Source organism: Leptosomus discolor, chromosome 4 (assembly GCF_034619465.1).
Source record: "Leptosomus discolor isolate bLepDis1 chromosome 4, bLepDis1.hap2, whole genome shotgun sequence".
NCBI lineage: Eukaryota > Metazoa > Chordata > Aves > Leptosomiformes > Leptosomidae > Leptosomus > Leptosomus discolor.
Window position 1 is genome coordinate 45389179 of NC_141394.1, and position 60948 is coordinate 45450126.

The window sequence follows — 60948 nt, forward strand, 5'->3', positions numbered from 1 at the left end:
CTGAAAGCTGGCGCTGTGGAAACACGAAGCCCTGGGATGCCCCACCTGAGAGAAGTGACATTGCGAGCTCTTGTTTACACAGAGCATTGGCAGTGATCTGTCTCCATCTCTTCAGAGGCAGGCAGAGTTAAGTGTGCTCAGCTCCCCACAGCGGAAGGGACTATCCCACCATAAAGGTGGTTAAAACCATTCAGTTTATTTTGTAAACTAGTTTACCTATAAACACTTCCATGTCTAAACAAGCATGGTGGCAGGAAATCTGGTTATAACTTCTCAAAGATGTTACAAGCAGAGGAGATAAACAAAAGAGGGAAGAAGTAAAAATAAAAGATATTCGCAAATCAGGTAATGGCAACATCTAAGAATTTTTTAGGATGCAGATTGTCAGGCTAAATTTGAATTGTATCTGTTGACAAATATCATAGACTGCAGTGAGCTGGGAGCAGAATGCAAACACAACCACAGCCTGTAACATTTGACATTATTTAGGTTATGTGTTGAAAAGGGAATAGGGATTAGCTAAATCTGCATTACAGTGGATCCAGTATAAATTTTGGGGAAACTAGTTTGGAAACAGAATCAGATCTTAAACTCTGCAATGCACTTATACAAATTACATGTTAATGTGAGGAAAAAAATCATTAGTATATTATTGGATGAGTCTGCAAGTACTCTGTTTCTGTCCAAGCCTAAATGTATTGTCCAAAATAAGCCTAGTTTTATATTTACCTAATCAAGTGGATGTATCTACAGAGATCCAGTATATCATCTCTTACTTTCTTTATTCCAAGTGTGTGTCATATTGCAGTAACCTCAGTTTTAGATTATTATAAAAAGAATGCTTTCTCCATCCCAGCTTTTTAAGTGGCAAACACTACTGAGATGTTTTAAGGGTACATTAAGCAAAGCCAGTCGTACAGTAGTAGGTCTCTATAATGGTAGCCAAGCGGCTAATCTGTCGGAGGACCACTTTTCTCAGGCCAACAACTCTAAGATGCTTTTCAGTCAAGGTGTGTTAAAGTCTGCAGGAAAGGGTGTGGTACACTCACAAAAGTGTGTCTGTGGCCAAGGTGTTCCCAGGAACATGGGGTGAGTCACCAATGTCACATTGCTTAGCTGCCTGTGACAGGTGACATTTGGTAGCTGCAGTATTACTAAACAGAAGTGTGAGCAAGCCTTGCTAAATGCAGGCACTGAAGTGTGACGTGATCATCCAACGCCTTACAGAAAGCTTCAAGGAGCACATAGGACTGAAGCTGTAGGATTATAGCCCGAGAAAAACTGGGCCCTCTGTGCCTCGTGAACAATTCTGAGGAGATTGATAACTTCCAAGAGTCTAGCCATATATTACTCCACCATAATGAACAGACATAGCTTTTTAATAATTTCTAATCTAATTTGATAATTAACTTTGTTTTCAGAAAGCAAATCAGCGTCTTACTGTAGTTGAAATGTGATGTTGGGAAGCTGGAAAATAAAACTTTTTTTTTTCCACCCTAGGGGGCTTTATGCAAACATAGATGGCATCCTTAGCCAGGGTAATTCAAGCTTTGACTTCAACTGTGCTACCTGACTTAGGCAAATGGAAGCCCTGATGTGGTGCCATCACGTTAAAGCCTCTTTGGCCGTCCTCTAAACCGTGGAGAGGTGCTCCGTTTGCCAGGTCCCGCATTGCACCATTGCCCGTGCCACCAAGGAGGCTTGCCTCCAGACCTGCCAAGACTCGTCGGCCACCCAGCGTGCTCGCACACCAGCCTCCGGTCATGACTTCCAGCTCCCCCAGGGCACCCTTTGGAGAAGGAAAAACTCAAGTACCCTCGTGCAAGCCCAGCCCATCACGTCTGTGGCACTGGGGGAACCAGATATGGGTGGCATTAAGCCCCATGCGCCCCAGCCGGGCAGCTGGCAGCCCAGGTGACCCTGTGAGAGCATGCAGGTCACAGGGCTAAGCGTGCCGAAGCCAGCCCCGAGCACAGATGTGGCCTGAGGGGGTTTGTGAGCTTTGCCTCTGCCCTGTGAGAAACACGTAGTGGCCTTGCACTTCTGGAGGCCCTCTCTGGCTCCTGTGCTGCCCAATTTTACAGGGGCTCAGAGCAGGCAGCACATGGAGCCTCACTGCCCAAAAGCTCAATTTGACCTCGGTTCGTGGTGCATATGAAGCAGATCCTCCCTCATCCTCACCAGCGCAAGGGGATGGAGTCACCATGGCACTGACCCAGAGGAAGAGCCATGTGAGTGTCCTGTCCAGGGGATTCCCAGCTCCCAGCCCCCCAAGCCTGATGTTACCTCCTGCACATCCGTGCTGCAGCAGTGACAATGAGCACTTTCAGCCGCTGCCAGCCTGCCTGCTTTCCAGCACTGTGGACCCTGTGCCTTTTGACATAAATCTGAGCTGAATATAGCCCCAGGCTTCCACTCACATTAATTCTACTACTAGTTTGTACAGCGTGGTGCAGCCAAGGAGCTCGGTGCAAGAAATGAAAGAAGAAGGGGGAGAGTGAGATAAAAAGGGAATGAGGGGGTTTTGGCACCTGTGCTAGGAACGTGGCAGGGAGCAACTGGAGGATTTCTGACAGCCAGTTTCAGATCATCATCTTTCATTTGAAAGGCAATCCTGCCTATGAGCTGCAACACCTTACAGTGACTTTGAGTGAAAAAGTAAGCATAAGTCAGTTTTGCTGTTGAGGGGTTTTGTCTTGCACCCCTGGTGGGGGCTGAAAGAGGAGAGCTGCTGAGTCACAGCATGTGGGGACAGGCACAAGAGGAGCGGGTGTCTCTGTTTCCACCCAGAGATCCTCACTAACACAGCACAGCTGAGTACAGGGCACATCCCCTGCTGCAGTAAGCTGAATGAAAGTACTTTTTTCACCGAAAGGCAGTGGTTCGTACTGGAAGCAAGAGGAAGAGAGGCTCTTTCAGCAGGGGGAGGACCTGTAGTGCCACCGAATCTCCATCATGTGGCCATAGTTTGCAGCACCTTCCAGTTAGGTGGGAAATTGGGAAAACCACTCTTCCTCGCTAAAGGGCAGGCTGGATTTGCCCACTGGGTGATGTGGGGGGAAGAGAGACTAATAAATCCCTTGTCCTCTGACAGGTTTACACTGGTCCAAGCTGATGCCTGAACACAGGTGGCACCTCTCAAGAGTCCACACACTGATGGGGATAACCGGGGCACGGTGACCCTATAACCACTGCCTACACAGAGCTCCCTGCCTCCCGGCACAGGCGGCTGGACAGGGAGCTGTAAAAACAGCCTCTGCCCCATGGTAGTCACTTGCCAAAACTGAGCCTAGCCAGGCGAAGGGGTAGCTGTGCTGCTGCTGCCAGGCCAGTGCTGTTGGATACCAGGGCTCAGCTGGGAAAAGCACTGCTCCCTGCCTGGGGGAGAAGGAAACCTGGGTAAAAACTGACAACACATGAGAAGGGTCACCTGGATGAAATGGCAAAGGGTTGTTTTGGCTCTGCTGCTCAGCTTACAGGTGACACTGAGGACAGCAGAACAACCTGGAGACAGAATGATCCCTTACTTTTTGGGTCTGCTGGAAACAACATTTTTTGTCTCGGGTCTTCTCTTTGGCCACACTCCAAAATCAATTTTTCAGCCAGGTCTAATAGCGATTTTAACATCTAGCCAGGAAAGATGTGAGGTGAGGTGCCTTTTCTCTGTGTGTGTATGCCTGTTGATGCTTTTCAGCACAGGTTTAGTACTAAACATGGTGGTGCTGGGTTTTCCTCCTTTCCTCCTCTTCTCTGCTTTGTAACCCCCAGGGCTGGTTCCTGCACTTACAAAGGAGTTGTGTGTCCTCTCAGGACAGATGAGAGCTTGTTTTTAAGGCCAGCATCTGTTATTTATTGTTTACAGTGAAAGCTTCAGCTTTGAGCTGAGATCAATGCAGTCGCTCTAAGCGTTGGAGAAAGTGTTTGGTTATCACAAATCTCCCTGTCATTTGTTCATGTCCCTCTGCCATGTGCTCATGCTCCAGGCCACAAGCTCCAGCAAAGCCTCCAGAGCTGGACTGCAAAGGGAGACATGAAAGATTCTCACACATATACAGAGTTATCCCAAGCTGCTAAAATTAAAGCTGGTTAAAGTGGTGTGAAATGCCCTGCAGGCAGCAGGATAGTGTCTTTTCCCTAGGAAGCCTCTTGCTGTCCTGCCTTCACATGCGAAAGCTGTATTTGCTTTGCCAAAATAAAGCTGGTGCCTCTCGACAGCAAAAATGCTCATGCCAGGAAGTGGCCTGCCTTGCCTGTCCCAAGGTGCCTGCTGTGGTCACATCCAAATCAAGGTCAGAGGGGGGCCTGTGGTAGATACTGTGGAGCAATACGCTGGTGCAGGAAGTCCCAAACAATTTCCACCCTGATGTTGAACAGGCCAGGGGAGCCAACAACTGGCTGTGGGGAAGGTCATGGCTAATGGCAATCCAATCGGCCTGGAAAGCATGTTCTGGGAACAATTTGATCCTTCAAAATTACTCATAAAGAAAACCAAACAAACCCTTGTAGAAATAGAGCCAGCTTTGAAAGCTATTCCACCCAGCTTTCGGTGTCCCTCACAGGCTGACACAGACCATCACTGCCTTTGTGGCCCTGCTCTGGACAGTGAGGGTGGCACAGACCCCTCTGAGCAGCACGGAGGGCTGGGGAGAGTGGGGCAGGTGGCACGACAGGGCTGCCCCATCCCCTGCCATGGAGCACATGCTGTGTCTGCTGGCAGCTCCTGGAGGGTTCTGGGCAAGAGCCACAGCCCCTTATACTCTCTGTAAGTCTCTCCCTGTCAAAAACTGGGTGGAGGGGGCCTAGCCCCACACAGCTGCGAGGCAGTTAAAACGGGAACGCAAATTAAAGCCACCCATTTATGTAAACTACCTCAAAGTACTGAATACAAAAACAGATGCTTAGAATTGCAATACCAGTTTCAGGCAGGCTCCACCAGAGCACAAGATGAATTATATACATATAGGATTTCAAAGCAGATCCTTAGGACAGGCTGAGTTCTGCCCACATCTTAATGACCTGACTAGATCAGCCTCTCCCTCCCCGCCACCTTGTGCTATCTGGCTGGGGATGGAAACTGCAGAGATTTTTGTTTCACTTCAGGCCTTAAAGTGCAGCTTCATCTTCAGGGAGAGGGCAGTGGGGTGATGATGCGGTGCTGCATCCTAAGAAGCTCCCATTGCCCTGCCAGGGGTGGCTTGTTTGCAGAGACAAACCCTTGGGCTGCCCTCAAAGCAGAAAACAGGCAAAGGGGAAGGAGAGGGAGCCTAGCTGAGTGCGCTTGGAGTGAGCAAGGAAGGACAGGGGGAAGAGACTGCCTGAAATGAGTGTTTCTCCAGTGTTTCTCAAGCATCACTAGAGAAAAAAGAGAATAAACAGGGGAAAGAAACAATGAAGGAAGAAGTATGATATTAACTGGATGGAGAATTTAAACCAAAAAAACCCAAGAGATGAATGAAGGTTATAAGAGATGCCCCTGCACCTTGCAGATCCTTCCAGTATTTTCTTACAACTTCTCTCAGCTCTGTGAAGTAAGTGCCTGCTGTCCCATGGTGGAAAGGCCGAGCACAGCCACCCCACAGCCTGTGAAGGGTTTCCCTGCCTAAACAGAGCTGCTGTGCCCTTCTGGAGCATCGGTAAATAATCCCATGCTTGCACACCTTGGGGCAAGTACATTTTTCCTGGGTGAATACAGATTTTTCCAACTGATCCAGATAGGATAACTAGGAGTAAGAGACCAGATTATACAGCAGGGCTCATGAATTTCCATGGCAGCAAGCCCAGGAATGCTGTGTCACAGGTAAGCACTGCTGTCACCTCTGTTGTTTTCCAAGACTGATTTCCAAAGGTAATTTTTGCTTTGCAATAAACAGCCTTGGAGTCGCTCTGGATTTATTCTCTGTAGATGATATCCATTGACTGTCCCCTTATCAGGACAGTCGGTATCCTTATGACCCCAAACCTGCAGCCCCTGAGGGATGCCTGCTGCAGCCACAGCAAACACTCCATCAGGTTTCTTAAGTCCTACATGCAGCACAGTAGGTCTGGATGGCCATATACAAAAGCCCACCCCAAAACTGTGACTCCTTGCAAAGCACCAGGAGACCTTTGGGTAGGGGAGACCTAAGGCCGCTGTTAGCATCTCTCTAAGTCCAGGTGAGGTGACTTGACACAATCCACGTCCTACCTCTCTGTGCCAGGCAAAAAGCTGCCATTTGGGTTCCCATGCCATTTATTTTATACCCTTTTATCCTAAAGCTCTGGCTGTGTTCTTTAATGTAATAAACAAATCATAGCTCTTGTTTTACATGTCTCCGCACATGAAATCTCTTTCCGGCACTTTGCCTTTATGCTTGTCTAAAAAAGTGCCTAGAAAACCGCTGCATTAAACAAAAATCAAGTCGAGCTTGGGGCTCTTGTACGTAGAGCCCTGAGGTTTTACAGAGCCTTCTTTGTGCAGCTTCTATTTCTGTCTGATTAAGCTATCTAATTCTCAAAGATTAAGCTATCTAAATTGACTGAGTACTGAAGCATTTAAAATGTAAACGCACTGAGCTTTAATCACGGCCTGCAGAGTACCCATCTCTCTCCATCTGTATATACGTGGGGGCTGTTTCCCCGCAATTGCTTGATGTTACACCTGCACTTTAACATCTCACAATTAAACAGAGCATGCCGGGGTGAAGGACAAGGTGTCCAGGTGTATGGATGCGAGGCTGAGGGTGCAGCTAGGGCAGCTAACGTGATGATGTCCCCTCCCTCTGTCCTGCTGCCCCCACAGCCTTGCACACCATGTGTTGTTACCCACACCGTTGGCTTTCCTGGTGGCTCAGCTTGCCCTTGGTCAGGCAGCACCACTGCCAGCATGAAGTCAGGGAGGGGGAGGAAGGGAAAAACACAGCTCTCCAAACAGGGCTGATTTATGCTCCCACAGTAATGCACTTCAGAGAAGTGAGAGCTGCCAAGCTCTCCTCCCTCCCAGCACCTCACTATGATATTCAGAAGTCCTTTGATTTTTTGCATTTGAGAAAAATCCTTACAGAGGGAGTATTTCCAGTCTGGCACGGTGAGCCCTGGGAAGAGAAGACACACTACAGACATTCTGTAACTCTGACTGATAGAGGGTTTGCGGGGGGGAAGAGTGGGGCGAACCTGGTGCAACCCTGCAAACCCCAGCACTCAGCAGCCCAGGGACTTCCCAAGCCACAGGCTGCATCTGCAGCAGCAGCTCTAAGAGGCCTCCATAGGCTGCTGTCCCATTAATTTGCCTAATTGCTTTTTGAACCGATGTATAGTTACAGCACCTGAAGCATCCCATGGCAATGAGTTCCACCAATTAATTATGGCTGTGTGAAAAAAAGATTTCCTCCTCTATGCCTTAAAAAATATCTGCCTGATTATTTCATTTAACATCCCTTGGCTCCTGTCTTAGGAGCAGCTGTTGCCATTCCTCCTGCTATTTGTCATGTTGTAGGCCTCTGACATAGCCCAGAGTCCTCTATTTTCTAGGCCGAAGTTGATTGATTCAGTCTCATCTCACACAGACAGCATTGCACATCTCTGAGCGTTCCTGTCGTATGTCTCTCTGCCTTTTCCCATTCAAGTACAGCTTGAATTTCAGGAATGCCACACACCCACAACCCCGAGGTTGTACAGTAGGCATCGAAGGCAGTGGGTACTGCGTCCTTTAAAAAATCAAATGTGCTGCTGCAGGTTGTGCACCAAAACTGACTGTAGCCATCTCGGCAGATGTCCTTGAGGTGTTCAGTGCTAGCCCCGCCTTTGGTGGAGGGGTGGTAGCACCAGGCCTGGCTCCCTGGCTCTGAAGCGCCACCCATGGCTAGCTAGCTCTGGCGCTTGTTTGTTGGTACCTCTGTCACTAAGCCCACAAACTGTAGGTGACTGCCACAACATTTGTATTTGAGATCACGGGGACAATAGAGGTAATGTGTTCATTGAACAATTGCAACATTACCTCAATGAACAATGATAGCCGCTTGCAATAGAAATATTGCAGATAGGAAAAGAAATTACCTCAGACAGGATCAAATATGCAAAGCTAACTGTGGCTGCAGACTTCTCCCACAAGATAAACAAGTGGCTCAGCCCTCGAGGGGAATAGCAGGAATCCGGAGAGGTATTCCTGTGCCAGGTTTTTTTGCAGGGCTTTAGCAGGAGCAGTGTCTGGGAGCCTGGGGCATGGCCTCCTCCCTGCCTGCCTGCAGCAGCCCTGCCGGCGATGCCACCAGACCCCCGCTTCCCCAGAGCCCCTCACCCTGAGCCCTGCACACCACGGTGGGTAGCACGCTTGTGCCTGCTCTGTGTCAGCAGTTGCTTTGAAACAGAGCGGGACAAAAATATAGGCACAGGTTTTGAAAGGAGGAGAGGAATATTTGCAAAGGCTGGGCACGTAAGGTGACTCTCTCTTGCTCCCAAGATGCAGAGGTGATTCCAGCTTTCCACCCCCTCCGAGACAGCCACAAGGAAGAAAGACAAAATATGGGGCAGAGAAAAAGCCGTTATTGAAAGCACTATGTCCACCACCACGTATCACTCAGCTGTGGGGTAACAAGCCACCATCCACTTCTCCTGGCGCTGCAAAACCCGGGGGGCCGCAGCATGCCAGCTCAGAGATTATCTTTGCTATCTCTGGCACTTTTCGAGCTCAGCATATAATCCATCTTTCTTTAACTACTCTGTTTTTCTTAAACAACATTGCCATTCCCTTCAAAACATAGTTCTGTTTATTGAAAACAAGCAAGGGTTGGTATCACGCCATGCCAAATGGCAGCCACGTTGCTGCTGGGTGGCGCTTGACAGCGCTGAGCTGGGGGTGACAACTCCTTTTTCCAGTAGGTGAAACAGGCAAGTGCCAGCAAGGCTATGCCCATAATATACCACCACTTAGATGTTGGGGCAGAGATTTGTCCTCTAGTTGCCAGCATGGATTACAGCCTAAATCTTCCCTTTCTTTAACAAAAAGCATTTACAGACATTTCTACCTTTCTTTCTCCTAGCTCGTTCTGCAAAAGATGAGCAAAACAATGAAATTGTTGGCTTAGCAGGAGTGAGACAGCTCTTCTTTTAAGCAGAAGATTTTCATCATGCCCTGTTATTTCATCTCTTTAGAATATTCACTAAACAAAGTAATTTTCCTGTCTCTGAGCAGTGCTAAGCTGTCAGGCTCCCTTTCTCTGAGCAAAAGGTAGTGCAGCATCTTCCACACACACAAGTCCTTTTTTGCAAAAATGAAAAAAGAAAAGGAAAAAGAAAAAACACGCCCACCCCCCACTGGTCACTTGGAAGAATATGGTTTTCCACAGATAGCAAGAAGAAGAAAACTGTGGCTGTTCATGTTAACCCCAGCACCCAGGAATCGTTCCTGGCAGGATTGCCAGCCCAGGGGAGTCGGCCCCACCTGGCAGTGTAACACCAGGAGGCTCATTTAGCAGTTAAAATAACCAACTCTACAAATATCCTTTCATTTAGTTTTAAACAGCAGTGGGGCTGAAATTCAGCCTGAAACAGGGCAGGGGGGGGATGAAGGATGGGGGCAGAGCAAAAAAGAGATTACTCAGAGCCCTCCCTTGCAATGAGTGCAGACACTGCCCATGTTGTTTCTTTAATTGGGGAAACAATGTGCTCTTTCAGGGGCTGCAGGTGGCTTGGGCCATTGCAGAAAAGGGACATTATGGCTTTCCATGATAGCGTGGTTGAAAGGTTTGGAGCCCTATGTACAAAAAAGCCTTTGCTGAGGGTATTGCTGCTGCATCAAGTATCAATGAAAGCTGCATATCTGCTGCTATGAATCCGATCGCCGCAGAAAATGAATGGGAAGCATTAAGAGTAGTGAAATAGTATTTCAAGCTGCAATGAACAGCATCCAATTCATTGGCGAATAGCAGGCCTGGGTCAGTGAAATAATAGCTCTGTTTGAAAGAAACATGGAAGAGCCTTGAGCAGTCTGCAGGAGCAGATGTGCAAAAGAAGTGACCAAAACTGCAGGCACTTCTGAGGTGTGACGTAGAGCCAGCGTCGAGCAAAGCAGTCTGGCTGAGAGTAGGGTCTGCAGCTCCCCGCGTGAACCAGTTTATGAGGCCTTTAACAGAGCACCACTCCCCTGTCTTCGGAAATAAGCTTCACTGAGGAAGAAAAGCAACCTGTGTGTGCAATAGCACTATAGCTCAGCTTAGTTTACCTCCAAATGTCACAATCAACCCTTCAGAAACCAAACAGGCATGAAAAACATGAAGGCTTTAACAGCACTTTTACAGGTAGGAAAGGTAATTGTGTGTAGTAAAGCCAGAAACAGAACTTGGATGTCCCAATTTCCCATCCCTAATCCTGACCCCACTCCTTCACCAGCCCTTGATTTGTTCCTCTGATTTCTGGAATGCTGCAGTGATGAGAGCTGCAAAATCCAAAAGCAAGCCCTGCTCAGGCCACAGCCACAGCAGCACAGCCCAGCCTCAGGTTGTTACTGGTAGGTGCCAGGACCACGTGCAGGACCAAACACCTCCCTGCCCACAGCCTCCGCCCAGCTTGCCCTCTCGGCCACTGGCCAGGGCTCGGTGGGCTCTGCATGGGTTTTTTCCTAGGTGTGTGGGATCTACCTGATACTGGTGAGACCCTGCTGATGGCACCCTGCCCACACGTACTGCAAACTAAGGGAGGACGGAGAGGCCATGTACTTGGCAGGGAGTTAGCTGGGACTTGGATTCTTGGCCCGATGACTGCTAGTCCCTGAGCTGCTGGGAGTGCCACGGGGCTGTGCTAGCCGCAGGACATGCCATCCCAGTTCTGTGCTGCTTTGGGCCACACACTGGGCTTTTACCCACAGATTTCTCTGCCTGACCTCTTCATGGCAGATGCTGTCTTCAAGGGGCGGTGACATAGGAACAGCAAGACAACTGATAAGGTTTGATGGCTCTTTACTTAGGGGAAATCCTCTTGACTATGTCCCAGGGCAAATAAGACTCAGAGGCCTGAATTCCCAGAGGAGGCATCAATGCGCCAGATCAAAGTCTGCTCCCCAGCTGTCACCACAGAGGCATCACCTCCAGCCATAACAGGAGGTTATAAAAACAAGGTCTCTCCCTGACACATCCCAGGCTGAACAAAGAAACAGCTCCAAAGAAGGGAAGGCAAGAGAGACCTGGCTAGAAGTGCACTGTGGACTGTGGATCCGAGCAGCAGGCTCTTAGAAACACTGCAGGATGGTGGCTCTGGCCCCATGCACCAGAGCCGTGTGGAAGCTGGGACAGGGGAGTGTGCATTGCTTGGCTCTGCCTAATTCTTGCATTAGCTCCTGTAGGCAGGGATGCATCCATTTGCTTCCACTGTTCCAGTCTCACACAAGGGAACTGAAATCCAGAGTGCCGTGAGGCTCTTGAGATATTAAAGTTCTGGGATATAGTCCTGACTTTTTGAACCAACAGGGGCATGGGGTCCTGCTGCTGGCAATGTGACTTCTCTTGGTTGGAGGCTTTACAAAAAGCCTTGCTGCTGCTGGCATCTCATAAGGTGCCAGGCTATATCACCCCACTCATCATGACCACCATGGGACTTACTTACAGAGCACTGCATGCTCTCACGACAGCGGCTGCCTGTTGGGGCCAGGCTGTTGGCGCTGCTGGCACAGATCATGTCAAGGTGCCAGGAGCAGCCAGCAGCCCCGTGGAAATCCTGCCTGGCACAGAAGAGGCCAAAGAGTTGATCTGTGTTAGTTGACATTGCTTTGATAATTTATATCACATTTTATAGCTGTTGATGTTACAACTCCTTCAAGGTACTTCAACATGAAAGATGGCAAGGTCCCTGCCTTGGAGAGCTTACAGTCTAGTACAGACAGGTAAACATAACAAGTAGAAACATTAAACCTTAGGTAGGGAGTGGGGACAGGTTGAGGGAGTATGTACAGAAATTATCTGTGGCACATCAAAGAGCTGGAAGAAGTCCATCAGAGGAACCTTTAGGCTATTTATGTATTTCAGGTAGCAAGATAAAATAACGAATAATGAGTTCCTGCAACCTCTTTGCAGAACCAGCACTGAAGCAATGCTTACAGAGGTGCTTCTCTGCTAACGTATGTCCTTTGGATGGAGAATGCTGAATCCTGCCCAGATTTACATCACTGACTTTTAACCAGTAACAATAAAAGAAATAACAAGCAGCACAAGCACAGCCACCATCCTTCCAGGTTCCTGTCCATGACTACTCAATCACAATGTCTATCTGCCCAGCACCATCTTCAGCATCTTTTTCTTTTCTTCTTCATTCTTTTCTTCTTTTCACCACAGACTGCTTCTTCTGAACTCCTAAGCTACCTCTCCGCCTCAAAAAAAAAAAAAAACAACCTATTTTGAAGTCAAAGTTCCCAATCCTTAACCCTGCTCTCCCTTGCCATACCCAATCCGTGCTGTCTTCAGTGAAATGTTGCTGAGTGAGGAAAATTGCACACCAAAGAGAGGAACAACTACAGCCAACTTCAACAGAGTTCACTGTTGCCTCAACTCCCGCAGCCAGAGAGCCAGCATGCACCAAGGTGCAGCACAGGGGCTCCCACCACTGCCTCCCTGCACAGCTTCTCTGGACAGGGGACAAAAGACTCAGACCCATCCTGTACAGATTTTCAAACACTTTTGTGGCAGAACCCAGGGTTTGACTAGGGAAACAGAAAGGTTGTTTGTGCTATGCTATCAAGCGGTGGGAGGCTCAGGCTCACAAGCACCGGAGATAGCTTGGGCACAGAGTTTCTAGGTTTTTTCTTCTCATTTGCGAGGGCTCACTCGAGCAGACTGACACAGGACATGAACTCTTTCTAACACTACACAAAAATATATCACAAAAAAAAAAGGCATGTGGCAGCACTGTTGGCTGTTTCACTGCCAAACAGGCCAAGCCAAAAACGTCACTCGGTCAAATCACAAAGGACCCCTGTGCATACAGAGGCTGGAGACCCTTTACGCCGGGCTGGTGTAGTTACTGCCAGCTTAAGCCCCAGCAGGGATGGTGTGGAGTGAAGCAGAACCGTTACAGAAAAAAAGCAGTTCCTGCCCACCCCTGCTGCTCCCGTCTCCTGCGCTGCCCCTCCTGCCCCACCAGCCCCAGCACTGGTGCAAAGAGCTGGGTGAAAAAAAATGATCCAGCTGAAAAACAACCCAGCAGAAATCATTATTTCTTAGCCAGATAATTCTGCAATCCAGTTCACCCTAGAGCAGCACCTGTGGGCTGTATCAAGTTAAAAGCTAGTCAGGCTCCATCCTTAATCATCTCCTGGGCAACTGAGTTATGACTCTTCTACTTGGTGGCAAATAACTGCAAGAGATTGCCGTTGTTTTGTTGTTTTTTTCTCTTGCTGTTTCAGCCCCAGTTTGCTGGTCGCCATCTCTTTGTAGTTACTGGCAGATCAAGGAGCTTTGGTGGCATTATGGTATATTTGACGGGAGAAGGCTCTCCTCAGATAACCCGTGCTGCTTCCCTGCAGCCTGGCCTCAGGACACACGGGGAAACCTGGGCGAAACTGCGCAACCCGATGGCAACAGCAGCCACGATACAGCTTGGGTCGTGAAGGGGCTGGCAGGTCGTTTCGCCTTCATAAGGCTGGGGGCACACAGGGATAGCAAGAGCTGCCTCTGCCTTAGCCACCTGATAAACTCTAAGACAACTGTGAAATTTCTTTTTCCCTCCATATTCCATGTGTAGTCACCCTTGGCCAGCACCGCCAGAGACCTGCCCTCACAAATATGCCAGGGGGACCTCCCTGTTCTTGCACTGCTCCTCACGCCTTTCCCCACCCCAGTACCACCCACAGGTTACGCAAGCAGAGATACACCTCCCTCCCCATCCCTTCCCCTCACCTACAGCAAACATCCCCTTGTTTCCCTTCTGTTTTGACGACTCTATTGAACTGCTGTGGAGAAGCAGAGGCAGATCTCCAACACCTCCTCCTCGGGCTGGCAGGTAAACAGACACAGCGGCAGGGAGGAGGCATGCTCACCTTCAACTCTGTGAGCAACCACTTATATCTACAGAGGGCATATAGATTTCAAAGTACTCCACAGCACATTGCATGGGGAGTTACAAAAGGCTTTTAAGGCACCAAATGTCCCCTTTCCCACTAATTCAGCAGGAATGTGGACACTGAAAATTCATGGTACACTGTAGACTACAGCTCTCTGAGGATGGGGTCATCTGCTTGCCCTGCTGGGCACAGAGCCCAGCACTTTGCACACAGCCATCCCCATCCCTTCCGGGCTCCTCCACTATAAAATAAAAATGAAAAAAAAAAAAAGCACCATGTAAGTGAGTACAATTACCAATCACTTAAAGGCAAAGTAAACAATCAGGAAAAAAAGTTTGTAAGTGAGTTGGCTTAATCCATGTCAAGAGAAAAGGATGTTTGTTGCACAAATAAAGTGAGTGGGAGCAAGACTTTCCTGCCTGACTGGTGGAAAGGTCCTTACATCAAGACTGGAACTCCTTGCCACGTTTATGAATCAATTGAAGCACTTGATGAATCATTTATTTTCAACATAGGCAATCAGTAACAATGGTTTGATGCTCAATTGATTTCTCATTTGTCTTGCTGCCCTGAGTAATGACGAACAGCTCACCACTTACATGCTGCATGCCTCAACCCGACTGCTCCTGGAGCAGCTTTTTCTGCAAGGAATCACGCTGGGCACCTGCTCCTTCCTGCTGACATTTCACACCTCTTGGTCACTACCCGCAGATGCCTTTGGCTCTGCTTGTCTCACTCATCCTCATGTCCCATGCTTTTCCCCCTGGGTTCCTCCTTCTTTCTTTCTCTAAAAAAAAAATCAAATAAATAAATAGAAGAGCTCCATTTTCAACTCGTGGCAGTAGAGCTGTATTCCTCGCTAGGAAGCATCAGCTTCTTACTTCTCAAAAGCTCAGAATATCAAAAATTGCCAGAGAAGCAGCACAGTTCTGTCTACAGCAGATGATGTAAAACACTCTAAAGAAAGGAAGGAGTCTTTAGAATATTTTCTATTAGATACCATATCCATACACCACATTTCCTTCATCCAAAGTGCCTTGTAAAGTGCTTTGTGTAGACCTCTAATTCACATTTTGGATGCCTCATGGTACATTTCAGTAAACTTAGGCACATACCAAAAGGAAACCCTCAGTTCAGATGCTGGGCTATGCTGAAGTCACGGCGATTAAGACATCACACCAACAGCAGAGAGTCCTGTAGTCACACAGTTAATATTAGGGTGTGCGATTCATATGGCCCCAGATATCTGTCCTGCAACGTGAAGGCTTGGCTATGGCTGTTGGTTGTTCCTAGTGGATACAAGGAACCCCTGAGATCAGGCCAAAATGAACATTAACATACTCCCATTATGACAAATAAACTGATAAAAGACAGGGTAGAAAAAAAAATTGGGGCATGCTGAGCTTTCCCATTCGTGAAAACAAGGTGCCCGCACCCAGCTCGCAGGGCTGAGTACTGATTTGGGGGCCCAGGGGCTGAGTTTCTTGGGGTGGTGGAGGTCCCCACTACGCTTATCGTGCCCTCCCCTCTGCAGAAAGTGGAGGCAGGTGCTACGCTGCCTCCTGCGCCTGGCAGGACTGCAGCCTCAGCTTGGTCACTGCCAACACGCCAATGCCTAGTGGCACAACAGGCAACACAGAGGCTGCGGGTGAAATTCAGGCATCAATGAAAGACTAAGAGTAGGCTCCTGCATCCTTATTATAGTGAATATCAGGGATACACGAGCTGTGCTTCACCTCCAGCTGCCTACAGTCCGCCAGGGAGTATCCCCTCCCCAGAGCATCCCCTCCCTGGCATGAGACCCCTGGGGCTCCTTTTCCCCTCCAGCAAGCAGGGCAACCAACCAATAGATCTACTTGCTTCTTTGTCTTTCCCCATCACTACGAAGCTCTTCAAAAACCATTTTTGGCCATATTTGTGCATAAAGCAGGCCTGAAAGAGCTGTGGGATAATAAACATCTTGTTTCCTCTGTGCTCAGAACATTTCCAAATGCTTTTGCTTTTCAGCCACTTCACTGGAGAACATCTCAAAAAACCCTCTTCCATTTATAGCCATGATTCAAAGATTTTAGCTCCTTTGCCCACCTTCTTGTCTCTAAAGCTTTCAGAGAGCAAGGGCCACCTCAGAGAACCAGCTGCATGTGCTGCAATTCCAGCTCCCGTAGGAGTGAGACGTGAGGAGCAGCAATTGCCCCGAGCCCCTGCCCGTGCACATACGCTCTGACTTTTTAAAACGCACTCAATAGGAAAATATCAGTATTTTCAAGATTACCCAACACGCTGTGCTGAAAGCTGTTGAGACACCGCTCTTAAAGAGCAAGTCTTGTGTCATTTGCTGCATTTGGGCAGCGCTGCGCACGCTGTGGTTATGACTCAAAAAAGCGAGTGCAGCAGCTAAGGAAAGTCCTTTCAAAAGGCTCCAGATGCACCTCCAAGGAGCAGGCACGTTCAGAGTTAACAGAGCCCAAATTTGGGTTTAGCTGCCTGATGTCATTGTGATTGCAGCTCACTTCCTTAAAACCCTGCAAGCCAGAACAGAGCTGATATTCATGGAGGCCGTGCAAATCGTGCCGTTGGTGCTCCACCTCTGGCTTGGGCCATGCTCAGATGCACACTTGTGCTAGCCAAGTAACTGTTCTGAAAAAGGCAAAGAGCCTTTTATCTGATAGTTTCCATTTTACCTGCAAAATAATTAGAGAGCTTCCCAGGTCACACAGTGCATCCCACAAGTGCGGAGGGATCCTTTGCCCCGGTTTAGCAGTCCAGCCCTTTTGCCAGGGAAGCAATCAGGCTGCCCTAAAATCAGCAGATGTTAAAAACAGACTGGGAAGCTGAACAGAATGAGGAAAACATACCAGGCCAATTTTCACAAGTACTTCAGATGTGGGGCTTGATACCTTTGGACCAACGTGCCACTGAGAACCATCACGTTCATCCTCAGTTGAGAGGCTTTTCTGTGATGCACGCCAACATTGGGCCTGGGGATGGGAAAATTAATGGATGTGAGTGGGGGTGGGCTTGGTGGTATGGTCTGATGGTCTACAGTGAGGAGGTCCCACCTGGGATCGGTTTCTTCAGTCCTATCAGCACTTAGCCCAACAATTTCATTATCTAACCCGCACTGTTAAATGTGATTAGCCACCAACATACACCTAACCAAGTCAAGGAATGAAAAGCAGATGACAAAACATTATTTGGGGATTGCCAACACTATCCAGTTAGCATTCACATGTGGGGATGCCCTGCCCAGGAAGAGGGATGATGGCCATCACACTCACAGCTCAAGGAACAAGCATGTGTGGGAGTTGGTCCCCACTGACTGCTTCTTGTTGCAGCCCGCTGGCTTCCTGCAGTCTAGATGCACACTTCGGAGCCAGCACATGCAGCACCTTGAAACCCCAGGGATCTCTGGGATGAAATTTCCTCCTCTCTCCTGCGGTCTGAGCTCCAGCTGCCAGCAACAGAAGCAAGGAGCAGATTCAGGCTGCTTCACTGTCACAGATGCAAATTCCAGCTTCATCAAACCCACCCCAGCAGCCTTTCTTGCAACACATGAGCTGATTTTTAATTTCTGTAAAATTCTCAACCTTGTACAATTTTAAGATGAAAGAAAAATCTCTCAGTTTTCTGCACTGGTCTTGATTTTACAAGACCGCACATTTTAAATAAATAACTAGCACTTTTCATAGCATTTCAAGATTTGTCTTCAGAGGAGGAGTACAGGGTTATTATTTTTCATATTTGAAATCAGAAAAGACCACTTGATGCCTGCTCGGAAATCAGCAACCTCTTTGAAATAATGATAAATCCAATGGAAATGTAAAACTGCCGTGAAGCCATTTTTCAGAAGTTGAAAAGGCACTCAATTTCAGCTGAAGTTAAACTTGAGTAAATCTTTCAGCTGCGTTCGGTGGGTGAGTTTGAACCACTATCACGGTAACTCACCTCCATGGGCAGGACACAGTATGCGAAGATTATGTCATCAGACTTCACATCATGATCACCCAGGATAGCCAATATCGCTTGGAGAATCATCAAAGTAAATGAAACCAGGTGATGCAAAGAGAAATACTTAAAACTAAATCCTTTGTGGACCCTGTGCCGTATCACTCCTCCTTGCCTTACAGGTTTTGTCATGAAAGCCATCTCAAATTATTTCTATGTATCTTGCAGTCTCTTCCTTCCTTCCCTGCAAAAAGGACCTTTGTCCTGTTTGGTCCCATAACACTGAATCACATGCCCGTTTAGGTCACCTGCAAGATCTTTGCTGGGATGCCATTTTCCCTGGCTCCAAGAGCAGAGCTCCATGTGACTTTGTCCTTATTCTGCTCAGCAGGCAATGAGGTCATCCTTCTGGTGGCCCAAGAATTGCTGCAAGCCTTCTCAGGCTGCAGTGATTCACGGGGAAGCTGCCGGAGGTGGCTTTGGTGGAGCATGGCACCTGTGACTCACCATCGCGCTGGATAAACACCTGCGCCGCGGTGAGCTGGCAGGGTGCCGGCCGAGCTGTGGCTGCTGGAGCAGGGCTGGTCCCAAACAGCAACTTCAGAGTCCTCCCTCCCTCTGCCTCGCTCCAGCTCCAAAGAGTACAACTCCTTCGGTTGCCATAGCATGGGGCTCCGCAATAACATCAATAAAGAAAAATGACCCAGGATGAGGCCACCTGTTTTATAGTCCCCTCAAGGCACTGCAGCAAAGGTGTCACGCTCAACTGAGAGACATTTCACATCTGTGGCACAGTGAGCAGGAGCAGTACGGTTCATGTAGGCTCAAAAAAGGAAAAAGATGGGGAAAAAAGGAAAAGAAATTTAAAAAGGGTCCCCTCTTTCTAAAATGCAACCTTAAAATAGAGAAAATGGTCAACACAGTCAAAAAATGGTCAATTGAGAAGCAGGTGGCATAGATGCCATTTAATCTGCAGAATAGCTCGAGGCTCCTCATCAGCCTTAATGTGAGGGAAGGAGGGAAGGAAACCCAGAAGAGGAGGGGATAGAGTCAGAGCTCCCTTTTTAAAGGATGTCAGTGAATGAGTCATTAGATGTTATCAATGTCTCCTTAACTGCAGAATGCTCAACACAATCCCAAGGGGGGAGGGAGAGAGACACAGTAAAAAATGTGTATTCCTAGCTTAAGGCACAGCAGGACGATAAGGCCAAAGAGCTGCAGGCCAGCCACAGAAGACAGAGGTGAGTCAGTAGGGTTTATCAGCATCCACGGTTGTCCCCATTAGGGAGAAAGGAACAGCGAGTACAACAGGTCTGACCAAAGACAGCCCTGGTGATTTCCAGCAGCATTTGGGCTCTGCAACTGGCCAGGCAGTGAACGCCTAGTTAAAAATAAATGTCTAAACACAACCGTCATGTAGCTCTGAAACAAGTCCCTTTTGTTAGTCACGTTTTTAATGTGACGAGAGACTATAAACTTGGGTTACCAAGAGTGGTTTTGGGAAAGCTGTGCAGCAAACACAGGTCCAACCTTCCAGAGCTTCCACCCTCTTTCAAAATAAACTCTGCTGAACAGGTTTCTACATAGTTCCTGTGGATCTCTCCGGAGGCCAGCGGGCACACAACAGCCTGCTGGCCAGAGCCGCTCTCCAGGGCAGCCTCCAGCCATGCATAGCCGCAGGGGACTGGGCAGAGGCTGAGAGCCAGCGCCTGCAAGCAGGAAAACTGCCCCCAATGCCACAAGCCCCTGTGACCCACTGAGAACAAGGTCCCCCCACCTCAGCCCAGCAGTGGACACCCTCTCTCACGTATTTCCGCACCTCGTGCTGCCCCTGGAGCTTGGGCTGGCCCCAGAGCTGCTGTGGGTCTTCACCAGGGGAAATCATAGCTCCGTTCCTGCAAAGGCTTAATCCAAGAAGCAGAAATACGATAGTTAAGAGCTTGCCAGTTTGGCACACAGCATTGTAACAGATCCAGTTACCAGCAATTAGACGCTCCACCCCAATTAATTTGTGCTAGAAATACTATGACAGCTTCAAAAAGAGAGCTTGATTATCTGTTCAAACTATTTACCAAAGGTTAGGGTGACTTCTCTGTCATTTAAAATGTTGTATGTTAAGGCTGAACATTTTATTCGGAGATATTTACTGCAGTTTAAATGAGACTTGTTCAGGGAAGAATTTTCATTAAACAAGAGGTTAGACTCAATCATACAATGGACCTCTGTGATTAATCATGGACCCACTTTGCCAATTCATCCTAATTTTCAAGCTACACATTCTTGCAAGTCTCCGCTTTATAGTCTTTTATAATACTGTCAGTTGCTTCTACAATTACAAAACATCTCCTGCTGTATTTCCACATGCCCTTCTCCCATGGGTTGCTTATGCCACATTTCACGTTATTTCATATGCTGTTTTTGTGTGGGCTGGGGACACCGTGGCCACTGGGACCCCGGGGGCGCAGGGCTGTACCCGGCGGCCTCCCTCCTCCGCTTGCTGCACAGATGAAGAGCAGCCCATGATTTCAGGGATATTTCTCACAATACCTTAAAGAGCTGCCCCTGCTAATATCCCACTCCTGGCCACTCATGCCTGCCTCTGCGCTGTATCTTCAGCTGTGAACTCATCTGTAAAGTGTCTTGCAGGGGTCTGGTTTCGGCTGGTTGGTTTTTTTAGTGGGTCCGAGTAGTCAGTGAGAATTGGTTACACTAGTACTGCAAGGTACGCACGAGGAGGGCAGGGGTTAAGATTTGGCTTGAGCATTCATGTTTTCCCTATAGCTACCTTCATGCCGCCTTACTCAGTATGAGATCCTTCAGAGCATGAGCTCTGATCTGGGACCATTTGCACTGGGGTATGAACCAGTCTAAGGCATTGCAGAGGCCACTAAAAGCACCAGCAGGAGCTGCCACGTGATCCCGCCCACGCTCCATCCAGTCAAGCTACAAGTCTCTGGCAACAGATTGCATCGAATCCTTCAGAGCAACCCAGGCAGTATTTTGCTACAATAAAAAAATATTTGCTAGATTTCTAGGCTTACCAGTTAGCTGCTGCTTTACACACTCGATACGAGAATTTGCATTACTTGGGATGACCACAGCGGCTCTACTGTAAGTGTGAGGTGCTGATTTCATTAGTAAAGCCATGGTGCAAGAAAAGACATGCATCGGAAGTATCACATTTATCAGGAGATGTGCTGCTTAGCTGTATGTGCATGAACAGGCATCCCATCCTGCAGGACACAAGCTGCTCGTTGTGAATACTTACTGTAACTTACTACTCTATTTGGCCCTTAATTCCTTTATGAAGAGAGCAAGCAAACATCTGCCAGGAAGGGTTGAGCTGTTGAGCTCACAAGGGTCATTCCTCGGTTTCCCATGGATCGATTATGGTGCTGCCAGCAGCTGCCCACAGTTGCCTGTGCTCAGGTCCACAGTGCTGGACTGTTTCACAGCCTGGCTACTGAACGTCTCTCACTTCTCCTCTCTCTTCATCCAAATGGCAAATGTCCACCCTTTCTCACAAGCCTCTGCAACTGCCACTGTCTTTTTTTCCTCTGGTTTCTCTTAAGCCACAAACTTCTTTCTTTCTTGCGACCAGTAGGTTCCCTCCTGCTTTTCAGGTTTCCTTCAAATTTGTTTCCCAACTCCTGCCTTTACTTGCTTTATTGACTTCACATCACCATCAGCCACCTAAGGCAGACTAGCATCAAAAATTGCAATATATTCCTTGGATGAGGTGGCAAACATTTTTCAAGTCATGGCCTGCAGAAGACCAGTGTTTTCCTTAGTGTTTTCCCATCTTCAGCACCCTTATTTCAGTAGCAAACTCATATGCCTGCCTCTTGTAACCACTTTATGCTAAGAACAACACCCTATGGGCCTCAGCAAAGTGACCTACATGTGAAGATAGCCCTTGGAGCAGGAGGCTGGGCTGGGTGATCTCCAGAGATGCCTTCTCAGCTCAACTATTCAATGGCTTAGGCTATAACCTCCTGGGAGGAAAGAGTGCCTTAAGGGGGCTCGGGTCTTTCTGAAAGAACACCTGTGAGTACCAACTACTTGCAGCAATAAACAGTGCATACCCTATACAAATACACTGTGCATGCGTTCCAATTGCTCTCCATTTTATGAGTAGTCACTTCCAGCAAAAGGAAAACTGAGTACCTATTGTCCAAAAGCCATCTTTGGGTTTCCAAGTGCTCTCTCTTGTTGTGAAAAGGTCTTGGTCATTACCCTGTGAGAGAAACCCAAAATGTGCTGAAACCGTAACCCATACCATGAAAAGCTACGTGCTAATTTAAGAAACAATAATGCAATTATTTTGCTCTGATGCACAGGGAAACAGCACCAAACTGACTGCACAAATCTGTTTGCTTGTGGCACCGAGATTATGGGCGTGGTTAGGAATCACTTCACCAAACGGCTTTTTAAGCTGTCATCGACAGTCTTTCACTAGGGCTTTTTAGACTCGAACCACAAAGCTAGATTACTCACACCTTTATTTGAACAGACGTTCCTCACCCACCTCTGCAAAATCACCCCATGCACTCAGCTCCTCAGCTCCCCCTCCTGCCCCCCTGTAGGCTGCTCGGCGTAGGGGGTGAGCAACTTTCATACAGAAAAGACACAAAGACGCATTTCTCCTCAGTAATAGCCTCCTCCAGCTACTTGATCGCAGTGACAGGGCAAAGCTGCAAAATACAGACATGTAAACCTTAAAAACTGAGTCCATTTTGTTGCTCTACTCTTACGTCTTACTGGAAGCTGGCAGTGAAGAGCCTCGGCTTGCAGATTTTGTAGACAGACGTTTGGGGAAAGACTCACATTGGCAGAAAGAAGAAAGCAAGCGACGGAGCAAAAAGGCCACTGGAGTCAAGAAACGGAGAGAAAGCAGGATGAAGCAAACGGAAGAGTACAGAAAGCCTGCCATGTGAAAAGAAGATAAAGAAGAGGGATAAGTTATTAGCAGAGGTTGGAAAATTTAATAGAGGAGGATGGAAAATTATAATAGAGGAAATAGGAGTGGGAGGAAGCGGTCATGGGACATAAAGGGGCAAAATACAGCTGTAAAAGGGTGGGGAAAAATCAAAACCACATTTACACCCATTTTTCATCCTAAAAAAAGACATTAAAGATTTGCAAAGGGAATACGTCTGCATCAGTTTAAAATGCTGCATGAGAAACACCAGAAACCAAAACACGAAGCTAGCAACGTGTCATATTTTCAGCCCCAGAGCTCAAGCGACTCCAGCAGTTCTCAGTCAAATGCTTTCTGCAGTGACTCAGTGGAGTCAGGCACAGGGGGGTCCGGATTTCTCTGGAGACTGTGGTTTAAACCTGGAATTGCCAGAAACAGCAGACACTCAGGGAAGGATGAGGATGCTAATGACAGAGAGAAAAGGACCCATATGGTTTTTGAAAACTTGTCTCCGGTTGTGCCGATCCATTTGTCGTCATCACAGTTTCCCGTATGCACATTTCCCTAATTTCCACAGACAGCACATTGGTTACCAGGCTTCAGCAACTCCTAACACCTATTGTGCATGTAACCATCTTAGAAATATATTCAGTTCCTTTCCAGAACCTGTGCTAGCCCACCAGAAAGATGTAAAATCAAAAGTGCACACAGAGAGTCAATTTGTTTCCCTAACCCTACAGAAAAGGATTGTGAGGAGTAAGCACCAGGGAAAAGATGCAGCTGTGGGTGATGGGTTTGCACCTGTCAGCCCTGCTTTATTGCTCTCTGCTCAAGGTAGCTTTTTTACTTCTAATGAAATGGAAGAGTAATAGGAAATAAAATTGATTGTAAACAATTATTAGAAGTGGAATCAAATATTTTCTAGCCAGCTCCTTTTGGGTGCCCAAATGAACAATCATCTGTGTCCAGTTGCTAGGATTTGTATTTCAGAGTAAACAGTCACTTGGGTGTGCTCTGGTGCTAAACAGAGTTCTTGTTTTTGTACCTGTTTTGCTGCTGGATCACTACAGCCACTGAAAATACCTGGTGCCCCTGTGCAGCAGAGAGTTAGCTGAAGCTACCAGTTCTATTTATGAGTCAAAGTCCTATTGTTTAAAAGAGAAAAAAAGTAGGTAGTTCATATCTTTCTTCCACTTGACCCAAGAGGAGGCATCAACATTTTTGGCCTTTTTTTTTTTTTTCCCCTCTTCCCAATAAATAAGGATGGAATAGGATAAAAAGGAGCTATTGTTCAGACCTGATCAAAAGCAGAAGAGACACATCTCTGTTCAAAGGAAGTCTGTCCAGAGCCTCTGCTTCAGACGGGGTGAAGGGTCTCAGAAACGCGTGTAACTCTCTCCTCTCTGTCCAGACACGGCCACCCTTGCTGAGAGTTTCTCACCCTAACCATCACCGCTCCGTGCTTCCCAGTGCTAAAAGGAAGGACATCAGCAGGAGGTTAATGAGGAGGGGTTTTTTGGTTTGGTTTGGGTTGGGTTTTTTTTATTTTAATCAGAGCAAGTTGCTAGCTGAGGCAGCACGTATCTTGCAACCTCAGCCTTCAACCTGAAAAGACACAGAAACGAGCTACATGGCTGGAAACAATTTTCTCTAAGTGCAAGTAGTTGACGCTGGTGGTGGTGATCACATGCTGGGAAGAGAAAGACGCTTTCTTGCCACAAGAACTGTCACACGTCCTTCGCCTCAGTGTCATTTTCTTTTACAGTTGCAAGGATATTGGCTCAGCCGCCAGCTTTAACAGCATGCAAGATTTGCAGAATGCATCTTTCAGCCAGGAGAACAAGACAGATTTTTTTAATATTGGCTTATGAGTGATAAAACAGTAATGTATTTCTGGCTATTTAGATAGTGACGTGGCTAAAACAAACTCCTTTGTTTTCAGCAGCTGTTAACAATACCTGTAGGGAGCTGTTCCCAAGGCAGTTATCTCTGGCACTGGCAGCAGTAGGATGTAAACAGTATCAAGTTAATGGAAAACATTGAGCAGCCAAATCTGAAAGGAGCTGTGTTTAGCTGGGCCTCTCTCGCAGGGTTTATGTTCTCACGTGAAGCAGCAGCAGCAGCAACAGCTTTCGGAGGGCAGGTCTTCCTGGGGCGGACAGCCGGGGCTCTGCTGCAGCGCTGCCGGAGCAGCGTAGCCCTGCGGCGTGCAGTGAGCTGGAGGCAGCGAGCCCGGCCGAGGGTATGCACCTACAGCTGCCGTACACCACCTCGGGGTCAGCGCCGAACTAACGCGCCCAACACCTCCAGCCCGGAGCTGGCTTGGGTCTGGTTAAGTCGGAGCCAACGTGTGGCTGTCTGCATCCGTCCACGCAGACATACCCTAAGATTAGAAAGATACTGATGGGTTATTTTGAATGACATAGTCCAGACTTGTACACTGTGGGAGGTGTGATGGGAACTCTGTCTTTCTTGATAATTTAATGAGCTGTTGTAATGAGGGATGCACTGAGCCCCTCGTTTATATGCAGTTCCCACATGAGATGTGAATATTAAATTCCTGTAAGTATGAATCAGCACCTCTTACTCCCACAGCTCTTTCCCCTGTCTCTCAATCTCCACCAGCTCCGCAGCTCCACGTCCCCTCATGGTCCCCTGGGCTCCCCGACCTCAACAGCCACCAAAGGAGAGAGGTGTAGCCCTGGTCACAGGCAGAAGTGTTGGCCATTTGGCAGAACAAAGCTGGAAGAAAGGTCTCAGTTCTGTCTTGAGAGCCAACTGCAACCTGGCCTGTTTGCGTTTGGGAAAATTGCATGACATGGGAAATTAAACCTACGGGGCATCGCTGTCTCTGACAGCTGGTAGTTTAAATAATGAATTGGTAATTATAAACCCTTTTGAAATAAAAATGAAGTTTAAAACAACATAAACTTTTGAGACACACCTTTTGATGGCAAAGGGCTTTCCCACGTAGATTCCCCCCAGCAGCCATCACTCAGCGCTGGCAGACAGCAGGTGCTTGCCACTCCGTACGAGGAGAGACACACTCACCAAACGAGAAAAGTCAGGGGCTAAACAAGTTTGCAAATAGCAGCAATTCCAATCCAAAAATCATTTCCACAGCAGAGGGGAGGAAACGCTGCCTGAGGACAAGGAGGCGGGCTGGCTGGCTTTTGCGTTTTTCCTGCTGAATAGATGTTCTTTTGTATGCAGTAAAGATGAAAAAATAATGGGAGAATGGGACGAAATTGAAAAATTCAGAATTGCAGTGTAAAAGTCACCACCTGCTCCTGCAAAACAGGCTATTCTTTATTTCTAAAGCCCTGGGAGCTGTAAAGCAGGATTTCTCAATAAAGTGTGCTAAGCTAAAAGGCATGAAGGTAGTGACAGATCCAGACTTGTTAGTGCCGTGAACATTTGTCTTGGCCACAACATACGATGTGTACTCAAAGTGCTGCATCTACTGTCTATTGCCTTCCATGTTATACCCAAACCTGTGCAGAAAGTCCTGCCTCAGAAGCGTTCAGAAACTGAAGCTAAATTGCGTGTCTTAATATAAAAATAAGTAGCATACAGGATTTCTGCTGTAAAGTCCTTCCTTTTGGGACTTTCCCACAGTCACCTACACCCAGACTCCAGTTGCTTGAGATGTCCAGGACCAAAGCCAAGAGTATAACAGGAAGGAGAAAGTACAAACCTCATGCCCAGTAAATGGGAACTTTATTAAACTACCGAGTTACTCCGAAATGTATAAATGTTCCATTAAATACATTCAGTTTTCTTTTACACAGCTTTATAGAAATTTATTTACACATTCCAAACACATTTAAATTATTTTTCAAGCTTGCTACCCACAGTTTTTTTTTAAAAAAGGAAAAGTCAATCATCTGCTTTTGCAGATGTGCATACATACACATAGATACAAATAAGAAGGGAGATTCCTTTGTATCTAACCCACAAGGGAAGCAGTACCCAAAAAGCTTATAGGGTTTCAAGGAAAAACTGGCCCTTGCCAAAAAGTGGGCTATATAAATTCTCCCTGTGGAACAGACCCAAACAAGAGGCCCTATGCAATACTTTATGGTGTTTGGGTATGCTGTCTGCATCAGGACTTGCTGGTACGTGGGAAGAGCTAAAGGCCCCTTGCCAAATTCAAACCACAAAGCTAGCTAGCTGTCCCTGATACTAGCCCATGAGAGGCATGTGAGCAATTAAGTGGCTCATTCTCATTGAATTACGCTCTCCCAGTTCTGAGGGATAGAGCAGACAAACAGATTCTACCACTAGTAAGTCAACGCCACTTGTCCAAAGAGATTTTCCTTTCATTTTTTGTTTTATTCTTAAAGGAGGCTTCATTCATAAGTGAATAAAAAGGCAACTCTTTAAATAAGATGCTTAGGAGAACGGCTAACAGTCTCCCCACCTACATACATCTCTCTTGGGAAGATGCACAGCATGCTGAACAAGTTTTCCCTCATTCTCTGTACCTTAGTCTGACAGGAGTTAAAATCTGTATCTGCAGGAAAAAAGAGGTGTTTTTATTTTGTAAAAAGCTTATCAAACATTAGTTTAATTCCTCCTTTAGAGTCTTTAAACATTAAAAACCACATTGGAAGCAACCAAGGAAGTCTACAAAAACATTGTCATGCGTAAGCTCTGTGTTTCATGCTAAATATTCATGTTGACAAGGAGAGGGAGAGGAGGAGGAGGAGGAGGCAGGGAAACTAATGGCTCAATCAGAGCCATTGCAACATTCAAGTAATTTGGTAGTAGATAAACCAGTGGAAACATGGAATGGTAACAAAGTGCTCAGCACTACATCGCAGCCTTCAAGAGTCAAACTGCAAACATCCTTGATATGTATCATAAATATATGGCACTTCTGTATGACCAAAAGCTGGCAAGTTTGCTTGTGACCAGAACAAGTCAGGAGTAGTCATGATCCCAATGGTTACTGATGGCCTTTCCAACAGGCACAGCCTCCAACTGTGCTACTCGATGCAGCACCAGCCCTGTCTACTTGTGCATGCAAGACAATGCTGCCACATTCTTGGAGAATAAGCCTCCTGCCCAGCAGAAAGCCTTCTCCAGACACACATATGCATTGATAAAACATGCTATAAATTTTTCAGTGAGGTTAAAGACAGCCACAAACAGCAAATGTCTTGTTTTACTATTTTTTGGCCAGCAGTTCCCAGTCTGTCCAATTGCCAGCAATGGACTTCACAAGAGGCAAAAATTGTTCCTGAATCCAAGGAATTGAAAGCAACGGAAAGCACAATCACCAAAGTCTGTTTTCAGTACTGTTCCACAGGATTCACTTTGACATAAAATTAGGAACCAACCAGCACAAAAGCTTGAGTCTTACGAAGAATCTTATGTACACAAAAACTGGCCTTTATCCATGTTTTCTGTCACAAAGGGTTTCATCTTCTGGTTTAACTTCTTAAAACTTTTTGGCTTTTGGTGACCTTCTGTTTCACAAATATTCAAAGATTTGCTGTTACACTCGCATTCCATCACAGTAGCTTCAAGTACATTCAAATTCATAAGGAAGGATTTAGACCAGAACACAACTACTTGCCCTTTTCCAACGGCGTGCTGTACTTTAATGAGCGCATGATGTTGCTTATCGGCAACGTTGCTGTTCTAAGGAATTTCACGACACAGACATCCAGTGCTTGAACAAGTGTTCACATTCCAAGATTCAATAAAGCCTCTCCCTTATTTCAGTAACGGCTTAAGTATTTTACCAATTGTGGTCCGGTTTGCATCTTTCAGTCTGAGAGAGGCCTTTTCCACTGTTCCCTGCTCCTTTGGTGGAGGCTCTACTTTAGCGCTGACAGCTTCTCCCTGTGGGATGCTTCTTCCAACCACTCTGGCACTACTTGCTCTCTTTAAGGTACTCACACTGTTCTCCTTTGGACTCAGATCATCAGAGGCCGCTGCTGGCTTCACTTTAGGCAGCCTCTGGGACACAGACCTTGTGATGGTTGGAGGTTTGGACAAGCTGGATAGATCCACTTTTGCACGCTTTGAAGAAGAAGCCACTGTATTCCTTGCAAAGTTTGGGACAGCAGATGGTGTTTTGGGAACACTGACTGCTGCACCCTTGGTGTCATCTGTAGGGGTCTGGGGTTTTGAACTGGAGCGACACATCTTCGTTTCGTCCATCTTTGACTTGATATTATTCCTAACAGGTTTAGAGCTTGGCTTCTTCAGAGAGACTCTGTCCCTCTCAAAATGAGCGCTGCTCGAGGTGACAGTGCCCCTTTGTAACTTCGGCTCTTCTACTGACATGCTGTGCCTGTAAGGACTTCTTGGCAGCGTGTCTGTTGTGCCCCGGACAGAGCTGCGACGAGACAGCCGACTTTCTGCTGTACTAGTTTCACGAAGTGCCGGCTTGGCTTCCGGCTTCTTCACACTGCTCGGTGCTCTGTTTGACCGAGAAATAGGCACCACTTTCCTCATACTTTCATTCTCAGAGGCATTCAAAGTTCTTACAGGTCTGGAAGGAGCTGTGTGGCTAGGGCGAGTGCCACTGGATTTTGAGGAGCTTGGAGATCTATCTTTTAGAGAGTTTCTCTTTGGTCCTGCTGGGTCTTTATTTTTTATGGGCTTTTCTTTAGGAAGGGTGTGCTTGCTGTTGGCATCATCCTTATCATTTGCGGAAGCGTGAAGAGACAGATCCTTGGCAGAAGCAGAATTCAGGTTTGAAAAGAACGTTCTACCCCTGTATTGAGCATCATTCCCAGAAGAGTGTGCTTTGCCAGTCTCACTTCTTATTTCATTGCCTGCTGATTTAAAATCATTTCCCTCTTCAGAGTCTAATGTCAAAGAACAATCAGTCGTCGTATCTGACACATAGAACATGGGCCCATCATCCCTACCTCCTGAAACACTTGTATCTATAGACATGGGGCTGCTGCTGCTGGGCTCTGAAGCTTCACTCTTGCAACCTGCTGCCTTGCCTTTATGGTCGTGGGCCTCTCTGGAACTTCTGCAAGCTGGAGGCAGGTCGTCATCGGCAGTGCTAAGGGAATGAAAGCTTAGATCATCCAGAGTCTCCAAGTCCGTTCCACCAGCATCCTCTAAATATATTAAAGGTGTATCCTCTGCAGGCTTTGCTCCTTGAATGTCAAACTTACGTAATCCTTTAACAAGTTCACGCTCCTCAATTGCAAGGGCCAGAGCATTTATATCTGTGGACTCCTCACAGGACATATTGGAAGTGTGCATGTTGTAGTCGGTGCTTCTCTGTGAGTAACGGGCTCCAGGACCAGTGGAGTCACTGAAGTGACTGGGCTGAGCTGGAGGCACCTGCAGCAGGCCACCACTTTTCACTTTGGTTTCAGACTGTTGGTGTAAGTGCAAGGTATTTAAGTTGAGATCTCTCGTTTCTTTGGATTCAGGCCAGGCTACGTTTGGTCTTGCTTGGCGGGTGTTTGCACGGGGAAGGCTGTTAAACTTGCTTGGATCCTCGTCTTTTGAGATTTCCAGGAAACTCTGCAACTCCCTGTCTGCAGTAATCCCCAAAGAAAGTCGAGAGCGCCTAGAATTGGGGTTTCTGTATGAAGGGCTCTGAGGTCTCTGCTGCAAGAAGGGAAGAAATTCTTCAAGTCCTTTTTTGGCCAACATCTCCACATCATTTTCACTGCTGCTCCGCCCAAAGCTCCCAAGCTCTCCAGCTGCCCAAGATCGACGCTTCTCCTCCAGCTCCTTTTGCCTTTGCAGACTATGAAGTTCCTGGATCTCTCGTTCCCTATTTTCCTGAAAGGGAAAAGCATAAATATATGTCTCAGAGGACAGTGTCCTATGCATGAGAACAAGTCACACTCCTTTATCTTTCCCTTTATTTTTTCCGATTGAAGTTAGCTCCTACTGCTATCACCCTCCCCCAATACATACACACACAAAATCACCACGGCAACCACAGCCTGCAACCTTAACCATATGGAGAGCAGTTCCCTGCACAACTAATGCTGGCGACACATCAGTCTGGTCAGCATAAGAAAAAAAATGCACAAGTCCCTGCAGAGACCAAGAACGTGACCTATCAAACCCAAGCAGATGTCAAGTCCAGCCAAATTGTTCCTGTTATAAGACAGAGAGCTTCAAGTCCTCACTAAGTTTAAAGTTGACCATTTTATCTGGTGTGTAAACCTCTACCCGATCATTACATTCGTATTTTAAGACAAACTTGTCTGATGAGCACACAGCCAATGTGTCCCTTATTACAACCGCAACTGCTCCCCAGCAAGTGCAGTTTCTACAGGTTGCTACTTACCTCTGACTCCAATTATCAATGCGAAATTTTGTGAAAAGACATTACTTAATTGCATATGAAAGCAAATAGAAAAGTTTACACAATGCCTCACAATCATCACTTAGACATCAACTGACACCACTCAAGGACCATTAACCAAGACCTTATTCCAGTTTTCGATCTTGTATTCACTGTTGGCTTCAAAAACTGGCAACTATTGCACAGAAGTTGCCCAGGGCAGGCTGGAGATTTTGGCAGCTAGGCTGAAGGCTTTTGGTTCAGGAAGCCACAGAAAGAGCTAGTTCGTGTTTGAAAGACACCACAGTAAGCCTTTTTACTAAAATCATTAACAGTGGATTACTGCAAATATGAACATTTTAACTGTCACCTCTAAGCTTCAGATTTAATCTAGATGAACCTTCAGTTGAACTGTCCACATTATTTTCTGAAACAGAGAGGAACGTGGTTTTCTAGAGCCAGTATAGCTGTAGCAAAAGAAAGAAGAGGGAAGCTAGTCTTGACAGAGGATTCAAAACCTACATAATTTTCCAGCATGTTGTTAAATCTGTTCTGAGCAATGACATACTGTTTTAAAAAATCCACACCTATATTTGTCTGAAGCACTGTCTAGTTGATCTTCCCATTGTTGTCACAACAGAAGAACTGCACAACTAGAAAAAGTCACCTAAAAGGTTTCAGTAAACAAAAGCCTAAAGCTGAAGCTCTTTTTGATGAATGGGTTCATCTACACCTCTTAGAGTGGATTTGAGACTACACTGGGCTCTGAAAGGTAAGATGCGTTAGAGACCTAAGAAACCTGAACAGATAAGAAGGGAAAAAGAAAAAACCTCGCATTTCAGGAAAAATGTCTGTGGCAGGGAGCTTTCTTTCGCAAGTATGGAATTACAGAATGAATTATTGCCAAATGCTAAAGCTCAACTTTAAATAATTGTAAAGAGAAATGGTTAAAAATAGTTGAGGATATTATTATCATATTCCGTATTAGACACAGAGCATTTTAACCTCACCCAAAACATGTTTCAGGAGATTTTATTCAAATGAAAAATCTATTTTAAGCACACATAGAGATGTTAAAAAATTGCAAAAAAAACGTGCAAACATCTGAAATATGTCCACATGGCCATTGCGGTTTGAGCCATCTTTTCAGTTTGCTGGCTGTGCTGTCCACACATCACATTAATTTGTCAGAACTGTGATCTTTATTCTGAATTGTTCCGTTAAATTTGTAGGGACAGAGGTTAATCCTCACAAAACACCTAATAAGCGAATCTTCTCAATATTTGCAAATAAGAGACTAATTTGTCATTTTTAGTGTGTAAGTACTTACTACAGAGAGAGGAAGGAAGACCCCCATTGGACCTCAAAGCAACAGCTATCCAACAACCATTTGTAATATGTGACTATGAATTAAATCCCCAATCCCAAATAACCGAACAGATATGCATGAAGCCACGTTTCACTAAAATCTCTGCAATAGTTGCCACCATTTGGTGTATATATTTTCACAATGTTCGCACACACGCATAGCTATGTGATGTCTTGGGTGCTAAAGGTTAGGTAAGCTAATGGTACAACAGGCATGTTAGCTGAACATCCTGTCAGCTTGCTACAAATCAAGATTGTTCTCTCTTTTCTGAACTAAAGCTCTTACACAAAGTGCTGTCAAATGCAGACTGCGTAAGGCAGAAAAATAAAGAAGTGTGTGGATCTACCTAATTCATGCTATTCATAGAGGCCTAAAAAATATTCGTAACAATAAGGAGACTTTGCTGAACCAAAACTGTAATGAATGCCGATACTGCTTCTTCATCTCTGTATACTTCTTGAATTATTTGTGACCAATTCGGGATACTTCACGAATGAACGGTCACACTGGGGATGAGGTATCTTGGTGCTGTAGGCCTGCTTAATTTCTTGAGTTTTCACCCACAAAAAGCATTTGAAAGACCAAAATAGAATACACAGCCCTTACATGCAAAGCATGTCTAGTCATGTAAAGCAGGGCATTAGAGAGCCTTGAGCTACAGCTGATTCAGGCTGGTATCTCCATGTAACGGGGTGCCACATCTCAAGGCCTTTCCAGTGATCTAACATTACCAGTCTAAGGCCCGAACAGCAAGCGCTAGTCAGGAAGTCTGTGCAATCTGTCTCACTGCTCAGCTTAGCAATCACCAGCCTCCTCACCAAAAGAGAGGGAAGAAGCCCACTCACACACAGGCCAATAGACTACCCCGACCTACCATCTCAATGGTCTAGTCTGCCTGCAACAGAAGATGCAGAGCAGGGGGACTGCACACAGGGCTGGGCAGAATGACTATTTCCCACCTGGCTTCTGGCAAGGAATGCCTACAAGAGGGCAGTTTGCTGTAGCCACTTGAGCAAATATATCAAATACCACAAGATATAAAACATCCCTTAAGCAGCAAAACCAACTTAATTCATGTGAGCCAATATCTATTTCAAATGTCTGAGAATCTCATTTAGTGTTCTTACCTTAACAGCCTTGTTGAATCTTATGCAGAAGTCCCTAAATATCTGGAAACATTCATCCAACTTCATAGTTTCTTTGTCTTCACAGAAAAAGTCAATGAGAGCATTTCCCTCCTTTTGTAATTCTCGTTTCTGGTGTTCGAGCTCCTTTAGATGTCTTACAGCAAACTATAGCAAAAAACATTCATGGTATGAATCAGACAGAAAAATTAAAGTCACAACAGGTCATGTACATGTCAGGAACTTACAAAATCCATGTTCCTACCTAGAAGCTGTCATTTCAGCAAAGTGAGTAAGGAAGGTCAGGGAAAATGGACCAATCAAAATGTAAATTCTAGCAAACAGAAAACAAACCAGGCAAAAGTTCAAAAGCCCTTGAACAAACTTAAAGCTTTAATTTTTAGATAAGTAAAATCAAAGACTGTACTAGGACACTGACAGACCACCTGGGAGCCCCTTGAAAGCTCTATGTGCCTTATTGTCCCATTTTCCCTGCAACTTCCAACTAAGCATAAACGGATTAATGCCTCCTCCCCCCTTTTCCCAAAAAAACATGTGGATAAATTCATGGATATACATCACAGAATCAACTCCTTAAGTTGACCCTAGACCACAATCAAAAAGGTTTTCATGCCAGAAAGGTAAGGAACAGTTGGAAATACAGGTATTTTAAGACACCCAGAAAACATCCCCATAAAGTAGCGCTTTCAATCCTAAGTGTAGAGCTATATAGACAGGGTTGGAGCAGATTAGTGGAAAAAGATTCAGGAGGAAGAGAATAAGGCTGTGGTTAGACTTTGAGCAGCAGAACTGCTCAAAACACTTTCAGCAGTTGCCCTTCTGCCTCCCCTATCTGCATCACCAGCAATTCACTCCCATCCTTGCACAATCCCAGATCTGAGACCACATGTGGCTCAAAGTAACCTGGGGAGAAATGTTAATTTTCAGACAAATCTGTTCTCTGCCACTAACTCATGATCACCTAAATACTTTTGATACTGCAGCACCAGGGTGGGAATAGGCAGCTGGAGGCACTGGTGACCATTTAAGGCAACCCTGCTGTCAGAAGGTTACTTGGCAAATTATGCCAGTAGAGTAGGAACAAATCTTAATTGTCAGTCTTAAAAAAAACCAAACCAAACCAAACCAAAAAAAACCCAACTAAAAAGTGCCCAATAAAAAGCTGAAGATAAACTGGACAATTGATAAAAACATACACACAAAATTAGTTCCTCCCACATATTTCAGTAATTTATTCACAACGATGAGATAATGAAAGCTGACTTCTAAATCAGCGTGGTTATCACCTGTAATTTAGAAACAAAAACCGGAAGTGTTTATGTAAGGTATGCATTTGTAAAATGATTTTTTTTCCCAACATTTCTTTTGGAATGTAGCCTAAACAAGGTTGCAGTGTTACATAAAACCAGCTATTAAATTAAAAAAAAAAAATCCTAAACATGTTAGAACACAACATTAAAGAGTCTGGGTGCAATGGATAAAAGCCAAAAATTCAGAGTGAATGAGGACAGGTATTCAATCTTAACCCGCCCCTTTCTTCATCAACTTCTCATGTCCTGAAAGGCTGCAGGGTCTATTAACTACATTTGCAAGTTGAAAATCAGGGCGGATTAAGTTCCAGATCAACACCTGCTTTCTTTTAATAATTATCTATAGCGTGAAACAGAAAAATCATTTAATTGAAGTATAATACATATTTCTCCAGGCATCACCATGTACTCAGAAAATACCAAGAACTCTGCTTCAAAGGTAAGTGCTATACACATTCATGTCTGTAAAGTCACTGCAGTACTAAAAAAGAAAAGAAGAACCCACCCAGAAGTAATGGTATGGCTTGGAGTAATACACTCTGTGCTAAGGGTAAATTAGTAAAAGAAACAGTCCCTTGGCCTTCGAGCTTCTAACAGTATCTCTGCAGCCACCCAACAATCAGGATTCACACGCATAGCACAGCCTCAGCTAAAACTGACATGCTCCAGTGTAAGACAACGTGCAGACACTATATTTCGGGCAGCTGCGAAGTACAAAACCAGCAACCAATCCAAATTGTCTTATATTTTAACTACTGATCTTCATCAGTCATTTCATAGGCATTAAACACGCTTGCCTAACAAGCCTTGGGCAATGTACACTCAATATCCCTCCCTGTAAAAACAGTCCTTCCAGCACTCTTACTTGACAAACAGCATGTAATTGGAACACCTTTGTACAACTGATAGGGTAGACATATTAAAACAACACTTCTGTTTATTAACATGTCCACACAAATTGCATTCAGCTGAGGAATGCTCTGGTATTCAGGTGACAGTAACATGTTAACATGGATATCCTACAAACCTGGAGAAAGCTTTCCATCTGGTGAAAGAGTTTTGGGTCTCGCCGAATGCTGTCTTTAACAGACTTTGCCTTGAAAGACAGCGAGTGGAGCTCTGCTTCTACATTATCAATGGATAACCTAAAAATAGCATATACAGAGAATGTTTATCGAGGGGGAAGGAGTTGCTCACAGGTTATCCATAATATGTTTCAAAAATGGATGTCTAACCTGGCTATCAAACAAGACCTGTCTGTTCAGGAAAACTTTCCAGAATAGACACTGAAAGTTAGGAGAGAGGTAAGCACATTACTTCTTATTTGCAAACTGAAAAGATTCCCATGGGGTGTGGTTTCATGATTAACTCCAGCCAGTCCTACCCAACCTTACCACAAGAAAGGGTAATGCTGCCCTGCCTCTGACCAGGTGTGCTAGCACTCATTTTCTACATGGTCAGCCGCATTTGTGTACTGAAAATTAACCTAGGAAAAAAACAATTTGCTTCCAGAGGGATCATTTGCTTGGTCCAGCTGATTACATGGCTGTTCAAGGGCGGGAGCTGGCACAAAAAGGGGGTTACAAGGGATTGTTAGCCAGGGCTACCCATATTGGCAGTAGCATTTGGCATCATGAAACTGCATGTTAAGTTCTTCTAAGCAGTCACAGCAATGTGGCCTACAGAGTTTCAACCCAGCAGTTCCAACATTTCACCCTTCTACCACATACCAGCAGCAGAGCTGCTCCTGTGGAGAAGTAACTCAGAAATTAAAGACCTCAGGAAAGAGCTCTGATCTGATGTAACCTAAGCTTTATCCTGGGAGACCCACGTTCCCTACAAGGGGAGCTCCCACCCAAATCTCTCAGTCACTTTGAGGGTAAACGTTTCTAAATTTATGGCATTTCCTTTACTAGAGAACTGAGCTTTGCCTAGGAATTGAAGCACTACAGTTTCCAAAATGATAAAAATTAACAACTGTACAGATGCTCCTAACTAAGGTCATTTCACCAGCAGCAGGACTTTAAAACAGGAAAGCTGAAGAATTTGTGGCAGACTGATTGAAGTCCACACAGCAGTGGAGGGGGACAGCATGCATTAGTTTGTCAGTGCACGCACAAATGAATATAGTATGTGCTGTTTTTTCTCTGCTTACTTCATCTGCAAAGGTTCCCTGTTCCGGGCAGATCATGGGTGTTTTTGCAAATAAGAAAAGCAGTAGAAGATATACACTGTATTTTGCTGCCTGTGAAGGAGGAAAAGGATGGCCTAAAAGTAAAGGCAGCAGGACAATAAAAAAATAAAGAACATAATGGTAGTTGTTTTAACATGCTCTAATTGGGAGGATTTATGAGCAACTTATACGTGACAGTTGTCTCTAATAAAGATCTTCCTCATGCCCAATGGTGAGACATGTATTTCTGTTTGTTTCATTTTCCTGTATAGAGTGCATTCCCTGAAGAGATTTCAGCATGAGTTACAACAGAAGACTTCTAGCATTAACAAATGTGATTAAAGAACAAAGCGGTTAGAAAAAATGTCACCAGATTTGGGATTCTGCCTGTGCCCCTGCTGTTTGCCAGGGGGCTTGGATGCCGAGGGAAGCTACATTCCCCAGCAGGCCACATGGCGGACTGCCAAAAAGGTGTGTGGGTTGGATGGCAGAAAGCCACACAGGTGGTCCCTCAAAAATTTTCTGATTAACTCCATGGCCACTCCTTTCCTCAGAAGATTTCAGAGCCCTTTGCAGACATTATTTAACCCTGTGTCAGATCCAAGAGATTGGATCCATTCTATAGCTGGGAAAAGAATGTAAATAAATTGCCCAAAGCTCAAGAGTAAGGAGGTAGCAACACTGGGCATAGAACTCCAGCATTACTGGCTTCCAGTTTTGGGTTTTAGATCACACTGTCTCACAAAAGCAAGTACAATTATTGTCATGTGAATCAGGTTCAGTTTAAATTATGCAGCTAGAGACTTTAAGATGAAAACAATATAGAGCCCCAAAGCCTTCAGATTTTCCATCCAAGACAGAAATGGAGAATCAAACGAAATATCAAAAAGCATCTAACAGAAGCCAGGGGCAGGACCTCTACCTGGTACCAGATTTGGAAAAGGACTGTACCCTGCTCAGAGACAGATTGGCTTAAGGAAAACTGTAACATACGTTTAGCTCAATCCCTTAAAAGCAACCGAGATGCACATGTATTTGACAGAGACAAAACTACCAAAAACCTATGGAGACCATGTCACAAAATCCCCTCATACCTGAAGGCACATTGCAGGCATACTTCTGCTAGCAAATGGAAATGAAGCCCTCAAAGCTATAGTAAACATTTGCAAAGATCTCAGGTTTTGTGCCAAGACTTCTCTGAATAAACCTCACTGCTTCACAAATAAGAAAATTCCAAGCCACAGTCTAACTGTAAGTTCTCTGTTTTCTTTTGACTTACCTGGCGGCATCATGAACATCCTTAATTTTTTCTGAAAAGTTGAGAAGAGCAGCATCTTTCTTTTGGGCTTCCTGAAACAAACAGAACAAAACCAAAACACACATAAACCATTAACATTCCACCATCATGCCAAAGTCCCTAAGTCCAGCAGTTCTAAAGGGCAGGGCACTTACAGGTTTCTCTCCTGCACTCTTTTTCCTCCCGTTCAACCCTAACACAATTGAGCAGAGGACACCCCTTAACAAAAGGCAGGGATCAGAACTGGAAACTTTAAACAACAGCTCCCATTTTGCAGTGTACAATAATCGCTGTTTCTGCCAGTGAACACAAGTCACATTTATTAATAGGGAATGTCAGGGAAAGAACCATTTACTGATGACCATTGTTCAAGCAGATACGATGTTTCCTGCACAAACATCAGTTAATACCCTATTGTTAGCCGACTGGAAATCTGTTAAGCCAGCTTGTACACAGATAACCAAACTCACATATAGAAGCATTTAAATTCTCTCCCTTCTAAAATCAGTAAGTTTGAAAGGAAGGAAAAAAAACTTGAAAAAGTCTGCAGTAGCTTTAAAAATACATGTCAGTCACCGAGGGAGGGGAAAAAAACCTCTACCAAAAACACTGCTCAAAAGATTCAAAAGGAAAATTGAAAGAATATTTATCAAAATAAGCCACTTCCACAGTGTAAGAATTCAGGACAATAACAGAAAGCAACAATGAGGAAGTTAGATGAAGGCAAGCTTTTACATGATATAAAAAAACTTAAGTTTTCCATGGGTTTCTGGATAGGATGACCAGACATAGGTAAACTGGTGAATTTTCTGGCAGTAGAAGAAAGGTGAAGATTAGGATCAAAGCTGTAAAAAAGACGCTTTGAAGCACATGGCCTCTTCTATTGTCTATCATCTATGGCTCCACATATGTAGCAGTTGCTTATACCAGCAAAACAGTTTTTCTATACCAGAGCGACAAAATGGAGCAGACTCATCCCAGGTTTGTTTGCTTTTGTGTCCGCCAGCTTGAGCAGTGACGACAGTTTAAATCCGACAGCATTGCCAGCATAACCTCCCTAAAAAGAAACGAGCAAACAGCTGAGGCACGACATCAACAGACTGCAATACTAATAAGGAAGTTTGGTCAATTGGCCATGTCCATTTTGGATGTCACTTACCGCATTCATAATATTCCCAGCCTGAAGGACCAAGTGCAATATGGAATGTAGTTCCTCACAAGTCATTAACTCTGTAAGGAATAAGAAAATTGCTGTTTAACAATTGTTTGTTTAGAAATACACACAGGCAGTTACCAAACTCCTCTTCATCTCAAGCTTTTAAAGCTGAAAATTTTTATTTTAACAGGAAACTACAACAAACTGAAAAGGTCATGGGGAAAAAAAAAAGGCACTATATAACTCAAATTCACAAGCACAGTTGACAAACCTGAAGTATATATTCAGACTTCAGCTTAGCAAGGGTATTTCCAAGGCAACCCCTGGTAGCTAACAAAACATTTGGGGCCTAATCCTGCAATGTGCAAAGTGTCTCATGCAAGTGGTTAAAGGTCCTCACCACCTACTAATTCCAGTGTGAGGCAAGTGTTCTACACCCTGCAGGATCCATTTGCCATCTGCTGGGATTGGTCTTTTGAACAATTATTCTTTTTTTGGGAGACTTAGCCATCAAGCCTGAAAAGATAACAGGCAATGTTTAAATTTTCCTTGCTTATCCCACTCACACTATGAATCATCATTTTATTTCTGTATGATCACCAACTTGGAGCAGCATTTATTTTACTTCAGTCCCATGGAAGATGATTTAGCACAAAGTTATATTCAGTGTGATGCAAAGAGTCAAACGGAATAAAACTGCCTTCTGAAGCTTTTTCATCACAGAAGCCTGTTTTGTACGTATTTCCATTTTTTGCAAAATGCACAGTAGTGCTCTATCTGAATTCATACACCTTTTCACCCAGCCACATACAAACACAAAATATATGCTTAAAAGTCCCCAGAGGGATTGCTTTAGAAATAAGATACAGAAAATCAGAACTGTAAAGAATTAATAAATTAGTATTACACAAGTGGCACAGCAAACCAAGTAACTCCAAATTTTCAAGAAAAATAACATGAGCTGGTTTTAATTTTAATGTAAGGTAGTATATTTTACACTGATGAACATAAAAAAAGGTGGAATCCTTTTGATTGCAGTGTAAATACTTTTAAAACTATTTTGCGTCAAAGTTCACATTCTATAATTTAGCCTGCATTTAACTGCTCAACACAATACACTAATCTATCATTTTGGAAGCAGACAGCCCTTGTATTTTTGGATTTCAGTATTAGCAGGCTAAAAACATAGAACTAATTAAATAACCTTTGATCTAACAAGCTATAGGTGAGGAAGCAAGGAGGATGAGAGAGGAGAGAATACAAAAGAGAATACTGAATCTCCTAAGGCCAAGAGAAGGCAACTTCTAAAGATTTTGCATAGTAAGAGCCTGCTCAGCATCACTCTGAAATACATCCATCTGCAGGCTAGATGAGAATCCATCAGGCTAGTCAGACCATCCTAACCCTCAGTGATTATCAGCATTAGGATTTAAGTAAATATTCTCTCAGCTTAATTACAAGTAAAGAAACATAGGAGTTTCTAATTCCTAAACACAATTTCTAAACAACTTTGGGCTATCAACAAACCCTGAAGTGAAAAGACCAAATGGAGAAGAGCACATGACAGAAGTGGACTGAAAACAGGGAAGCCCAGTCAGTCTGATTTGCATGACTGGCCTGATGCAGGAGCTAGAGACCGAAGTGTCTCCTCTGGAGGGAATGAATCCATCGGTTCACAGACGTCCTGAGTGAAGGACATCAAGGACAACAGGGTGCGGCTGCTTTAATATATAACATATTCCCTCACATATGTCTTTTGCTCAAAGCACAAAGAACAATGATTTGAGAGATCCCAATAAAAGGCCAAACTCAAACCTCAGCCTAAGCTAAGGCACATTTTTCCAAGTCAAGAAGGACTAGTTCAGTCCCCATTGGTGGGAAAAACACACCAGGCTCTTCTCCCTTTCCTGGTGCTCACAGTTGAATATTTTTACTACTTTGCCTTTTTATACCACCAGAAGCAGTCTAAACAGTGCTCTAGTAGCCTGTCAAAAAATCTGTCAGCATGAAATAGGAATTTCATATTGAGAAACAGGACAAATAGGCACTCAAGGCATTTGAAATGGTCGGCATTAATGTTTAACATAAACCAGGTAATGAACTATTTTCCTGCAGAGTAGACGACATCAGATTATCTTATGAATAAGCAGCTGCAGCATTTCAAAACTTGTGAAATGTAGAGAACAAAAGAGAAATGTAGAGAACCATAGAGACCAAAAGCAGAAAACAAAGGAACAGCAATAGTATTAAGTCTCTCTACAATAAAAATTTTAGCCCATCAATACTGCCACCTCAAAAGGCAATGGCATATAGAGAAATTTAGAAACTCTTCAGTGATTTTCTCTATGGCTCTCTGAAAGAGTGAGCAGAAGCTTAATAACCGCATTCAATCAGAGAGACAGCAATGCACGAACGAGCAAACTACTCAAAAGACGACTTATCCTAATTCAGCCATGGATGCCTTTGCTTCTGTCAGTTTCAGATACACTGCTTGTAGGCTTTGGTCATTAACTCATTGCTAGAGAGTCCAAAGTCTCCAGATTTTTGATTTTGGAAGTAAAGATTTGCCAGGCACGCCCTGATGGCATTTGTTAGAGGGGAGTTAGCTTCCTTTTAATAGCTAAGGTACCTGAAATTCAAGCTCCAGTCTTCATAATGCAGACTAATTAACATGCTAACAAAAACAAGAGTATTATGCATGTCCCAACATGCTTAATTACCTTTTGTTGCCCGTCTTATAATTTTCATGTCATCCTGTAGAGAAGCACAGGAGGGTGAGAACTCCCTCTCTAACACCATGGCTTCAATCCTCAGAGCATAGCTGGAGCACACAAACAAACAGATTTAGAACTGACAGCCGAAAGAGAACATTTATCATGAACAGAATAAACCTACTATCTACTTACTTTGGCACCTGGATTAGTAAATACATGAAGGAATCAGCTTGAGACAGTTTTGATACATCTCCATCAAAGGCTTTTAATTTCTTTACCTAGAAAAGAGAAAAAACACTAGCAAAGAATTTTATCAAAGATCAAGATTAACTTGACTTTGGAAGGAAACACCTTGAAAAGCAGCAAATTTAACAGGAGGCATTAGAGAGTCCACTCAGTGACTGACCGAACAGCTTCACTGTTCAAGCTCCTGTAATTTGCACACACCCCAATCACAAAAAAATAAAACCAGTAACATCAGTCTTCTCCCAAAAACCTAGCTACATAGTCCAGTGGAAAAAATACAATGCCATCGTTCTGATGGGTGATTCTCATTTCTGATCAATGATTTCTGATTTCCGACTCATCCTTTATATTTCTGATCAATGATTGCACTTATCGCTATATGTTCAGGACACCGCTGTCCCAGTTTCACCAGGAGAACTGGCTCTTTCCTACTGGTCTATTTGCTGTTCTCTAGCTGTTCGCCCAGGAAATAGCTGCCTAAGTGATGATCGGAAAAATGACCCTCGACTATTCAACAGCTGTGATATACACTTGGGCACAGCTTAAAGTTAACTTTGTTCAGCACTTCCAGCATAGCACTGCCCAGATCTCTTCGTCACAAAGCAGCTTCGGTTTAAGTAATGGGTTTTTTTCCCAGATACCTGCTTCAACCATTAGGAAATAAGTCTCTTAAGGAGTAAACTTCATGCTCTTCAGTTTGTGCTTTTTTTCACTCATATGAAATATTTTAAAGATAAATGCAATCTTGCATTTTAAATTATTTGTTGTTAGTACTCAGAGAACACCATTTACATGCAAAGGAAATACCACCACATTAATTTTGTCGATCTTCCTTCCCAGCTCCACCAAAATCCATACATTTGCATGATCTGGAAGCCTCTGATCTGCCTACATACTTACTATTTGTTTATATAGAAGAACTGGAAAATACATGCCCATATGTTTAATTGTAACTGGAATTTCTTCCACATCTTCCAACACAGCAACTGTGTCCAAAAGCAGAGCTCACTCTCAATTACAGTTTCTTCATTCATCCAACAAGTTCACAGCCAGTATCAGTTGTATGTTTCCACTGATTTACACACCAGCCCATCATCCTTCCTTTTCATAACATTACACGCAAAGCCCATTCACAACCACATTTACACAGATAGTCTCCAGTCTTAGAAAGCATATTCAGCTATCCTGGAGAGAGGCATACTCTATCAGGGCATTAACAGTTTTCAGGCTGCCATGATTTAGCAAGATATCCACAGGTTTTTTTAAAGAATCAGGCTACAAATTAATCACTTCAGTTATTTTTCTGCTTTCACAGTAAAAAAGTAACTGATTTGTAGTGGAAGACAGCATCGCTATGCTAAGTCGGTGATTTAAATTCTGAACAAGCAGAAGAAAAGGAGTCTTTCAACAGCTTTGTTCTGTGTTATTCCATTCTTTTTCCACATCATAAAAAAATAGAAATGTTGAGAGCACATGAAGAAAGAGAAAACAGAAATTAGAAATTAAACTTAGAACAGAAAAAACTTCCTTTTCAAATAAAAGAAAGAAACAAACAAAAAACCCAACAAAAACTTATGACCAAGAAGGAGAATTCTAATCGAAGAGCAATTTTTATTCAGGCTCTCTAACTCCCTTTCTTAACACACCCCCCCCCCCCCCCCATTTAACTCAAGACACTCAGACAAAAACTCCTTCTAAAAATCAACAGCATGCCCATTTTTTTGAGGCCTGAGAAAACTCCTAATTTACAGTCATTCAAGAAGTCTGCCAACAAAAAACAGGAAAGACCAGACATGACATTCCTGATATTTCTAAGGTGTTAAATGAGCAAGAAACAAAACCAAAATAAACACTTTTCCCTACATTATGAAGTTGGGAGTGGGAGACATCTACTATCTCAGTTACTCTTTGCAGAGTTGCCCGTCTTTGTTAGCGAAAGGTGTTCTTTAACCCAGCTTCCAAAAAAATAGTGGTCTGCAACCTAAACAACAAAAATTGCAAATTCTCCAGCCTCATTTTAGTATGTTGCAAATATCAAAGCGTGCCTGAAAAGGATATAGGCACTGAGGTTTGGGGTGGGAGGAAGGCAAGAAAAAAAAAAAGCAGCCCACCAAAAAACCCACCCCAAATCACCAAAATCAAGGTCATATAAACTATGGGCAATTATAGGAAGATGCAATTTTAAGATTTAAATGCACAAAAAGTGAACAACAGGAGATCCTGAGATAGTCAAAGGAATATTAACTTATTCATGCTACCTGTACTATATTTAAATATACTTTTGACAGTAAGTAGCAATCAGTGTTATCTATGTGGAATGTTAATTTTACAGACACTCAATGAAATAATCTTCTACCCTATTATATTAACAAAAAATGCTTGGAGTAGTGCAACGAAGTACTAAATCCTAGATTTCATCCAGAGGAGGAACTTTTCTACACATGCACAACAGAAGACATTGATGAGGCTGCCTTCTGACAGGTAGGATAGAGTGTGAATGTCACAATGCAAAAATCTTTGGGCAGCAGTCAGCCCAAAAGACAGTCTGTGTAATCAGCCTTAAAACAAAGATGTGCTCACTGCCTGGTTACAACACTTTTTCCAGCCCACGTGAGCCATCTTAACCCTCACTATCTTAGCCTTAGATGTTCAAAACTACCTTTGTAAGAAGCAGCAAAGAAGCTCACCTGACAAGCTCAAAAGCCAAGCAAGCTGGAGGATAGTGACCCATTCCACAAACAGACAAAACAGAAACACAGAAGAGTTACAAGGTCCTTTTCATCTTGGAATTCAGCACAGCATTGCCTGGTTCTCCATACATGTCTAAATTTTTGACACAGGAGACTAAAGCCTCTGTTGACTTGGCCTTAGAACAGCAAATAGTCTGGGGAACAGCTAAGGTAAAGTTAGGGCAACAATTTACTTTGTGTTCCCTCTTTATTACAAATTTCATGATTGAGAAAGACCAGTTATCTCACTGTGAAGCAGGGGGAAAAAAAATAAATTATTTGACCTAATTGACACTACCTGTAAAAGAACAGCTTCTGAACCCCAAAGCTAAAAATTACTGAAACACATTTTGGATGGTTGGCCCTACATGTTCCAAGGGAGGCTACTCAAAAGCCCGTGAAATTGGCCCCTTCTCTCTGCAGCCATGTTGTCCAAGTCTTCCCAAAGAGAACTGAGATTCTCTGATGGCTCCTAGAAGTGGGGGTCAAATTCAAATACCAAATGCAGCCAGGAACTGTAAAGAAACTATGGAGATCGACAACAATGCTCACTATTAATCATGTTAACAGATACAGTAGACAGGTTTAGAATTAGTCTGAGAACACGAAAGAACTAAAAAATTCGGTTTATTTTAAAATCACAATGAATAACTATCAGTTTCGGCCTTGACCTCCTCTCTTCAAGCACAAGAAAAAAAAATCTTTTCCACAACATTATGCAGTCACATACCAAGATATGGCAGTGTAATGTATACATGCAAGAGAGAATAATTACGTTGTATGCTCAGTTCTGTATTACTCAAATTGGGTGCAGAGCTACTAATTTAATTTTTCATTAGATTTGTATACGGAATATGTATTTGCACAGTCCATGCATGCCCATGCACACTAAATCAGATTTTAGATACAGAAGGTTCTCACATATGTAATTTGCACCACTTTAAAAACAGTTCTGAAACAGAGAAAGCCTGATCTTTGCTTTGATTTGTGAACAACTGGAGTAGATGTGTCTATTGCATGTATCACATTATTCCTCGCAGACAGGAAAGCTACTGCATTCCTGCCACTCAAGTTTTCAGTCATTTTTGAGATACCAGTAGCACTTATTTACAACTAGTGGGATTTTACTTTATGGCATAAACCAGGTATGTTGCACTCCTACGCAGGATCTTTGAAGAAGAGTATAAATCAGTACACCACACATCCTCGTATATGCTTGTAACTATTTCCCTGCATTCTGATCAAGTAAGTCAAATATTCCCAACGCTACAAATAAGTAAGTAAAGCCAAGTGCAATAGTCCAGAGGAGTAAACGTTTTTAATGTTTGGGTTTTTTTTAATGTTTCCTTACCATTGCAAACATTCAGGGCACTAAAGAAAACCAGAGTTAAAAAATACCAAACCCCCAAAACGCATCACAGTGGAATCCAACTACAAGGACATGTGGGAAAGCAGCTAATGTATTAGGTGGGGAGGCACCATGGGGCACATGCCTGGGCAGTGGCAAACCTCTTATCAGCAAATGGTAAAAGGAAAAGGAGAAAAACCTGCAGCTATCATAAGGGGCAGAAAAAGAAGCAGGAGATGAAAGCTATGAAGGATGGTCGGCCATATACAGCACTGGCTGAGGAAAGGAGGGGGCAGTTAACTACACAAACATGATTTGAAAAGGGTATAGCTGACAGACAGAAACAATTCCAGTAAAGCAGGTGACAGATGACTAGGGTTTTAAAACAGAGTATACGAGCAAAGGACAGGCTTGAGACATTATAAAGGAAGTTAAGACATTGTGTTGATAACCTGGGCGTGCATGTGTGTGGGTGAGCTGATCAGCAGTATAATATACTCTCTTCTGTACACATTTAAAGTACAAATTCTAGCTATTCTAGCTCGTTAAACACTGGACTCTCAACTTTTACCAGTCTGGGCCTGCTGAAGAGCGCAATGATCTGCACATAAAAGCAGCTAAAAGTTTCTCCTCTGCTTTGGTCAGGATGCTAGTAAATGGCAGCTCTCAGCCATTTTAACAGGATATCGTTAAGAAAGAGCTAGGAATCTTTTCAGAAGTGATATAGCAGACAAAGCCATTGCTTCAGTCAAGTCAAAGGCTCCCTGGAAAAAAACATAATCTGCAAAAGGGATCTGCAGAGATTCCAAAGAGGCATTTCTTCCTCTTACAAAATGCTAACCACAGAAAGGTACAAACAGCAGGACTTCTAACAAGGCTTACACAAAACCAATGATCTTATCTTACTTGTTAATGTATTGAGAATTTTTATATCCTTTCTTGGTCTTTTTTTAACCACTGTATGCTGGCTAGGCTGGTGCCACACCCAGAGCCCTGAACTAAACATTGAGCGGAACCTTGCAGCAAGTGCCAGGTTTGCCAGCTTCAAGAACTTGTCAAGTTTTTCAAACTAAACATTTGAAAATACCCAAAGTGTTCAGTCTGACAAAAGACTTCACAGCAGTGCTGATATTTCAATAATGGTCTTACACAGTTTGACAAAAACATCCAAAGAGCCAGTATTTGCCATTTACACACAAAAATTCCAACAGCTTTCATAGCAAACAGCTAGAAAATTACTAGTACTGACACCTATCTCTGCATTTAAACAGAGTTGTCATATTACAATCCTCCAAAATGAAAGAAAAATTTCGAAGACAACTGATGTTAAATGTATTTGTTAGCCTGAGTCCTTAGCCTCCATTGTCAAAAAGCTGTTCCATCTCAAGGACACTGGAATGTCCACCAGGGGCCTGAGATAATACGGGCTGAAATGATATAAAATATGTCACATATATCAAACTGGTGACCAAGGAAACATTCAGGTAATATATCACAACACTGCTAGATAAGGTAAGATTGGAGTATAAAGTCAGTGTTTATTCACACTAGATAAACTGTAAAGGTTGGTTGTAAAAAAAAAGAAGTGTGATGGCCCAGAGTTGCCCTTTCTACAGCTATGAGGTGTTCCTCTCTCCCTCCTTTCACTTTTATAGACTAAGGATTTATGGCACTGTATAAACCAAAAAGCAGAAGATGTCTCCAAACATAGTCATTGGGGTGGAGCACATGCCTGGCAGAGGGTACTTGGCTTTCATTCCAACCTGCAAGACAACTGTGCTACTGGGAAATGTGACTGTAAACACCTGAGCTGCTGAAGAGTATACAAAGAGGAACTACAGAAGCCCACCCATGGTTACACCAAGACAGTTAGCACTCATAACTGAGTAACAACTAACCTTTTAGGATCTGACTGCTTAAGTCAGAGATAATTCTCAAGCCCTGTAACAACAAAGCAGGTCTTTAGGAAAATGGGAAGTATCTAAGGGTAATACTGTTGCACCCTCAGCAAGGACAGGTGCAACATTCTGCAGGGACAGCCCAATGTAATGACAACTTGCCAAAGCTATCTCATGTGATAGGACAACCAGATCGAAAACAAATTAGGGACTATTAAACAGAATAGGAAACAGCAGAACAAATACCACTTCATCTGGTATCTCTAGTGATTTTGGATTATTTGTATGTGGAGAGGGACTGTGTAGTTCTGATGGCTTCCCCTTAGCAAACGGTGAATCGCTATTCCAGGAGACAGGTATTTTAACTAGGAGGCGGATAACAAACCAACAAAAAGGAAGCTGACATACAAGGAGAACAATGAACATACATTCATGGGGGGGGAGGGAGATGGAGACGAACAGCAAAAGCTCTGAGGCTCCTAAAGAGAAGAGAACTTATTTTTTAGCTGACTACACTAAAATTTTAACAGCCACAGTAGTGAGTTATTGGCCCCACTTTTTCTTTGAAAACTTGAAGTATGAGGACATGAAGGTACTGCAACATTTTTCCATACCAGCAGAAGCATCAGTCACTCACACTCAGCATCTTGTCCCTGTCCCATCCCCACACCCCAGCTCTCACAGGGAAAACTCCCAAGAAGTTAGAGGATTCTGGGGAGAATAACAAAGGGAAAGGGGATCTTTCCTTTTCCTGATGGTGAGCAATGAGATCTCTGAAGCACGGAACTAGTTAAATACATACAAATACCTGCACGCTGGGAACAAGCCTCTTTCCAGCCTTCCCTTGGAAAAGGCAACAAATCTAATGTCTAACACCCCTTAATTTCTAATACTCCTCTGTACCATAAAATCTTTCTATCAACTTCTCAAGTGCCTCCTTAAAAGCACTTCTTAAGTGCTCTGGCCCCACTATCTTGAGGGGCAGACCCGCTCCCAAATCATCTACCAGGAAATAAATACATCTTTTCACTCTTAGCATCACTTACTGGATACCTAACGCATCTAGCTGAGCATTGCAGACGAAATTCTGGTAAAATTCAACAAGTTGCATTAATTTCTAACTGAATTACAACTTTTACATCACATAGGAGTATGCTATTTGAAACATTTTCTACTTTTCTTAAAATAAGAACCAGGAGCTAAATCAGAAAGAGGAAAAGAAGAAAAAATACCTTTCTTTCAGTCTAATTTGCCGAATATACACAAAGTTAACCAAGAGTCACTTTCTTTTAAGTTAGTACTTCACTGTTCTCCTCTGTCTGACTCTTTCAGAGGAAGGAGATAAATTCTGTTTAAATACAGGAATATGTACTGAAATTCAAACAAAGAGGGAAGGGGGAATAGTTTTGAGCTCCCAGAATTAGTCACCTCTTTTTTTCAGATTAATTACATTTCAACTTGTTCATATCCCCCAACTCTATAAAAATATATTAATCGAACATAACAGTTTTTACAAGATTCCCTGCAAAACCAGCCCAATTTAGGGTTTATATTTGACAGCAAAGTAATACAACATGTTTTGCTGTTGACTGGATCTGAGATTTGCTGCTGCACAGAGGAAACAGACTGCTTTGACAGTATGACCTTGAAGTGGTAAAGCACGTGAGCTGAGGTTGATCTGTATGTGGACGTTAACTAGTAATTTCCCAGGTTTCAGCCATTGTTTTGATGTGAAGCACTCAAGCAACTCTAATGCTAATTTTGTCAAGTTTGTGGTATACATTTCTCTCAAGTACATACAAAGCGGTCAGTGGAAATACATGAGCAGACAAGGATCTGTGCATCATTAAGCAGGGCTCCCAGGTCAGTCGATGAAGCTTCACCTCTTTAATCACGTGAATGGACTTGAAAGCTGGGACTGGGAGGGGAGAAAGCAGCACTGGCACATGGGTCATATGGTGAGCAGGGGACACTGAAGAAGGTGCTGCTAGTAATTCTGTGCCTTCTAACATGTGTCCTTTAGAGCACTAAGCCATGAGAGCAAATTCTATGGGTGCTGCACAGCAGAGCAGCCTTTCTGCCCTGTTGGAACCCAACGACCCAGGCCCAGGAGCAGGCAGATCACAGATTCACCAAGCAGGCAGCAAACCAGAAGGGAGAAGAGACAGTAGCACAGAGCTACAATATTCAACCTGCAGGCACTGCAATGGGAAAGCATGAGGCAGGCGCCAAAGAAGTGAAACTTAATTTGTTTGCATTAGGATAGACTTTGATCCTGAGTTTTCTGACCCCGCCAGAGCAGAGTTATCTGCACACAGGAGGGTTCCAGGTCTTGCTAAAATGTTTAGGGTACCAAAGAGACCATCATAAGGGACATCAGAGAAACAGAAATACCTTATCAAGTCTTTCATTAAAAAGGACCTTGAAAGTAGGTGAAATTACTTGATGTGAAGGGAGTGACTACACTGCAACCTCAATACCACATGTCAAATGAAGACTAAACCTTTGCACTCAGTGGCTTCCTATCCCCTGGCCTAAGGAAGGCTTTGCAATTCCTCTTTTACAGACCTTCATATTGGAATCCCAGGCAGTAGAACTCTACAAAAAAATAAGTTCCACGTAAAACCATTATTTACCTCCTCTGCTTCTGGTAATAATTTAAGAAATTCATGCAGCAGTTCAGAACCATAGGGCTCACTTCTTCCATGATAAATATCTTCAATGATGGATTCAGCAGACCTTGAAAAAACAATTGAGCATACACATTTCTAACACTTGCAGGGTGAACAGTTACACAAATTGGAAAAAAACATGACAGGGCTCCTCAAAGACATTATAATGAGGTTATGTATCAGTGTCCCCAGCAGCGTTCTTCTAACACGACTTTTGGTAATGCCTTTACTGAAGGGCAACATTATCAGTGAATAAAGATAGCAGTGAAATAGCTTGCTCTTAAAAAATAATTCCTCATCTCACCCCTTTTTATTAATTCTTTATAAAATTCTTTGTAAAGCCAGTGAAAAGCAGCTCTCATGCAGTATTACATGAGATATAAGGGCTTCCCTTAACTATACCTGAAAACTCACTTCAGCTGGTTAACAGTAGCAAACTCTAAATGCTTGGTGCTCTCAACAATGACTCTCAAAACTAAACACATAAGAAAACAAATTATGAAATGTAGTTACTTATGACAAACCTGTATAGAACTTTAAACTCCCCATGGAACAGAGCACAATATACAATACATTTGATGAGAACTACAAAGAATTTCACACATCTGTAGCTTGCGCTAGCTGCATGGAAAAATCAAATCTTACTTTTTGAATTGTTTGAGAAATATCCCAATGTTCATGCTTCTTTTTGCATCCAAAATGGAAACCTGAGAGAGAAACAAGAAAGATTAATCTACCAATATGCAAGAAAATAGCATATAATGCAGATACAGTTACTTAAATTGCGACAGATAATTGCTTGCAGTTGCCACCAAATCACAGGCCAAATGAATGCACAGAGTCACTTCTTATCAACAAAGATCATGTATTACAGAACTAGTTTTTCCCAAGGAAATGCACAGCACACCCACAACACCTTTTTTCAAGTAAAGCAAAAAAAACACAGGAACATTTATAGAAGGAAGGAATCAAGATAAGTTCTATTTCATTGCAAAGCGAAAACTTTCTTCTTCCTTATTTCATAACGCTGCATCTGCAAAATGTTGTTTATCAACTAACACGTTGTACTGCATTAGAAGGCAAAGCGGTTAGTGAGCACCACACTTCAAAACCCACATATTCCAGAGGTTCTGTAACAAATGTGAGGATGGGTTTTTCTAAGCAGAGGTCACTATGCACTACTGATTTCATTCACGCAAACTAACAGCCACACTGATCCATGGAAACATGAGTAAGTCGATCTTGAATCAAAACCCGAGACAGATAATGCTCAAATCTGTTTGCTTTATCTAGAAGCAAACAGAAACCCGTAATAAAATAATAGTCTCTCCCTTGCTTTATATTTTAAAGTTGATTTGCTGTATCATCTTACATGTACAATTCTGGAGATTAAGCAAAGGAAAAAAAAACCCACAACTTTTTCCCTAATTAATTTCTTAAAAAATTTTAAATAAAAGTGTTAATTGTTTTTATACTAGTTTTTCTTCCTGTAACAGCATAGAAGTTCAAATCTGAGATGTCTGCCCCATTTTAGCAAATCACATCCTTAAGGCTAAAATTTTACCACAGCTATTTTAGTGAAAACAGCTACAAAAGTCGTGAGATTTACAAGGACAAGAGAATTGTTTCACCTTAACAGCGCCACCCGTCTGCCACAATAAAACAACTAAGCACACACAGATGTTCAAGACTGCTGTTGGACTCACACGAGGTTTGAGGTTTTGACAACTGGAAAGATGTCTTGACCTCTGTGACAGTGCAAAAATTAGAAATATATATATAACTGCAACATTGGCATCATCACAAAATTGAACTGGCCTGCAGCCAGCTGGTGACAGTGAAAAATATAGGTATGATTAACGTGCTACCCTCAATACACACAGGAGACAGCCCCCTCATCGACTGAAAGAATGAATCGAATTTAAAAGTTTTCTGAAATTTTGGAATTTCGTCTCTTCTGAAACCAGCAAAGACTAGAAAATACAGGAAATATTAGTGTATTAGTTTTAATTAGATGATTGCTAGCCTGAAGCCCTTTGGTTTTAGCATATGCAAAGATAAAGGGACAGAGTGTGGTTTATTCTCCTGTTATCTTAGGAGTTGAGAGGCCCCCAACAGATCATTAAGGGAAAGCCCTTAACATAGGACAGGTTCAACCATCTCTCCCCCTACAGTATCTAATCTTTTTCAAATGTTTTACAGCAGGGACCTCTCACTGACCTCTCAAACTGCCGCTCAAGTCTCCAATTGCTCTGGTCACTCCTAATTCTCTGAGTCCTCTGTACTAGTTTAAGCCTATAAGCTTTGCCATCATGACTGGGCTTTTGGTTTGTTGTTTTTTTTTTTTTAAAGGATATTCACAGTTAACCTTCTGTACCTACTATTTTCAGTCACAGTCAGTAACTGTTACGGTAAGACTGACCACCAGCTAGGTAAACCTTTGGTTTCCATAGCAAAACTTAGATTTGCAGTATAACCCTAAACAAAACCAGAGAATTTTTTTACCATCTTCCCTTGAAGAAAAGCAACAGATGGCAACATACACAGCTGCATTTGCCTTATCAGCACAACATAAAAATGTCATAGCTGTTCTTAAATACAAGAATCTTATACATACTTCTTGCCCTGTATATGACCATACTCTTATTTTTTTCCCTGATTTCTTGTTCAAGCCCACAATCAAAACACACGGCTCAGGTTTTCGTCACTCTTTGCTTGGTGTCTACTAGAAGATTATCAAAAGTGTTTAAAAAGCTGTCACTATTTAACTACCTTCGAGGCGTTTCCAGAGAGGAGCATAAGGAGGAGAAAAGGGGAACCTGGAAGATACTCCGTAAACACAAGTTCCTACTCCTTGCACACAAATACGCTATCTTCCATCTCACAGTCAGCTGTATCTTAGCCTTTACATCAGTTCGTAATGTCTACTCTTCTTCCCCACCAAGCTTTCATCTGACTTTGTCCTTGTAGAAAGCTGTCTGCATATGACTTCCTACCAAGCTGTTGCTTTTTACCCTTTAAACATTACTCCAGCTTTTTATAATTTCTGCTCAGTCTGCTCCTATCTTCCGTTCATACACATCTTCAGCACTGCTGCCAGCACAGCATGTTCCAAATCTCCATTCGCCACCTAAAGAGATTTTGAAGTGCTGTCCCCCAGCAATACCCTTGGACTTCTTGGACTGTAATTAAAAATTAAGAACAGACTTTCCTAGTCTCACTGGGATTCTCTATACCAAAGAAAACTCTCATACCGTTACTTATGATTTACTTCAGGTAAAATCAGGAGCGCTTTCTCCATTCTCACCTTCTTCAACAATCCCACCAAAGAAAACAATTAAATTTTTGCTTATCCTATTCTGGAAATACTACAATTCTCTCAGACAATTTGCACCATCTCAACACCTGCACTTTGCCAGCCAATGTAAGCATCGCTGCCTCACACACTTGCCACCTCTCCTTCATAAACAGTGCAATCTTCAAACCAAGGACAGCCGATGCGCTCATGAATCTGCTTCTCATCACCACAGTATGTGTATTTCTGAAAACTCCAGTACACACAGATCATGTGGGGTAATAACAGCATCAGTTTGACAAAAGTTAACCCATCACTGAAATACTCACTGGTTTAGTTGTATTAAGGGGAGGGGGAAATGACCTTGAGTACCATGGTGAAGTTGTGATGGTGGCAAGATGAAATCTGAACTTTGACACAAATTTGCAATCAACACAAAAGATTCAGAGGAGTGTTTTGGGAGACACAAAAGCCCCACATCAATACTAACTTCGTAGTGAGTGCAGAAATGCAATAGGATTTTAATGCCATGAGACTGTCAATGGAAGGGAGACAGGAACATGACAAAGTGGATTTATGACAGATTAGTGAAAGCAAAGCATTGTATGTATTCTTCAGATAAGAACAATGGGGTTTCACATGGTGGGATACAGTTTATAAATTACAGCAAGGATGGAACAGCCTGGTGGCACAGGCTTGGTGCTGGAGATTAGGAAGGATATAAACAACTTCCTGCTTCAGCTTCCACTCCCCTTTACAACACACTAACCATCACTGTTGAGTTTAATATTTTGGCCTCTATTCCTCAAGCCCCACGCACTGCCTGGAGTGGTTGAGGAAAGGTGCACTTCCACAGTGCAGCAGAGTGAACCTAGCAGCTTACTACAGGGCTGTCCCGCTCCATGTCATCCTCCTTTGTCACCTTCCTAGCCTGCTCTTTGCCTTAGGCAGGCATCTCATCGTTTTTTTTTCTGTATTAGTCCTCTGCTGGATTAACAGGTTGAATCAGCTCTCAAGAAGGTGGAATGAGCATCAAAGCCAGCACAGGGAAAAATGAGAGAAGACATGGCTAGGGGAGGGGAGAAGAGACATCCTGTTCACTCCTGCCATCATCCTTCTCTCTCCTCCTCTCACCAGCCCCTTGCACATGGTCTGGAATTTGCTGTACCCTTTTGTAAGCCACCAAAACTCAAAAAAAAAAAAAAAGCAGAAAACTACTCCAGTAGAAAACAAACAGAAAACCCCAACAGCATTCTGCTGAGCTACTTACTTAGTCTGTTTACAGAGGGTCCAATGTCTGCCAGAGCCAGCACACGGAGAGGGGGAGGTGAGGGACAGGAGCAGAGGGGCAGTTCGAAGGAGAATGCAAGAATATCTCCCTTGGCTGGCAATAAGCTGTTCTTCCCACTCCGCTGCCAGGCTAGCTGTAGCCTAGGTCAGTGTATGTTGTGCCATACTGTGACACCACTAAAGGATGGGGAAAGTAAATTGGTGTGTAAACCTAACTCTACACCCCCTATTTTTCAGAGGCTCAAATTACACGCAACTATAGGGCAAATTAAGCCTTTAGTCAAGGAAACATGTTAATTAATCTCCTAAGGGTTTGGCGAGGGATTGTTTACGAAAAGGAAAGCATTTGCTGGAGGAGTTAACTCAAATCTCAAAAGGGACTTCTGTTACAATGATGATGTTTAGTGCTAAGCCTCCAGAATCGGGATTCAATAACTCAAGTTTGACATCTAAATTCCCTGTGTAAATCACTGGCGAGTAAGGAATTAAATGGACAAGTGCTACTGTAAGCTCCTACATGAATAGAGAGCTTTTTCCAAAACTGCTCATGATTTCACAATCAACGGTGATCTCTGGAGAAGGTATGAAACTCCTATCTCCACCACAGTCTCTGGGGGAGTGCCCTCAACAGCAGCTGAATAGTCGCACTTCACCGCTTCCACCGAAGCTATGCCACTGCACTGAGAAGAACCCCATTGAGCCAAAAGGGCAGACTCTCTGGCCACACACTGTCATACAGCACTTTGGACACATGCTGGTTTCTTTGGATTTGGATCTAAGCGATACTTGAAGTTATCTTGAGAATTCACTGTTGACATACTATGCCAGTTAGACTAATTCCACTGTCCAAGCTCCAAAGAACATTTTTCACTGCTAGACCATAAAGCAGTTGCTAAAATCAATTGTGTTTTACACAAAAGGAATAGAGGTATTGAAATACAAAATGTCTTGTCCACTTCCCCCTGCCAGGCCAGCAACACAGCCGGGAACAGAACTACACCTTCCTCAGACCCATGCTAACATATTCTCCACAAGGTCACATGGATGCTGTGTATCTCAGCCTGCCCTCAACTCCTTTTAACCTCCATAAATTTTACTACAGTGAACTGAGGATAACCATCACACGTTACAGTAAGTGAGCAGCAGCCGGCAGCACAGATGACGGAAACCACAAACGTGCCTATGCCTCAAATCTCCATACTCTTGCTGAATGATGCCTGTAGTAATGTCAAGCATGTGAGCTGTCGTGTATCTGTGCTTCCACACTTCCAATAACACATAGCTCTTCAGGATTATCTCCTTCCCCTCGTGCCAAGCAGCAGTACTGAGAAGTCCATTAGCACACAAGAAATTACTCATCCCTGTCTGACACGCCATTGCGGCATGCTTGACAAAGCACAGCAACAGGAGTTGAACGTTTTGTCACTTAAGTACCGTAACTCAGAGGCAAGTCCTGTTGCCTCACCGCCTGCCACGTGTGAAGGCACCATGGGAGCCTTGAACCAGGGTGGATAGGCATCAGGCAGTAGAGATGCATTGGACCACCATATCAGCTCCAGATGGCTGCACAAAAACATTAACTTGGAGCAAGGCAGGTTTTTGTTTCCAAGGCACTGTATTTTAGAGAAACCCTTATTTTGCAGGCCTGTAATTTTAATCTCTAACACTGCTCTTGAACTGCCCAGGATGCCCCGAGTTTCAAGCTGTACATGAAAATGCATGAGTTCTGGAGCACGCTGGGGTTTTCTCTGCCCTGGTTACTGTACACCAGGGGCCACATTCAGTTTATGGAACTTATCCTCATTTTCACTATAACTAGAACTTCACCGCAGGCAGTCCTGAAAGGGGGCCCTTCTAAGGAAACACACAGGGCCGGAGTTGTGTACATGTGTATGCAGCACAGGAAGTCCACTCACTGCAAGCCTGATTCGAAGACGAACACAGCCTGAAAACAGCGCAGAGGTTAATGACTACCTCTGACAATGGCCCCAATTACTCCTTCCCGATGTCAGGGTTTCAGAGCCTGCAATGCACACGACTGTATTAAACCCCTTATTTTAGCCTATGTACAACATGCACACTATCAGTACACTGGTTTCTCACCTGGTCCCTGCTGATCTTATTTTGACATCTCCTGAATCCTGCAAGGCACCATCAAGTTCCTGTTTTCTCACTAAAACTGGGTACATTGTTACATCTCTTAACCCCATGCCCTCTGAATTTTGTTTACAAGCTAACATGTACGCAGACACACACTGGTGATTAAAACTGCATTTCAACCCTCCAATTACTTCACAGAAAGATCACTTGAGACAATTCCTTTCAGGCTTCACAAACAGGCTGTCTGTAAATCAGGATTTAAGGACTAGAAAAGCTACTTATGAGTTGATTGGATAGTGTTCAAACCTGAAAGTGCTTGGTATATACCTCCTCACCACCAGAACAGAAATCAGTAACAACCTTCAGACCTTCTTGGAAGGTTATTTTAGCATCCAAAAAAAGCAGGGTAGATGAAATAGTTTTCATTAGCGGGAAAGCAACATTTACGAAAGCTGAAATTTTAAAATTATCTCAATTAAATTCCCTTAATCACTATGTTCTATTTCCTCACTATCATACTGGCACTTTCCTTCCTCACGTCTCTAAAACATCAAGGATATATACAGCATTAACCCTTGCAATAGGATTCTCTTCCCCCCCGCCTGGTGCACATTTGCATGTAGAACATTTTGTCTGCACAACAGACACAGTGGAAGAGCTGAAGAGAAAAGTTAGAACACACCTGTTTCACACTGAAAACTCAAGGGCTATCCAACAGCAGTAAATAGAGATGCCTCAGCTCCCCCCACTTGCTTGTGTTTATTGTAACAGGTGATCAAATCACAGCACTTACCAAGTTAAAATAATAAAACATTGTTAGCTCTTTGAAAAACGTGTGCCACTAAGAACAAAGAGCTTATCCTCCCTGTTGTTCCCCTCTCCTCCAAATCAAGACAAATTTGCGGTAAGGATGAAACATGACAGAGAAAGAGACAAAGGCAAGTCAGAATTCACACCAATTTTACAGCACTATGTAAAAGAGAGGGTTTACTTCAATTCTCACCTCCTCTTTAGTCTCTTTAAATGAAGACTTTAAAGATCGACTTCGGGGGTCCTGGGGCTTGGTTTCTTCCTGCTGCCCAAAAAGTTCCTCTATTGTCTTTGTATCAATCTGATACTGTGGTCTTGCAGCAATCGTCCAGATATTGTTTTTACCGCGGACTTGTTCTTCAGGGATAGTTTTCCAGAAAAAGCTCCGCATCCGTTTTTTTTTGCCATGGTTGTCATGCCCATTTATCAGCTGCGGAGGTATGTTTGGCCCAGACAGTGGAGGAGGGGGTGGCGGTGGGGGCGGCATACCCGGGGGGAGCGGAGGGGCTGGGGGTGCCCCTGTGAGGGGACATGGCGGAGGGGGCGGTGGTGCTGCAGGCTGAGAAAGTTGAGATGCTGTCGTCGTATCCTCATTCATTAATCCCGTTGCAACTGGAATAGCCCCATTTTCCTTATCATTGACCAAGGAGAGACAATTCATAACATGCATTTTACGGCCTCTCCAAAGAGGAGAGTGTTACTTCCTGGGATCGGTTTGGAACATTGAACAGCAAGCGCAGCAGCAACTGGTATCACGCTCTCTCAAACTCTAGTCTGCCAGCAGCAGCAGCAACACAAGAGGGGACTGTACCATCTTCCCAACCTACGACAAAGGACAACAGGGAGACTCAGATCAGAGAGACTGAACGTCGTCTGTCACACTGAAAAGACATAAAATTAAGGTATAACAGCTATCAAGTTTTTAATCCAGAAGGGAAATTTAGTCAGTTAGAATTCTTTCCCAGGACAACTGTATAAAATTTATCCACACCAAGATTCCAAATAGCTTTGGGTACCTAGATTTCAAGAACATATAGAAAAATAAGAATACCTCTTAAATTGCCCACAGTAGATACTATTAATCTCAGTTCAGTGCAATTTTCTTAAGACAATATATCTATCTCAAATTATTAAAACAAACAAATATTATTCCACTCCTAATTTGAGATTATTTCTTTTAAAGGTGATTACACGCAGCTAGAAAATATACGTACTAACTGCGGTACTGGATTAACTGGATCAAACAGACCCTGTTTGAATCCTTTTAATTCATGGCTTAAATCCAAGCTGCATTAAAATAACAAACAATATGTCTGTGATTTAAGAATCTAGCCTAATATACTGCCTTTTCGTCTCTGTATTTTTCACACCATTGTCAATACAGGAAACACAGTGTGCAGTCCCTAAACTCTCTATGTTCACTGAACATAAACAACTTACAGTCTTTGCATTTTACCATTACTGGTCTGGTTACACTACCTCCCAAATGCACTAAGAGAAGAAAGACCGCAGTTTGATTAAGCTACCCCTTACAATTTACTTCAGTATCTAGGTTATCATAGCCAGTTCGATAAGCAGAGAGAAAGGACAGAGTTGCTGACAGGAACAGTAACCTACCCATCCTAAGCGCTGTACACACACCAAGCTTTAAATATTTAGGAAAGCTTTTTCATCTAGATTACCTCATGAAACAGCTTAACAGGAATCACAGTAGTTTCAAGCAATTTTTCTTATATTGTCACCTACCAATTGAAGATGCTGTTATTGACAGTAAGAGTAGGACTTCCACAAAAAGCACAATTTTGACAAGCCGAATCTATTAAAACATTTACTTCATGAGTCTCAGAGAAAATAAATTAAGGTGTTTCAAATACAGACCAATGAAGAATCCCATGGTTTCATGGAAATATGTAAGTGATCTAAAAAAAAATAAATCTCTGAATTTACCAAAAAATCAAAAATACCACACAAAATGTATTTAGGTAGAAGAAACACAGCCCCTGAGCAAAAATCAGTTGCAGGAAAGCTCAACAGAAAAAGCTGAAGTAATGCACTGGCACAAGAACAACATCACATCAGAAATCTGGCACTGATTTAGTCGTATGCCTCTTCAGCAGGGTTCACACAGAGCTAATAGCAACCCAGATCAATTTGACATTGTATAATAGTGATGAAAATCCTTCGCTATTTTTGCCAGAGATCCATCATCAGAGTGTACACGAACAA

General features: G+C 43.8%; 1 protein-coding gene across 1 annotated transcript; it reads right to left on the reverse strand.

Moving 5' to 3' along the window:
- Nucleotides 1–28610: 28610 nt before the first annotated feature.
- FHDC1 (FH2 domain containing 1) lies at nucleotides 28611–59392 on the reverse strand. The gene is made up of 11 exons (XM_009956819.2): nucleotides 58916–59392; nucleotides 51873–51934; nucleotides 51192–51294; nucleotides 42527–42612; nucleotides 42341–42441; nucleotides 39624–39694; nucleotides 39414–39521; nucleotides 38447–38517; nucleotides 36022–36139; nucleotides 33667–33831; nucleotides 28611–30656 (listed from the first exon to the last, which is right to left on the reverse strand). The coding sequence occupies exons 1-11, from the start codon at nucleotides 59390–59392 to the stop codon at nucleotides 28611–28613; spliced, it is 3408 nt and encodes a 1135-aa protein (XP_009955121.1).
- Between the last annotated feature and the right edge of the window lie 1556 nt (nucleotides 59393–60948).

Excerpts from the sequence above, each read along its gene's own strand:
- FHDC1 (XM_009956819.2), bottom strand. The coding sequence starts at position 59,392 with ATGCATGTTATGAATTGTCTCTCCTTGGTCAATGATAAGGAAAATGGG. Across the intron at positions 51,295-51,872 it reads TTTCTCAAACAATTCAAAAA|GTCTGCTGAATCCATCATTG; the intron begins GTAAGATTTGAT and ends TGTTTTTTCAAG. Across the intron at positions 42,442-42,526 it reads TTACTAATCCAGGTGCCAAA|CTATGCTCTGAGGATTGAAG; the intron begins GTAAGTAGATAG and ends TGTGTGCTCCAG.